At 45.3% G+C, this 72,089-nt stretch overlaps 1 protein-coding gene across 1 annotated transcript; it reads left to right on the top strand.

Annotated features, from left to right (window-relative positions):
* The first annotated feature begins 2,885 nt into the window (after positions 1 to 2,885).
* LOC125508793 (kinesin-like protein KIN-5A) lies at positions 2,886 to 9,774 on the top strand. The gene is made up of 23 exons (XM_048673589.1): positions 2,886 to 3,071; positions 3,177 to 3,419; positions 3,862 to 3,991; positions 4,082 to 4,240; positions 4,323 to 4,796; positions 4,884 to 4,981; positions 5,081 to 5,237; positions 5,332 to 5,401; positions 5,922 to 5,998; positions 6,079 to 6,132; positions 6,215 to 6,295; positions 6,378 to 6,489; positions 6,958 to 7,044; positions 7,180 to 7,355; positions 7,426 to 7,587; positions 7,696 to 7,803; positions 7,891 to 8,049; positions 8,152 to 8,235; positions 8,423 to 8,628; positions 8,704 to 8,805; positions 8,881 to 8,990; positions 9,074 to 9,225; positions 9,305 to 9,774. The coding sequence occupies exons 2-23, from the start codon at positions 3,190 to 3,192 to the stop codon at positions 9,509 to 9,511; spliced, it is 3,195 nt and encodes a 1,064-aa protein (XP_048529546.1). The 5' UTR covers positions 2,886 to 3,071; positions 3,177 to 3,189; the 3' UTR covers positions 9,512 to 9,774.
* Positions 9,775 to 72,089: the final 62,315 nt, after the last annotated feature.

The following is a 72,089-nucleotide window of genomic DNA, read 5'->3' on the forward strand; positions in this document are numbered from 1 at the left end:
TCTACCCTTATACAAGAGTCAGGGTGACCATCACCTTTCCTTTTTACACTTTTCTTTTGGCAAGCACTATGTGTTGGAGAGATCCGGATATATATATCCCCTCGGATGTAGGATTTCATAAAGTATTATTGTTGAAATTACCCTTGAGGTAAAAGGTTGGGAGGTGAAACTATAAGCCCCTATCTTTCTCTGTGTCCGATTAAAGCTTTGAACCCATAAATATCGTGTGAGTGTTAGCAACTGCGAAAGATTATATGATAGTTGAGTATGTGGACTTGCTGAAAAGCTCTTGAATTGACTCTTCCCGCTGTTATGATAAATTGCAATTACCTCAATGACCGAGATCATAGTTTGTTAGTTTTCAATGAAGTTTTTGATTCATACTTTACCTTGTGAACGAATTTTTACTTTAGCATAAGGAATTATATGACAATATATGTTGTTGTCCTAAAAGATGATCATGATGCCCTCATGCATGTCCGTATTTTATTTTTATCGACACCTCTATCTCTAAACATGTGGACATATTTTTCGATATCGGCTTTCGCTTGAGGACAAGCGAGGTCTAAGCTTGGGGGAGTTGATATGTCCATTTTGCATCATGCTTTTATATCGATATTTATTGCATTATGGGCTTCTATTACACATTATATCACAATATTTATGTCTTTTCTCTCTTATTTTATAAGGTTTACATGAAGAGGGAGAATGCCGGCAGCTGGAATTCTGGACTAGAAAAGGAGCAAATATTAGAGACCTATTCTGCACAACTCCAAATGTCCTGAAACTTCACGGAGAGTCATTTTGGAATTAATAAAAAATATTGGACGAAGAAAGCACCAGAGGGGGGCCACCTGCCATCCACAAAGGGTGGATGGCGCGCCCTCCTACCTTGTGGGCCACCTAGCAAGCCCCCGACGCCCATCTTTGGCTATATGGTGTGTTTTGACCTGGAAAAAATCAGAAGGAAGCTTTCGGGATGAAGTACCGCCGTCTCGAGGTGGAACTTGGGCAGAACCAATCTAGGGCTTCGGCGGAGCTGCTCTGCCAGGGAAACTTCCCTCCCGGAGGGGGAAATCGAAGCCATCGTCATCACCAATGATCCTCTCATCGAGAGGGGGTCAATCTCCATCAACATCTTCACCAGCACCATCTACTCTCAAACCTTAGTTCATCTCTTGTATTCGATCTTTGTCTCAAAACCTCATATTGGTACCTGTGGGTTGCTAATAGTGTTGATTATTCCTTGTAGTTGATGCTAGTTGGTTTATTCAGTGGAAGATCGTATGTTCAGATCCTTAATGATAATTAATACTCCTCTGATTATGAACATGAATATGCTTTGCGAGTAGTTAGGTTTGTTCCTGAAGACATGGGAGAAGTCTTGTTATAAGCAATCATGTGAATTTGGTATTCGTTCGATATTTTGATGAGATGTATGTTGTCTTTCCTCTAGTGGTGTTATGTGAACATCGACTACATGACACCTCACCATGATTAGAGGGTACCAACCTAGTCGACCCATAGTTTCTCAGGCCGGGCCTGAGGACCCTCATTCTCATAAGGACTCCGGAAGCCTCGTACCTCGACGTGATCAAAACAGCCGCTGCCGAAGACTTGACGTGTACTCCAAGGAGATCTCCGATCGCCGCCATACGCATCTCTAGATCAACAACCGACTATGTAACCTAGGTACCCCTCTGGCGTGTATATAAGCAAGGGGTTTAGCCTGTAGAAGGGGACAGATCATCATCTCATTCACCTAGCCTTAGGGTTAGAACACAACTCACGATCTCGAGGTAGATCAAGCTTGTACTTGATACACAACCATCAATGCAATCAAAGCAGGACATAGGGTATTACCTCTTCGAGAGGATCCGAACCTGGATAAACACCATGTCCCCCTATCTCCTGTTACCATCGATCCGAGATCCGCAGCTCGGGACCGCCTACCCCGAGGTCTGCCGGTTTTACCACGGACACCCGGTTTTATTAATTTGCAAATTCTTAGCGCTTTGTGAATTTTGGGACCACGGCATGAAAAGCGGAGGCTGCAGGACATCTCTAATTAGTGCTTGAATTTGCGCCTTGCGTTGAAGCTCATATTTTATTTTATTTTTGATAATTATCTTTTTGCATATTTTTTGTTTAAGCGTTGACTTAAACTCTCGGCATTGGAGATGCCCTAAATGGCTCTATTAGGTCTCCTCACACATGAGGATATCCCAACATACACGAGAAGAACAAGTACATGCTGCATGAGAAGGGAGCGTATCCAAATCATTAAACACTAGGCTAGATAAGGGCATGACCAATGCATAGCCCCAGGGTAATGCTTCACATGTCATGTAGGATTGGATAACAGAAAAAGTAGGTTCGGATGAGGAAGCGGGATCCTCTCCAGGAGGCTGGTGCTTAGAGACAAAAAGTGTGGTCTGGTGTATAAAGTTGAAAAAATTGAAATGAAAAGGAGGGATGCATGTGTAGTGAGAGTCACTTTCTATTCTTTGATGATGTCCACTAGTAGTAGTTTGCATTGAGAAGAAAAAAATCAACACATATGCTTCAAATTACTTTTTATCACGAGGCATCTATATTTATATACCACCATTGTACATGCCCTAACAGTCTACTTGGAAACCTAGGAACTTTCTTTTGTTTTGAAAATTGGAACTTAGGAACTTTGGCTGTGTTCTTGTGTGACCATTTCAGGTTGAATTCGGGAGTGCACCATTTGGAACGCCCCCAACGGTCGGGTCGGACCAAGTTGTGGTGTGCGACCAAGTTTTGAATTAAGATTGGAGCCGGAGTCGCACGCTCCGCACGACCTCGACGTGCTCCCGTCCCACTTTTCCGTTTTGTTTTTCGTGTTGTATAACGGCTCCCTCCCTCCCCACCTCCACTTCACTACGCTTTGTATAAGCCACGCCGGCCGGTCGATTCAAACCAATTCAAACCCGACATAGCACCAAACCCTCCTCCCCCATCCCCTCCGCCTCTCCGTTTCCTCTCCGCCCGCCGCTCGCCGGCGCCGCCCGAGATCCGTCCCCGAGCTCCCCTCCCTTGTCGAGGTACGACCGATCTGCCGGGCTCTGCTCCGATCCAGTCCGTTCCATTTCAACTCCTCTCTCGTCGCCTCTGTTTCCCTGTTCTGATTCCAAAATCCCCCGCTGCAGCTGCCGGCCGGCGATGGAGATCAGCACCCCTCGCAGGGCACCAGCAGCAGACGCTGCTGCGGCGTCCTCCTACGTCTCCATGTCCCCTTCCCCCTCCCACACCCCGCGCTCCTCCACCAAGGCCAAACGAACGCTCAACAACGGCGCAGCCATCGTCGCCTCCTCCCCTTCCCCTTCCCCTTCCCTTGCCAAGGGGGGCGGCGGCGGCGGCGGAGTTAACATCCAGGTCCTCCTCAGATGCAGGTATATATACTACGCGAGCGTCTCCGTCTGACCAAAACCCTTGTATCCTATGCTCTTATTGCTCGTTGTTCATTACATGGTGATCTACCGAATTTGCAAGTCAGTTCAGATATTAATTTATAAATGGTGGGTTTCCTCTGTGAACGGCCGTCTATATGAAGCACTAGTGTTTGTTCTTTATTGCCCAAGTGACAACAGCAGCTTAATGACACATATGTGAATTGGTGGATACATCTGGCGTGCTATTTTTATATTTGATAAAACTAGAAACTAGAGTACCAATTTCTGTTTGTCGCGAAGATTGTCTGCTCTATAGTTACTGTATATATGCATAGCCTGGTTGCCACCGTCCTTGCTTTGTTCAAGTAATTAGGATCACGAACAATGTGTACTGTCCCAGTGGGCTGTAAACTTATGGTTTGGATATTTATTGCCGATGTAGGCCTTTAAGCAAGGAGGAGCTGAGCATAAATACTCCTGTGGTCATCACTTGCAACGAGCAGAGGCGAGAGGTTTCCGCTGCCCAGAACATTGCAAACAAACAGATTGATCGAACATTTGTATTTGACAAGGTTAACAAATTCTCCATTTAAACTGTTTCAACCTCACTTACTTCAAGTAGTATGGCATTCGTCTAATTACTCCATTACATATGAATGTAGGTGTTCGGACCAAAGTCTAAACAGCAGGATGTGTTCAACCATGCCGTTGTTCCACTTGTAGGTGAAGTTCTGGATGGTTACAACTGCACTATATTTGCTTATGGGCAGACTGGAACTGGAAAAACATACACAATGGAAGGAGGAGGGGGCAAAACACAGGTAATTCATAGTTCACAATTTACCGATGTTGTTGATGCACTGTGTTTCCGTATCAGTTATAACTGCTGCTGTGTTTGTGTAGGATGGCGAGCTTCCATCTGATGCTGGTGTTATTCCAAGGGCTGTCAAGAGAATATTTGATATTCTCGAGGAACAGAGTGCAGAATACAGCATGAAGGTCTCATTTCTTGAATTGTATAACGAGGAACTCACTGATCTTTTAGCTCCAGAGGAGTCTAAATTCTCAGATGACAAATCAAAGAAGCCCATGGCACTCATGGAAGATGGGAAGGGAGGAGTTTTTGTTAGGGGACTGGAGGAAGAGGTAGTTTCTTCAGCCAGTGAGATATATAAGATACTTGAGAGAGGTTCTGGCAAAAGGAAAACCGCTGAAACTTTCCTCAACAAGCAAAGTAGTCGGTCACACTCTATTTTCTCAATCACCATCCATATCAAGGAATGCACACCAGAGGGTGAAGAAATGATCAAGTGTGGAAAGCTTAACCTTGTTGATCTTGCTGGTTCAGAGAACATATCCCGGTCAGGTGCTAGAGATGTGAGTTCCGCCTTGGGCCATTTCACTTTTGTTTCCCTACTATGATCAGGCTGTGCGATGTACTTACACTGTTGTCATCTATTACAGGGCCGAGCCAGAGAAGCAGGAGAGATCAACAAAAGTTTGCTTACCCTTGGGCGTGTTATTAATACTCTCGTGGAGCACTCTGGTCACATACCATACAGGTAAACACAAGCTTTTATGGGGCTTCCTTATGAAAATCTGCTCAATCATGGCACACCAATAAAATGCTGATCACCTGACATCTCTGTTTTGTCACGCAGAGATAGCAAGTTGACGAGATTGTTAAGAGATTCCTTGGGTGGAAAGACAAAGACTTGCATCATCGCAACCATTGCGCCTTCGGTGCATTGCCTTGATGAGACATTAAGCACACTAGACTATGCGCACCGTGCCAAAAATATCAAGAACAAACCAGAGGTTGGGCTCTTGTATCTGTTAAACTAATTCTGAATGACAAAGTCATCTTTCCTCTTGGATAGTTGAAATTAATTATGTGCACATGATTTTCCAGGTTAATCAGAAGATGATGAAATCTGCACTCATCAAAGATTTATACTTCGAAATGGACCGCCTCAAGCAAGGTATGTTTTTCCTTAGAAGTGTGCCTGAATATATGGCATTATCAACTTCATGAAAACACGATGCAACCATCTCTTCTTTAAACCATATGCTGATCATAAGCTTGTTTTCTGAAACATAATTATAATTATGCCGAGTGTAATGTTTCATAATTATGAGGGGTTACTTGCATGTTTTCTCATATTTTTGACATCTAGCCAAGTGCTTTCATACCATGTGTTTGCCACCACACACCTAAACATCTTTAAGGAGATAACATTCAACAAGTTAAATTATCATTAAAATCCATGTTGCGGAACTATTTTTTTCTGAGGTTCCAATTCCAGTCCCTTGATCACCACACAAATCATAAAAACACATATGTAAATGCTAGGCCTAGTGAGGAGATTTTGATTGATTTTGGATCTGTCTTGGAAATAAATTATTTTTTCTGCAAACATTTTCTTCACCTTGAAAATAGGCCATTTTGAGAGCCATATACTTTAAGTCGCTATAGTTATTCAGCTTGTTTATCTATGGCAGAACTGTATGCTGCTAGGGAAAAGAATGGTATTTATATTCCAGGGGAACAATACCTAGCCAATGAAGCTGAAAAGAAGGTACTATACTCATCGTGCTATTTATACATGTACACTAGGCTGTAAATATTCTGCTTGAGTATGATGGATAAACATTTCAGGCTATGTCAGAGAAGCTAGACCGTTTAGAGCTTTGTTTGGAGTCAAAAGACAAGGTATACCTTTATTCTTGGTGGTGAGGTGGATTTGCAATTCTTACTGATTTGAAAACTAAAATTGTGATTTATAATTGTACAGCAATTAGATGAGCTCCAAGGACTGTACGATTCTCAGAAAGTGTTAAGTGCAGACTTAAGCGATAAGCTTCAGACATTGCAGGTACAGATGTTTTCTTGTCATATGCCTATGGAATGTCTGAATGATCATTCTTGTATTTACATAATTTTTCATTCATTTCCAGAAAAGGATGCAGGAAACTGAGTGCGCCATAGCAGTCCTTGAAGATAAGTATATGCAGGCAAACAATACAGTAAAAGAGAAGGAGTATCTGATAGAAAATCTTCTTAAAACAGGTTAGAGAAAAAACCCACTTCTAAGTTTCTGTTAGTGTTTATCAAGCATGGTAGACGAGGTATCTTGTAATATGTTAAGAATTAATCCATAGTATTATCATATACAAGACACTGATTCTTTTTTACCTTACTATCTGATTTGTCGGTTTGCATGTATGCCTATACTATACATACAAAGCTCATCACTGAGCTGGGCACACACTGCATCTCCTTATACTACACTGTCCGTGTTCACTTCATTTCACTAGTTCATTACATTGTCTTCATGGAGGAAGTTCATTACATACGCAAAGGACAACACTATAAACTGGGAACAAACTGCAGCCCTTTACACGTTACTGTCCATGTATTGTTCATTATGTGGGCTCCTTTATTTCACTAGCTCGTTATTTTGCTTCGAGATATTTGCATTGGTGGCAAGGTGTTTTGCTTACCCATCTGTGTTTTCCGTTTTAAAAATCTTTTTAGAAAAAGTTCTTGTTGATGAAGCTCACACGCTTCGAACTGAGCTGGAGAATACAACAGACGATCTATCTGGGCTATTTTCAAAATTAGGTTCATCTCCTTTCCTCCCTCTCCCCCCATTCTCCCCCTTTTTACTTTAAATATCATTTTTTTTTTAAACAGAAAAATCAAGAGGAATATTTTCACTTCAAATTTCATGATATACATCCATGTTATGATTTTCAGAAAGGAAGGGCATGATTGAAGATGCAAACAAAAATATAGTTGGACACTTCCATTCTCAGCTCACTCAAGACATGAATATCTTGCATAGAAACATCTCAACTTCAGTCTCTCAACAGGAGAGCCAACTGAAAGTACTTGAAGAGGAGATGCAATCTTTTATCACCTCAAAGGGCAAGGTATGCTAGCACAAAGACATGTCTCTACAAGTGTATTATCTATAAGCTTAACCATTGCAAACTTCCATAGGTTGCTGGAGGACTTCAAAATCAAGTAAGAGAAATGAAAGAGAGCTTCAGTTCAAGGATTGCAGAATTGCATGGCTTTGCTAATGAGCTCAACCTCAAATCCCGATTAAGCTCTGAGAAGCTGAATGCCCAAGTTAGCGCACACACATCTGATCTGGAGGATGTAAGTACACTTCATTAGCATATTTGTTTTCTGTGATTTGTTGAATACCTTGCTCTAGTTTTACTGTGATGGTTTGTTGGTAAACTTAGTCTTATTTGGTTCCTGCAGTGTTTGAAGGGCCTCTTAGCTGATGCTGACCAATTACTCATTGGGCTACAAAATGGGCTCTCTCAGCAAGAAGAGAGCTTAACTACATTAGTTGAGCAGCAACATGAGGTTTACCACGATGCTAATTATTAATTTCTCTCCAAATGTTCACTTGTGATTACAATTGTTTTAAGAAATTCTGTCACACTCAAACAGGGACTCACTAGAAATGTGGATAGAACAAAGTCTATCTCAGCAACTACAATGAATTTCTTTAGAACAATAGATGCTCATGCATTGGAACTCAAAAGGATATTAGAGGAATCGCAGGCATCACATCAAAAGCAACTTCTCCAGCTCCAAACGAAGTTTGAGGTAATCGTTTGTTGTAGAATATGTAAATTCTGCACTAAGGATTTCTTTGAAAGTTTATTAGGCATAGTTCAACATCTGTTGACATGAAAAATATGGTTTTAGGTCTGTGCCGCTGATGAAGAGAAGTATCTGATGGAGAAGGTATCAGGGTTGTTAGCAGAATCAAATGCTAGAAAGAAAAATATGGTATGCGCATTCTACTTTGTTAGTACTAGCACACTTTCGTTCCATCAATTGATATTCAGATCGCGCCACACAATGTAGAGGCTACAGTTGTGGACCTTGTGCTCGCACACGCCAGTGCACACATTATTACTTGTGACCCTCAGGTTGAAAACTTGTTGATGTGTGTTATATGTGGTCACTTCACCAGGTTCGAGATGACATAAGCAGCCTTGCTAAGACGGCTTCTGAGCGATCCAACAGTTTGCAAACTGAAACCACCAAGTTTCATGATTTCACATCTTCTATGAGTGAGCAATGGGAAGCTTACGTGGAGACAACCAAAGAGGCATTTCACAGAAACATATCCTCTGTTGAACAGAAGAAATGTTGCTTGGTGGAGAATCTCCAGCAGTGGTAAGTTTCTGACAGTGCCTACTAGATCTTGAATTTCTCTAACACAAGAAGTAACAGATATTCCCCATTCTCCAGCAAAACAAGGACACAATTGTGCTCAGAACAATGGAGCAATGCGCAAAATTCAGTATTGGCTCTTGGAAGAAGCAATGCAGAAACAATAGGTTCAGTCATCAGGTAATTACAATTCACACTGATTAGTTTGAAGATGAGAAAACTTGATTTATGCTAAATATGTCTCTTTGAATGAAGCGATGGAAATGATGCAAACAGCCAACTTCACATGCGATTTTCATCCGCTGTCAGCACTGCTCTTGAAGATAATGATGTTTCAAGCGAAGCTCTTGTTTGCTCTATTGACGGTACTATATATCTCACCCTAAAGTTGCTCCCTTTTCAGACTGAACATTTGCATCTACATTCTCTACAAACTGTATCTTGCCAGATTCACTAAGATTGGACCGTGGGATCTGCGAGACTGTGAGACCTATCATCGCCGCATCACAGACTCAGCTTGGTGACCTTCAAAGGAGCCACCATGAGAAGACGCTGGGGATATCAGGGAATGCCAACAGATCACTGGGGGATGAGTACAAGGTGGGCATATATATCAGTCTGGGCGCCAGTTTGTTTATCAATTGGGTAGGAACTGACTTTCTAGTGTTTCTCAACGCAGGTGGATGAACCAACTTGTTCAACACCAACAAGGCGCCAGATTAACATCCCCAGCAGCCAATCGATCGAGGGCTTGGTAACTCCACTGGAAGACCTCGTCAAGTCATTCAGGGACAGTAGAACTCCGTCGAAACTCGTGACTGGAAACGCGAAGCGCTTAGATTTGGCAACTGAGATGGAGAGAGTTCCTCTCACTACAATTAACTAGACACAAGGCACGAATTTTTACATGTTCTGAGATGTCGGGGGTTGATTTTGTAGTTCGAAGATCAACCTTGGAGGCTGTATGGCCTGAGCTAGTTGATCTCTGTCGTAGAAGACAACAACAAATGTAATATTATTATGCAACTGCTGTAGCACTTCTGTATCCTGGCATTGCGAAGTTGGGTAATTTCTTGTGGCAGCTGCAAAAAAGGACACGAGCTCTTGTGGCAGATCACGGTGAATAATTTTTTCGCCCAAACAAGCTAAACGAAGAAGCGGTCTTCCAAAAAACAATGGTCATCAACTGAAAGCTTGCCATGTGTGGCTAGGGGCTCCCCATGATCCCCTATTATACATGTAAACCTCGAGACAATCTAATAAAGTGTGGTTTACTGCTAGAAAAAATCAACTGAAAGCTTTTGGATATCTATGTCTCATATAAGCTGGCCACCACACGATCTAGCTGCTTTAAAATACATGCAAATCTGTCTGATCCCACGTCCTTTTTTTTTCTTTTTCTGTCAGATCTATGCAAAAGTCCATTGGGAGTATAAAGCATCTCAAAACATAATAAAAAGAGAGGTGCTATACACACGATAAATTTGCACGATAGGTAGGCGACGATGGAATCCGGCCGGACATGCATATGACTGAGAACAACAGTAGCCACTGGATTTGCTTGTCGTGCACAGGTCGGGCACAAGTATCGTGCATGAAACTGTTTCGTAGTAAAAAGAAAGAGAGGTGCTATACACACGATAAATTTGCACGATAGGTGGACGACGATGGAATCCGGCCGGACATGCATATGATTGAGAACAACAGTAGCCATTGGATTTGCTTGTCGTGCACAGGTCGGGCACAAGTATCGTGCGTGAAGCTGTTTCGTAGTAAAAGAGAGATGCCATACACACGATAGGTAGACGACGATGGAATCCGGCCGAACATGCATATGACTGAGAACAACAGTAGCCACTGGATTTCTCGGGCACAAGTATCGTGCCTGAAGCTGTTTCGTAGTAAAAAGAGAGGTACTATACACACGATAAATTTGCACGATAGGTAGACGACGATGGAATCCGGCCAGACATGCATATGACTGAGAACAGCAGTAGCCATTGGATTTGCTTGTCGTGCACAGGTCGGGCACAAATATCATGCGTGAAGTTGTTTTGTAGTAAAAAGAGAGGTGCTATACACACGATAGATTTGCACGATAGGTAGACGATGATGTAATCCGGCCGAAGAGCCAATACTGCCGCCAAAACGAGTCGTCGATACGCCGCTGTCGTTGCTCCCCTACTGGAGCTAGCATGACCTTTGCACAGATCTGAAACACCTGACACCAAATCTCGCCACATGATGAGAAACTCAAACCTTACTGTCCCAAGGAGACGACAAGAATATATGCCGTAACTCCGTCGACTACGTCCAAATGGACGAACTCAAGGTAGATCGAAGCCCGAAAAACACACATGAAGAAAAAGCACCACCATCGATCTGCGCGCTCTATTTTAACCACCACATCCCCCCCCCCCACCCCCCTTTTTTTTCCTCCCCCTTTTTTTCCCTTTTTCTATTTCCTTTTCTGTTGCTTTTTTCCTTTGGTTTTTTTGTTTCTTCTTAGGTTTTCATTGCTTTTTCTTTGTTATACTTCAGTTTTCTTTGTTTTCTCACCCTTTTTGTTTTCCTCCTTTCTTCATTTTCTATTTTTTTTATTTCTATATTTCCTCCGTTTCCTCACTCTCCTTTTTGTTTTTTTCTTGGTTTTTATGGGTATTTTTTCAGCACATGTCTACCTTTTCTCAGTCAAAGTGTACATTTTTAGTGAGGACATTAAACATTTTTGTGATCTACGTTCGACTTTTTCAAATACATGACACATATTTTTTAAATACATGTTTAAACACTTTCTGAATACACAATAACATTTTCCAAATTATGCGTTGGTACATTTTTAATGGTAATAAACAAAATTTAAACTACACAAACATATTTTTACATTGCATAACTTTTTTATAATGTGACAAACATTTTTTCAAATGCGAGAAATTTTCTTTTAAATGCCATTTATATTTTTTAAATGGCAACAAACAATTTTTTGAACTACTTGATTTTTTTACATCGTGTTAAAATGACAATAAATATTTTTAACTACTCAAACATTCTTTTAATCGTATAACATTTTTTAAATGTCACAATTTTTTAATAAAAATGCAAAATATTTCTTCAAAATGGCATGTACATTTTTTGGATGGCAATAAACATTTTTTAACCTACACAAGCAAATTTTAACATTTGTATAAACATTTTCCAACTGTCATGAATAATTTTTTGAAACATGAGAATATTTCTTTAAAATGGGACATCAAAATTTTAATGGCACGAAACATTTTTTATATCACATAAACATTATTTTTATATTTTATAATTCTTTTTACAAAATTCACATACATCTTTTGAAACGTGGGAACATTTTTTCATTGTGAAGAACAGTTTTTTAAAATCTATCAACATTTTTAAAATTGTGTTAACAATTTTTTATACGATGGTAATGTTTTGTAATTGCAGGATTTAAAAAAGTGTAAATATATATTTTCTTAATTGATTTAATTAACATATAAATAAAAAGTTAAAACCGGATTTGGTGTGATGTAATCTTGATGTCACCATCATGTCAGCGTTGCCAAACCAGGTCCCTACTAGGCCGGCCCATCAGTGGCTCTTGAAGGCAGCCGAGCGTGTGAGGCTGCCTTCTGCCTCGCTATAAGCAAGGCATAGCCAGGACCCACATCCAGCCCCGCATTGATGTGCCCCATTCTTCGGGTTGAGCACATGTTTTTTCCCGTGTCTGTTGCATGGGTTGTTTTTGTTATAAGTATCTGTTTCACCCCGTGGGCTGCGTTTTTTTCAAGTATATGTTGTCGTTGTACAATTGGAAGAGTCCATCTTTTTCCGTTTATTCTTCACCATTATGTAAACGACCTTGCTATTATTTGAGGAATAAAGTTATTACGCTAAAAAAATCCTATTTGGTACTTAACACGCAGGCCCATCTAAGCATTTTGCATTCCTGGTTTGGGTTGGCTTTGGGAAGCTTCTGGGCTTCTGGTCCATTTTTCCTCTTTTCTTTTTTATTTGGTTTTGTCGATTTATTCACTCGCTTTTATTCATTTTTCCTTTTTATTTTTTATTTCCCCCTTTTTATTGCCCCCCTTTCTATTTCTCATGAAAGTTTTATTCAAATCCATTTTTTTTCAAATGCACGAACCTTTTTCAAATCAGCAAAGATTCTTTCAAATTTACAATTTTTTTTAAAATTCATGAACATCTTTTCAAATTCTTGAACTTATTCAAATTTGTGAAGTTTATCAAATTCATGAACTTTTTCAAATCTGTAATTTTTTTAAAAATACCTGAACTTTTTTCAAAGTGCGTAGTTTTTTGAAATTCGTGAACTTTTTCTTCATATTCTTAACCCTTTCATGAATATTTTTTTCAAATCCGACATATACGATCGATTGTAAATCCGTTTTTCAAATTCATGATTTTTCTCAAAATTGCAAAGTTGTTATTAATTCATGATTTTTTAATTCTTAAGTGCACAAATTAGTGTTAAACTATATAGAAAACCTATGGCCATGTTAGTATAGTAGGAAATAGCAAATAAAAAACCACCCAACCTCGTAAGCGAGAGAGTAGGCGCGAGAGAAAGAGGTGACACTATTGGGTCGCGACCCACAAAGAAATCTAGCGAGCACCAGTAACACCTTTGGGTGCTGCCGAATAGGAGGTCTCATCTTTTTCCTCTATCTTATCACCCCCCATTCGACGCTCTATCTTCTCACTCCTATTCTTGTTTTTCCTCCAGCCTTTTGGCACATGATTTATCTGACTCAATTTCATGTCCACCTTAACATGGAAGTTGCCTGACCCCGACCCATCTGCATGTCCACCCTCATTATGCAACTTGCCCTCCGGCACCTACAACTTGTTGCATGTCCACCCTCGACACATGACTTGTCCCTACCAAACCCAGTTGCTTGTCCATCGTTTGACATGTGATTCGTTCGACCCAATGGCATGTCCATCTTTTGACACGTAACTTGTTCGAACTAGTTGCATGTTCATCCTTGAAATGCAAGCGTGAAAGTGCAACTATTCCTGGGTGGTTTTGGTAATTCCTAACAACATATAGCCCATTGAGCTAATGCTATTTCAAGATAAATATTTCAGGAAAGCTCAATGTTTGGCATGGCATGGATTAGAAAGTGGACCCCTCAAAATACTAAGAACACATGCTGGCACAAGCTCAAGACTCTACATTTTACTTTTAGTGATCCAAGATCACATTGAGTCCATAGGAAAAGTCAATACTATTAAAAGGGGATGAGGTGTTGCTTAATGAGTTACTTGCTCAAAATGCTTAGTGATATGCTCCAAAACCCTCAACTACTTTCTCATATTCACATATGTCCCAAACCAAAAGTCAAACTCGGCCCACCGAAATTTCCTACCCGGCGCCACCGAGTTCACTTGACATAGCCACTGCCACAAACCCTAGTCATTTCGGTCTCACCGATAGGGATCTCGGTCTCACCGAGATGGGATTGCAACCTCTCTGTTTCCCCTCGTAACGTTTCGGTCCAACCGAGATGAGAGATCGGTCTCACCGAGATTGCAATGCAAACTCTTTGTTTTCCTTTCGTAATGTTTCGGTCTAACCGAGATGAGCGAATCGGTCCCACCGAGTTTGCCTGGCCAACTCTCTGTTTGCCTATTACTAAAATCGGTCCCACCGAGTTTGTGTAATCGGTCTCACCGAGATTACGTTATGTCCTAACCTTAATGGAATCGGTCACACCGAGTTGACATGTCGGTCCCACCGAAAATCCTAACGTTCACATTCTGAACTAAATCGGTCTGACCGAGTTTCATGATTCGGTCCCACCGAATTCGGTGATTTGTGTGTAACGGTTAGATTTTGTGTGGAGGCTATATATACCCCTCCACCCACTCTTCATTCATGGAGAGAGCCATCCGAACATGCCTACACTTCCAACATATATTTTCTGAGAAAGAACCACCTACACTTGTGTTGAGGTCCAGATATTCCATTCCAACCACATAAATCTTGATCTCTAGCCTTCCCCAAGTTGCTTTCCACTCAAACCCTCTTTTCACCAAATCCAATCCTATGAGAGAGAGCTGAGTGTTGGGGAGACTATCATTTGAAGCACAAGAGCAAGGAGTTCATCATCAACACACCATCTATTAGCTTTTGGAGAGTGGTGTCTCCTAGATTGGTTAGGTGTCACTTGGGAGCCTCCGTCAAGATTGTGGAGTTGAACCAAGGAGTTTGTACGGGCAAGGAGATCGCCTACTGCGTGAAGATCTACCCTAGTGAAGCAAGTCCTTCGTGGGCGATGGCCATGGTGGGATAGACAAGGTTGCTTCTTCATGGACCCTTCGTGGGTGGAGCCCTCCGTGGACTCGTGCAACCGTTACCCTTCGTGGGTTGAAGTCTCCATCAACGTGGATGTACGATAGCACCACCTATCGGAACCACGCCAAAAATCTCCGTGCCTACATTGCGTTGCTCCCTCAAACTCCTCCCTTTACCTTCATATGCAATTGTTTTACATTCCACTGATATACTTTTAGAATTGCACGTAATTGCTACAATTGTGGAAGACCCGGACACTACTCCAATGAGTGTACGGCTCCCTACAAAAGAAGAGAAGATTCTCCCAAAAGAAGAAGTAGAAGAGAAGAATCACCACCTAGAGAGAGAAAGAGTAGAGATGATCGTTATGAGCGAAGACCCTCTCGGAGAAGCAAGGATTCGGAAAGGAAGGACAAGTCATCAAAGAGCTACACAAGACGAAGACATCAAGCTCATGTTGGTGAATGGGTATCCAGCTCCGACTCCGACAATCACTCCGAAAGAAGTTACCACTCCAACTCCGAATACACTCAAGATGAAGGTGTTGCCGGTCTAGCACTTGTGTCAACCGACTCCTACGACATATTTGACTCACCAAATGAAGGAATTCGAAGATGCTTCATGGCTAAAGGCCCAAAGGTATCACACCCCGAGTATGTTGATTTCAATAGTGATGAAGATGATTTGCTAGGTGATGATGATTTACTTGTTGACAACTCTAGTTATGAAAACTATGATGAACTTGCTATTAATCATGCTAATCAAGATAAAACGAATGACAATGATAAGAAGGAGATTGAGCGTCTAACTAAAGAACTAAACACTCTTAAGTTAGCTCATGAAACTACCTTGGAAGATCATCGAGAACTTTTAAAGACTCATGAGAAGCTACGCTTTGTAAAGCTCAACCTTGAGCAAGAGCATGAGTTCTTAAAGGCAATCAATGATGATCTTCGCAAGAAAAGTTCTTCTTACATTGCCAAGCGTTTACTCTTGTCTACTTACATGCCACAAGTTAAATCTAGTAACAAGAACAAGGAATATTCTTCTTCTAGTAGTAACAATAATCATGCTAAAAACAATGTTGTTGCTTCTAGTAGTTCTCTTGATTCCACTAATGATTCTCTTAGCCAAGTTACACTTGAGCAAGAAAATAGCTTATTGAAGGGAATTATAGAGAAAGGTGTTTACAAGAGTCTTGCCGGAAGTAAGCAATTTGAGGAAATTGTACGCAAGCAAGGAAGACACTGGAAGAATCAAGGTGTTGGTTTTGAACGAAAGTTCAATGCCAATGGAGTTGAGTGGGAAGAAGATCAATACCCCAAGACGAAGTTTGTTCCCCAACAAGAGAAGTATGATCCTACTTCTTTCCAAGGAACACAAGCTCAAGATGATCTTCCACCACAAGACCACAAGCTAAAGGGCAAGGACAAGCTTCAAGAGGAGATTGATGCATTTGAAGAAGCCCCTAAGGCATTGGTCAAGTGGGTTCCCAAGACTACATCAAGTTCTACTTCATCAAGTACAACTACAACTCCAAGGATTCCCATCAAGATGGTGTGGATCCCGAAGAAGAAGAACTAGAGAGTTCTTGAGGGTGACTCCACCAACATACTTCACTCATATCATTTTGGCAAGGACAAGTGCAAACAACTTCCATATCTTGCACTAGTTCAAGGAGTCACAAACCCTCTTGTTGGTAAGACAAGGGAGAAGGTAACCTAATGCATTCATGGACACCATCTCATGTGAATATCACTCTATGTCTATGGATATCCTTGTTTGTTCCTTGTGGGACTAACCCGTGTAGGTATTGAAAGTGCAACTCACTCCAAAGGATTGCTCCGAATGATCTACATCAACTTTGAGCATCCTACATCTTCAACAACTACATGAAGTCATCATCGACAAAACCCAAGGTTAGTTCATGCCTCCTAGGGGGATATCACATCTAGGGGGAGCTTTACTCTAATCAATTGAGCTAAAGCAACTCTAACAATGTGAACACAACAATGCATTATGTAAAAGTGGTAACCCCACTTGTGCTTAAACGATGAGTATGACCTATGATCAAATGGTCTCATTTGACTCCTCAGTCAATATACTCATATATAGATGACCTAGTCATCGCCAAATTGCTTGATAGATACTAGAGTGATTGTGCATGCTTTGCCACATATTTCATTTGCCATCTTATTGTGTGAGCATGTTGGTTGCATACTTTACTCATTCGAGGACATCCATTTGTTTCCTTGATTGTTTAGCTTTTTCTCTTTTGCAAAATGGATGGACAAGAATGCCTAAGGACTTCCTCTAGCTATCTATGATTTTCTCGTCTCAAACTCTATTCATGCTACATCAAAAAGTTTGATCAAGTCAGATTCGAACCACTCTGTGTGAGGAGCACTCAAAGTCCCTGATTCATCATAGACTTAAACTTCCAAAAACCTCTTTGTGCATTTCGGTATGACCGAGTCATCCATTTCGGTCACACCGAGATCACTAAGTTGATCCAGGTTTTCAATCTCGGTGCAACCGATTTGAACTTTTCGGTCACACCGAGTTGCAGTAACCGCTTGCAATTCTGCATCTCGGTGCCACCGAGTTGTTCCACTTGGTCACACCGACAGGGCCGGGATATATATACCAACGGGTGAAATTTTGGAAATTTCTTCAAATTCCTCAACCCGCGCGTGTGTCCTTCTCTGCCTCCTCGGGTCTCCAGATCGTCTCCTCGCCGCCAGCGACCTCCCGCCGCTGGTTTCCATCGCTGTCAAAGGAAATCTGCTCCGCCGTTGTCGCTGTAGCGAACTCCCGCCGAACTAGGGTATGGGTTCGACCCTTGTGCTATTCTTTTACCTCTGATTCATAGCACATTGTTTTACCATGATCCTTACCACATATGCAAACACTCTATCCACTGAAAACATCCTTTAGGTTAGATTTGATTTGAAAATTTAGGGTTAGGTCTCCGCCAAAATCATCTCGGACCGACCGAGTTGTAGAAATCGGTCTCATCGATTTGTCTTAGGCCATAACACTTGCAATTTTCAGTCTGACCGAAAACTGCAAATCGGTGTGACCGAGTTCGATTCTCTGTGAAACCCTAGCAGTCTCGGTGCCACCGAAGTGTGACTCGGTCTGACCGAGTTCACTAGTTTAGGTTTCAAAAGCTGCTTCGGTATCACCGAGTTTACAAATTGGTAGCTCCGAAATGCTTTATGTGGAGAACTAAAACTAAGTTTTTAAGTCATCTGTTTTGCAAAATCTCTGCACTTTGTGATGCTCGTCCACTCTATCTCATCTACATCTATTCACAGGGTTTGCTGTCAGTGAGTTTGCAGAGATGTCTGATCAGAGTAACAGTCAGAACAAGTCTGAGGAGCATGTGCAGTTGAGTGAGGATTCAGATCCCTCGAGCACTTATGATGATGGCAGCAAGAGCACTCCCAGCAACTTGCCAAAGGCAGCCACCAGATCTAGGAAGAAGAGAACCTCAGAATCGGAGGATGAGGATTATGTTGCCACTGAGGAGGAAGTAATCTCCAAGAAGAAGGTGCTGAAAAAGGCATATGGCACAGCTACTACAGTTAAGCCAGGAATGAATAAGAAGGCTCCAGCAAAGAGAATTCCTATGTCTAAGGCCAGAGCCTCTACTCAAGAGACAATGGAGTTCACTCTTGAACCCAAAGAAGGCGGAGAAGGCAAGAAAAGGAAGGAGAGGGTCAAGAAGACCATTGCCGGAGTCATTGGCAAGCCCTCCATGATGAGAGACCCCTTTGAAGAAGAGGAAGAGGAAGAGGATGCTGCACCAGCACCCAAAGCTCAGAAGCTTATGGGAGATGCTATAAAGTCATGGGCTGCTCCATCAAAGCCCATGACAGCTCCCAAAGCTCCAGCTCAGAAGCCCAGTAAGCCCAAGAGGAACACCAGAAGTATACCTGCTGAAGAAAAGAAGAAGGCCCTAGTGCCTCAGTCTAAAGAAGATGACGAGTCTCTTATTTTGAGAAAATTGAAGCCCAAGATTCCAGACCACAATGATGCTCATCCAGTCGCTGAGAACATGCACATCAGGAAAGATTTAGGACTGAGATTGTGGAGAAAGTCTGATCCTTATGCTGTGAGGAGGAGGACTGCAGTTGACTACAGGTTTCATACAAAGGAACAACAAGACTTTTATGAAACTATTTTGCTTGATAAGAAGCCCATTGTCTGTGACATGAGATGGGTCGATTGGGAATACATCCAGGAGAATGAAGATCACTTTCCAGGAGTTTATGACAGCTTCAAAGCATGTGGAGTAGATGAGTTACAGAAGCTCACAAAATGGAATGATGAGATGATTATGCCGTTTTACTCCACTGCTCACTTTTACCCAGATGGGAAGATCATATGGATGTCAAAACGTACTAGGTACCAATCCACAGTTGAAGAATGGGCTAAATTGATAAATGCCCCAGAAGAACATGAAGATGGCTTGGATGTGTATGCCAAGAAGAAGAAGGACCACAACACTATGGCTAACATGTACAAGGAGATTCCAGGTAAAGCTTTGGAGACTCACAAGTTTGGATCTGTACATTTCTTGTTGTCTGGTCTGCCTACTATCAACTGGATCCTAAGGCACACTCTGCTACCCAAGTCAAGAGATCACAAGATGATCATAGGGCACTTCATCAACCTGCTACAACTTTTTGATGTCCCTTAGAAGTTCAAGGTCATGAGTCTGATTGTAGAGACAATCAAAAGGACTGCTGCTGACCAGAAGAGAAACTGTGGGTATGCTCCACACATTCAGGAGCTCATTAACTCCAAGATCGACATAGGAACATATCTGTTGGATAAGGAGCATCTACCCATGTACCCTGATTTTGAAGATAATACTGTTGTGATGAATGAGGAGGAACCATCATCAGTTCAAGCACATGAGAAGAGAGCCAAAGCAAAGGCAGAGAAAGCTGCCAAGATGCCAAGTGTTGAAGAGGCATCTCAAGTTTTCCTGAAGAGCAAGCAAGATCAATTTGCATATCTGATTCAGTCTACACTGAGGATTGAGAAGGGCTTGGCCACCCTGACTCAAAACCAGGAGAGCTTGGAGAGGATCATAGAGACCAAATTTTATGATCTTGATCTGAAGGTAACTGAGATTCAAACAGAAGTTGAGCAGCTTCAGGAGGAAGCAGAAGAGAAGAGAGGCAAGGCAACCACAGATGCATTTCAGCGAGTGCCAAGGAGTCAGAGGTCTACTGCCGTGCCAGTGACAGATTCTAGAGCTACAACATCAGCACCAGCAGCTATAGCTCCAATGCCACCTCCATAAGCCACTTCACCAGCTCCAACTACATCAACAGATGCCTTCATCCTTGGAGTTCTCTCTACACCACCTCCCGAAGACCAAGCGTGAGAGATGCATATCACTATGCATATTTGAAATTTTTGGTAACTTGTTGACAAAGGGGGAGAAATATGTATAGATCATAGGCTTCGAGAGAGTGTTTTGCGTCTTTGCCTTTGGTTGAACTTTTTATTGTGTGATATACTTTATGTCCTTGTGTGAGATACTTGTGTGATCATGTGATTTATCATTTGCTACCTTAATGCTTGTTTAGATGATACTATCTTTTATATCCATATATGATCATTCACTTGCTTGGTTGTAACGCCCCGAGACCGATGTGCCAGGTGTCCTCCAGTTATTCGCTGTTGTTGCGTTGTCATTGCTTGTGTGTCATGCATTGCATATCATGTCATCATGTGCATTTCATTTGCATACACGTTCGTCTCATGCATCCGAGCATTTTCCCCATTGTCCGTTTTGCAATCCGGCGCTTCGTTCTCCTCCGGTGGTCAATTCTACCTTTCTTTCATGTGTGGGGTTTAAACATTTCCGGATTGGACCAAGATTTGCCAAGCGGCCTTGGTTTACTACCGGTAGACCGCCTGTCAAGTTTCGTGCCATTTGGACTTCGTTTGATACTCCAACGGTTAACCGAGGGACCGAAAAGGCCTCGTGTGTGTTGCAGCCCAACACCCTTTCAAAGTGGCCCAAAACCCACCAAAACCTCCTCCATCCTCTCGGTCGTCCGATCACGATCGCGTGGCCGAAAACCGCACCTCATTTGGACTCTCCTAGCTCCTCCTATGCCTATTTAAAGATCCCCCGAAAATCTCCTTCTCCTTTCCCTCGAAACCCTAGATCCATTCGTCTTCGCGCGCATCGGACACTTTTTCACTGCCGACGGACATTGTCCGGCCCGCCTCCCCGCCGCCACGTGTCGATCGCCGGTTCGCCGCGCCGCCCGCCCCACTTCGCCGCGCCGCTGGGCCCAGGAAGCCCAAGGCCGGCCCCCGCGAGCCCGCGAGCCGAGCCGCCTCGCCCGCGCCCTTCTCCCCACGGCGCCGCGCCCGCGCCCGTCGGACTCCCTCCGCCGCCCGCCGGACTCCCTCCGCCGCCCGAGCCGCTCCGGTGGCCGCCGCCCTACCGCAGCCGCCCGCTCCGGCCGCGGAGGACGCCGGCAAGCTCCACCATCGCCGCGCCGCCCTCGTCCTCTCCTCGCCGGCCCGGCCCCGACGAGCTCGCTGGTGAACAGTTCCTCGCTGGAGTTCTCGGTTTGCGTGCGATCCAGATCTGGCGTGAACAGTAAACGCTAATCCGGAGGTTGAATTTTCTCCAAGTCCCAGAATTCTAGATCCATGTGCCTTTCTTTATAGCCCCGTAACTTTGCATCCGTAGCTCCGATTCATGCATATAGCATATCAAAATGTTCATCTCAGAGAGTACATCATTTCGTTCCATTGCATCATTTTCATTTGAGTGCATCTTGTTGCCCGAAATGCTGTTAGAAGAGGGCTACTTGAGATAATTGTCAGATCTGCTACTCCAATTAGCTTTTTGTCATTTTTGCCATGATTAATGTGTGCATGATATGCCCTGATGCTCTACATGTGTTTTGTTAAGGGTTTTGTCATCTTTCCAGAGGTGCAACCCATGTATTTTTGTGATGTGTGTGGTGACTAGTGCAAGCTTACAAAGTGGTGCACTTGCTAATTCTGTTTGCAGGGACTTAGTAATTTCACTAAGTCCTGGAGCTGTTTATCTCATGATGCCATATGTTCATGTTGTTTCCTATTGATCCGTGCCTCTTTTGAGGATGATCAGTAAGGATGTTTTGTTATTATTGTAGTGCTCTATCCATCCATGCCTTTGTTTGCAATTATGGAGCACCCTAGCTTGAGTCAATCGAGCTCTACTTTTGCTACTTCGTGAATCTGGGCAGATTGTCAACTTGTTTGCAATTTTGCCGATGATGTTGTAGTTGATCCGTGCATGCTATGCTATTGTTCTTTCCATGTCTAGCTTGAATTTTGTGCCGTCTTGATGGGTGTATGCTTGTCTTGCCATGACTTGCACCGTAGTGAGTGCATCGAGCTCGTAAACATGCCTACTTGAGTTATATTTCAGCATGTGTCAGTTTTTCACTAAGTCTGAAAACTGATTATGTTTTTGCTATGTTCACATGCTTGCAATTGTATTTTCTGATCCCTTTTGGCTCAAGGTCACTAAGGGACTTTTATTAATCTCTTTGAGTAGCTCCATGCCATGCTTTACTTTGCCATGTTCAGGTCCTGTAGCATGTAGTTTTGTTGCTCCGAAGAGTGCTACCTGATCTGAAATTCCAGACAAGTGTTAATTTCACTAAGTCTGAAATCTGTTTGCCATATGCATTTTTGCCATGCTTGTTTGAACTTGTTAATGGATGAATTGGCCGTAGCTCAGTGCTAGACTTTTGTTAAGCATCTTGATTGCATCCCTGCCATGTATTTTGTTGTCATGTTTGGGTGCTGTAGCATGTTCATCTCATTGCATTTAGATGGCTACTTGCTGTAAATCGCAGACCGGTGTCATTTTTGAATCGCTTGTCATTTCCAAACCGTAACTCCGATTCCGGTGTTCTTTATATCGTTTTCAAGCGATTTCGTCTCATATTTCCAGTGGCACACTTGGATTTCCATGTTGAGGCCAGGTTCATGCATTCCTTGTCCAATCATGCATATGCATCGCATACCGCATCCCGCATATCATATCATGTTCATGTGTTGGTTGTTTACTATGTTGTGTGCTTCTTTCCGGTGATTGCTTCTTCGGGTTGGTTCCGTTAACGTCGCGTTTGCGAGGAACCGTTCGACTACGTCCGTTTATCTTCTTCATGGACTCGTTCTTCTTCCTTGCGGGATTTCAGGCAAGATGATCATACCCTCGAAATCACTACTATCTTTGTTATGCTAGTTTGCTCGCTCTTTTGCTATGCCATTGCTACGATGCCTACTACTTGCTTTCAAGCCTCCCAAATTGCCATGTCAAACCTCTAACCCACCTTGTCCTAGCAAACCGTTGATTGGCTATGTTACTGCTTTGCTCAGCCCCTCTTATAGCATTGCTAGTTGCAGGTGAAGATTGGAGGCTGTTCCTTGTTGGAACATTTATTTACTTGTTGGGATATCATTATATTGCCATGTTATCTTAATGCATCTATATACTTGGTAAAGGGTGGAAGGCTCGGCCTTATGCCTGGTGTTTTGTTCCACTCTTGCCGCCCTAGTTTCCGCAATATCGGTGTTATGTTCCCGGATTTTGCGTTCCTTACGCGGTTGGGTAATAATGGGAACCCCTTGACAGTTCGCCTTAAGTAAAGCTCTTCCAGCAATGCCCAACATTGGTTTTACCATTTGCCACCTAGCCTTTTCCTTTTCCCTTGGGAGTCGCACTCCTGAGGGTCATCATTATTTTACCCCCCCGGGCCGGTGCTCCTCTGAGTGTTGGTCCAACTGAGCGATGTCCGGGGCTACCAGGGGCAACTCTGGGCTGGCCTACCCGACGTCTGGCTCATCTGAGTGTGCCCTGAGAAAGAGATATGTGCAGCTCCTATCGGGATTTGTCGGCACATTCGGGCGGTGTTGCTGGTTTAGTTTTACCCTGTCAAAATGTCTTGTTGTACCGGGATACCAAGTCTGATCGGAATGTCTCAGGAGGAGGTCTATTCCTTCGTTGACCGTGAGAGCTTGTGATGGGCTAAGTTGGGACTCCCCTGCAGGGATTTGAACTTTCGAAAGCCGTGCCCGCAGTTATGGGCAGATGGGAATTTGTTAATGTCCGGTTGTAGATAACTTGAACCTTAATTAATTAAAATGAATCAACCGCGTGTGTAACCGTGATGGTCTCTTTCCGGCGGAGTCCGGGAAGTGAACACGGTGTTGGAGTTATGCTTGACGTAGGTTGTTTTAGGATCACTTCTTGATCATACTTTTATCGACCGTGCTTTGCCTTCTCTTCTCGCTCTCATTTGCGTATGTTTAGCCACCATATATGCTAGTCGCTTGCTGCAGCTCCACCTCATACCTTTACCTTACCCTTAAGCTTAAATAGTCTTGATCGCAAGGGTGCAAGATTGCTGAGTCCCCGTGACTCACAGATACTTCCAAAACCAGCTTGCAGGTGCCGATGAGTCCGTGCAGATGATGCGACCAAGCTCAGGAGGAGCTCGATGAAGATCTTGTCCTTTGTGTTATTTCGTTCTAATTGTTCAGTAGTGGAGCCCAGTTGGGGTCGATCCGGGACCTTGTCGCATTTGGGGTTCTTCTTTTATGTTGGTTCCGTAGTCGGACCTTGATTGTATCTGGATGATGTAATGCTTTATTCATGTAATTGTGTGAAGTGGCGATTGTAAGCCAACTATGTATCTCTTTTCCCCTATTGTATTACATGGGTTGTGTGAAGATTACCTCATTTGCGACATTGCTTTCAATGCGGTTATGCCTCTAAGTCGTGCTTCGACACGTGGGAGATATAGCCGCATCGAGGGCGTTACATTGGTGATGAGTGCATGCTTTTAATTTCTATCATTTTGAGCGCTCCACCAAGATGTATGTGACATGGAAGAGTAACCCATGATCCTAATCGATTGTGCATTTGCATTCAAAAGCAAATTTTAAATAACGCACAAATTTAGGGGAGCTCTTGCTTATAACATACTTCTCAAAGTGGCGATGTTTTTCAATCTTATTATTATCTGTCGAAGTTTTGATCTATATGTTGTTATCAATTACCAAAAAGGGGGAGATTAAAAGTGAAACTATCCCTGAGTGGTTTTGGTAATTCCTAACAACATATAGCCCATTGAGCTAATGCTATTTCAAGATAAATATTTCAGGAAAGCTCAATGTTTGGTATGGCATGGATCAGAAAGTGGACCCCTCAAAATACTAAGAACACATGTTGGCTCAAGCTCAAGACTCTACATTTTACTTTTAGTGACCCAAATCACATTGAGTCCATAGGAAAAGCCAATACTATTAGAAGGGGATGAGGTGTTGCTTAATGAGTTACTTGCTCAAAATGCTTAGTGATATGCTCCAAAACCCTCAACTACTTTATCATATCCACATATGTCCCAAACCAAAAGTCAAACTCGGCCCCACCGAAATTTCCTACCTGGCGCCACCGAGTTCACTTGACATAGCCACTGCCACAAACCCTAGTCATTTTGGTCTCACCGATAGGGATCTCGGTCTCACCGAGATGGGATTGCAACCTCTCTGTTTCCCCTCGTAACGTTTCGGTCCAACCGAGATGAGAGATCGGTCTCGCTGAGATTGCAATGCAAACTTTCTGTTTTCCCTTCGTAATGTTTCGGTCTAACCAAGATGAGCGAATCGGTCCCACCGAGTTTGCCTGACCAACTCTCCGTTTGCCTATTACCAAAATTGGTCCCACCGAGTTTGTGTAATCGGTCTCACCGAGATTACGTTATGCCCTAACCTTAATGGAATCGGTTCCACCGAGTTGACATGTCGGTCCCACCGAAAATCCTAACGTTCACATTTTGAACTAAATCGGTCTGACCGAGTTTCATGATTCGGTCCCACCGAGTTCGGTGATTTGTGTGTAACGGTTAGATTTTGTGTGGAGACTATATATACCCCTCCACCCACTCTTCATTCGTGGAGAGAGCCATCAGAACATGCCTACACTTTCACCATTTATTTTCTGAGAGAGAACCACCTACACTTGTGTTGAGGTCAAGATATTCCATTCCAACCACGTAAATCTTGATCTCTAGCCTTCCCCAAGTTGCTTTCCACTCAAACCCTCTTTCCACCAAATCCAATCCTATGAGAGAGAGCTGAGTGTTGGGGAGACTATCATTTGAAGCACAAGAGCAAGGAGTTCATCATCAACACACCATCTATTACCTTTTGGAGAGTGGTGTCTCCTAGATTGGTTAGGTGTCACTTGGGAGCCTCCACCAAGATTGTGGAGTTGAACCAAGGAGTTTGTACAGGCAAGGAGATCGCCTACTTCGTGAAGATCTACCCTAGTGAGGCAAGTTCTTCGTGGGGGATGACCATGGTGGGATAGACAAAGTTGCTTCTTCGTGGACCCTTCGTGGGTGGAGCCCTCCGTGGACTCGCGCAACCGTTACCCTTCGTGGGTTGAAGTCTCCATCAACGTGGATGTACGATAGCACCACCTATCGGAACCGTGCCAAAAATTTCCGTGTCTACATTGCGTTTGCTCCCTCAAACTCCTCCCTTTACCTTCATATGCAATTATTTTACATTCCGCTGCTATACTCTTAGAATTGCATGTGTAGGTTAATTACTTGACTTGTGCTAAGTTGTTAAAATCTGCTAAGACTTTAAATTGGGAAGATGCTAGATTTTTATTTGGTCAAGTAGTCAAATCACCCCCCTCTAGACATACTTTCGATCCTACAAAGTGATGTAACCTGACTACACCTGCATGGCCGTCAACATGTCTGCAAGTGGGGTGGTAGGAGGGTTCTTGGCCAGTTGCATATCCATCACTAGGCATACAACTGCAACAGTTGTAACTCGACTAGAACTACATGGCGACAAGGCGACAAGGCGACAGCAACTGGGGCGAGAAGGGGTTGTCGGCCAGATCCTCACTTTTTTAAATAAAATGTTCATGATTCTTTTTAGTTTTCATTTGTTTTAATAGCATGATTTTTTCTTAAAATTATGGGGAAGAGGTAAACCCATGATTTTTTTCCAAATCCGTGAACGTCTTTCAAATTTGCAAATACTTTTCAAATTTGTGATCATTTATGAATTCACAAGTGTTTTTGAATTTGTGAAAAAAATCACATGCACAAACGTATTTTGAAATTTGTGAACATTTTTTAAATCTATGAACAATTTTTTAATTCATCAAAAAATTAAAATTAACAGAAAGCTCGGAAGAACTAGGGGGCTGTGTGTGCGCTATTTTATCTGCCATATGTGTAAACATACAGCCAGTCCACTGTCGCGATAAATACTGTTTGAATGCAAGTTGAACATATCTAGAAAAATTGATAAACATTGTTTGAAATGATGTTGAATTTTTTTTAAATGCATGATGAATATTTTTAAAATTAGCAGTAAACTTTTAAATTTGCAAACTTTTAGTTCCTCAAACATTTTTTAAGTCTCATGAATATTTTATAAATTCATGTACATTTTTCAAAATTTATAAATAACTCTCAATTCTTGAATATCTTCTAGTCGTACACACACCACACGCAGAGGGTGTTTCTTACTAGTAGCTAAAAAAGATCGAAGTACAACTAAAAAAAAAGAACGTGCGGAATGCGGCATATCCTAAACGTCGCTTAAGGCGCCCGTTATAGGCGAAATAACCAACCGGCGCTGACCCTACCTCTGCCATGGGCTGGTCTATGTACATCTTTTCCTCCTTTGTATAAATTTTTCACAAAATCCGGCCCATGTACGTCTGTTGCTCCTTTCTGTATTTTTTTAAAATCTGCTAGGGAACGTACAAACGGTGGTACCAACAGGACACCTCATGTGTTGTGACTTTCAAAGGCAATGGTTTTCCTGTTTTTATTTTTTAGTTTTTTTGACTGATTTTCCTCTGGTCTTTTTTTGCTTTCTCTTTATTTTTCACTTTATTTTCTTTTCAAATTATTGAAGTTTTCTAAAATTGATGAACTTTTTTAAAACTGTGAACTTATCTTCAAATTTGTGAACATTTTTTTCAAAAAAAATGAACTTCTCTTCAAATCCATGAAAATTTTAAAATTAGATGAACTTATTCCAAAATTTTGAACTATTTTTAATTGATGACCTTTTTTTTGAAACTTGATGAACTTTTCTCAAAGCCGATGAACTTCTTTTGAAAATCGATGAACTTTTTTTCAATATTTTGTGAACTTTTCTTTAGTATCAATTAATGTTTTTCAAAAATTGAACTTTTTTCAAATTGGTGAACATTTTTTCAAAATTTGATGAACTTTTTTAAATTGATGCACCTTTTCAAATTTATGATTTTTTCCCAGAAATCTATGAACCTTTTCGATTTCCAGTTATGCTAGTGTGCTATAACATGTTCAACCAACAATTCATTTCATCAATCTTTTTTCCATTTTCTTTTTATGTATTTGTGAAGAAAACACAATCAAACTATTCACAAATGATCCAAGTATTATATATGCTATCGAAATATACATGAAGCAATCAATTTAAAAAATGGAAGCGATCGATCGACCTGAACAATCCAATGTAATTGGAATGACGAGCAAAAAAAAAAAGAGTTGTAACACGTGCAACCTAGTGGGCTTTCCTAATTCAGCCGCCTTAGGCGCGCAATGGGTGCCGGATGCACGAATCGGTCCTAAAGGCGCCGATTAGGAGCACATGTGGAATGCTACTAGTCTAGTATTCTAGTGATAGTGACTAATGAGCTAGCCCATCACGTGAGCAGCGCATCAAAGAACATGAGCGAGCGCTGGCCCAATTGGTATAAGGACATGGCTGCAAAGAAACACACATCAACATTACACAAATGAATAGATGACAAGGCTGCTGGGAGGGAAAAAAAGGACCCACAAGGGATGATATCATCTTCGATATGCACATCTAGACGGACACCCCTATGTCTCGTTTATAATGAGATGTAGGGAACCCTCGCATCAAGGAAGGAGCCAGATGAGCCGGGCCAGCTCGTGGGAGGCCACAACCTCTTTTTTTTTTTCTGTTTTTGTTTTCACGTTTTTTCTTCCGTTTTTGCTTTCTTTTTTTTTACTTCCAAATATTCTTAATAAATATATACAAAAAGCACAATACATAAAAACATTTGAAAAAATGTTAAATATGCATTTAAAAAATGTTAAATGTGTATAAATAAAATGTTTCTCATGTATACGAAAAGTATAAAAAAATACAATGTGCAATAAAACAGATTGATCATGTATTTTAAAAAATTTAATCAAGCATTTGCAAGAAAATGTTAAACAATTATTCCAAAAATGTTAATCAAACATTTGAAGAATGTTAAATGTGTATAGGAAAAATGTTAAGCATGCATTCAAAAAATATTAATCTTGCATTTGAAAAATTGTTAATCGAGCATTCAGAAAATGTTAATTATGTACAGAGAAATTATCGACCTTGTATTAAAAAATGTTAATCTTGTATCTGAAGAATGGCAACCAACATTTGAAAATGCTAAAATGTGTATAAAAATTATTGATCATGTATTAAAAAAAATATTAATACTGTATTTAAAAAATGTGTATAAAAAAATGTTGAACGTGTATTTAATAAATGTTAAACCTATAGTTAGAAAATTTTAAACATGTATTAAAAAATGTTCTTGACGCATATGAAAAATATAGAATGAAAAGAACCAAGAGAAATCGAAAAACCAATGAAAACAAAAAAACCCCGAAGAAACAAGTGCAAAGGAATGAAAAACAATGAATATCAATAAAGAAACAAAGAAAAACAATAGAAAACCATTGAAAACCAAGAAAGAAACAAAGAAACCAAAAAAAGGAAAGTGGGGAAGAAAAGGAAATCCAAAGAAAACAACGAATAAACAAAGAAAAATAAAAAAACGAAGTATAATGATGAAACAAAGAAACCAAAAGAAAACCAGATAAGAAAGAAGAAAACCAATCAAAAAAACGAAAAAGCCGAACAAACAGACTGACGACCGACCGAACGACTAACATGATATTGGGCCTGCCCACACGCGTGTGTGCTGCGGAAAGGTTCAGGTGAGACGGATGCTAGGCTCGCTATGAGCGAGACACAGCATCCGCGCATCTAGACACTTTCTAATGTTTTCCTGTCCTGCATCAGCCTCAACTAGCTAGTCCGGTTGAGATCTTCGTGGTCATCTGGGTCCTCCAAGTCAGCCCACATTTGACACCTGGCGCACATCACACACCAGCTAGGAGGATAGCACCGAGAGCTCCTATTTGGTGACATGTGTGGTGGAAACTAAGGAAACACATAAGGGGATTTGTGAGTTCGTTCGTAGTTGGGCTGGCCTAACTTCGGCTCACTCGTGTTTCTTTCACCTACGTTTCCCCGCAGTTCTTGTCCTTTATGAACGTTTCTTCCCCACCGCTTTCTTTCTTTCACTTGTTTGCCTGTTTCTTTACTGCTTTCCTGAGCTAGAATGTTCATGAATTTGGAAATTGTTCTGGATTCAAAAAGAAGTTTGTGTATTTGAAAAATATTTAGGAATTCAAAAAAGATTACAAATTTGAGAAATTTTTGCAAATTAAAAAAATGTCTGTGGTTCCAAAAAGTAGTTCATAAATTAACAATGTCAACAAACTGAAAAATATTCATGATATGCAAATTTTTTTCGTGCATTAAAAACAATTCTATGAATTCAAAAATGTTCAACAATTTCATTTTTTTGCATATCAACAATTTATCATGAACTCGATAAATGTTTATGGGTTCAATAGTTGCCGGTGAGCCCAAAAGATGCTATTGAATTCAAAAAAGTTCACGAATTCATTTTTTCTTGAAAGTTCGAAAGATGTTCATGAATTAAAAAATTGTCCGTGAATATAAGAATTGTTCACGAACTCAAAAAAGTATTTACATACTCAAAAATGATCACGAATTCAAAAAATGTTCGTGAATTAACAATATCCCATGATATGAAAAATATATTTAAAGATTCATGAAATTTTTAGAAATTTCCTAATACTTGCTATTTCAAATTTTCTTTTGCCAATTCAAAAAATGATAGTGGATCAATTTTTTCTGGAGTTCTAAAAATTAGCCATGATTTAAAATTTTCTTTGCAAATAAAAAAACAATGTTTGCAAATTTTGAAAATCTTCACAATTTTTTCCCACTATTTTGAAAAATGTTTGCTATACTTCGCGTGTACTAAGTGGGAATTTTTGCTTGTACATCCAAATTCTGAAACAAACTTATGCCATAAACAATCCACGGTATCTTCCTACATATGGCATCTCTTGTGCCATTTCAAGTAATTTACATGTGCCATCTCTAAACTTTCAAATAAACTTCTGTTTTGTGTGCCCGTACAACTCATGGTGTGGTGAAGGTGATCAATATCTTTCATGCTAAATGTGTTTTACTGACGACGAGAGTTTATTTGACTTGTCATCATGAGGGAGGTTGGTAAAAGGGATGCTCCTATTGGGGAACGTAGTAATTCAAAAAATTTCCTACGATCACGTAAGATCTATCTAGGAGAAGCATAGCAACGAAATGGGAGAGTGTGTCCATGTGCCCTCGTAGACCGAAAGCGAAAGCGTTTAGTAACGCAGTTGATGTAGTCGAATGTCTTCACGATCCAACCGATCCAAGTACAGAACGTACGGCACCTCCGTGTTCAGCACACGTTCAGCACGATGACGTCCCTCGAGCTCTTGATCTAGTAGAGGGACGAGGGAGAGTTCCTCAGCACGTCGGCATGGCGACGGTGATGATAAAGTTACCGGCGTAGGGCTTCACCTAAGCACTACGACGATATGACCGAGGTGTTAAATTATGGAGGGGGGCACCGCACACGGTTAAGAGATTGTCTGTTGTGCTTTGGGGTGCCCCCTGTCCACGTATATAAAGGAGAGGGGAGGAGGAGGCCGGTCAAGGGAAGGCACTGAAGGAAAATATGCCCTAGAGGCAATAATAAAGTTGTTATTTATATTTCCTTATATCATGATAAATGTTTATTATTCATGCTAGAATTGTATTAACCGGAAACTTAGTACATGTGTGAATACATAGACAAACAGAGTGTCACTAGTTTGCCTCTACTTAACTAGCTCGTTGAATCAATGATGGTTATGTTTCCTAACCATAGACATGAGTTGCCATTTGATTAACGGGATCACATCATTAGAGAATGATGTGATTTACTTGACCCATCCGTTAGCTTAGCACGATGATCGTTTAGTTTGTTGCTATTGCTTTCTCCATAACTTATACATGTTCCTATGACTATGAGATCATGCAACTCCTGAATACCGGAGGAACACTTTGTGTGCTACCAAACGTCACAACGTAACTGGGTGATTATAAAGGTGCTCTACAGGTGTCTCCGACGGTGTTTGTTGAGTTGGCATAGGTTGAGATTAGGATTTGTCACTCCGATTGTCGGAGAGGTATCTCTGGGCCCTCTTGGTAATGCACATCAATATAAGCCTGGCAAGCAATGTGACTAATGAGTTAGTTACGTGATGATGCATTACGGAATGAGTAAAGAGACTTGCCGGTAACGAGATTGAACTAGGTATTGAGATACCGACAATCGAATCTCGGGCAAGTAACATACCGATGACAAAGGGAACAACGTATATCGTTATGCGGTTTGACCGATAAAGATCTTCATAGAATATGTGGGAGCCAATATGAACATCCAGGTTCCGCTATTGGTTATTGACCAGAGACATGTCTCGGTCATGTCTACATAGTTCTCGAATCCGTAGGGTCCGCACGCTTAATGTTCGGTGACGATCGGTATTATGAGTTTATGTGTTTTGATGAACCGAAGGTTGTTCGGAGTCCCGGATGTGATCACGGGCATGACGAGGAGTCTCGAAATGGTCGAGACATAAAGATCGATATATTGGATGACTATGTTTGGATATCGGAATGGTTCCGAGTGAGTTCGGACATTAACCGGAGTACCGGTGGGTTACCTGAACCCCCCGGGGACTATATAGGCCCTAATGGGCTTTAGGGGAGAGAGGGAGGGGCTGCCTAGGGCAGGCCGCGCGCCCCCCAAGGCCTAGTCCGAATTGGACTAGGGGGAGGGGCGGCGCCCCCTCCTTCCTTCTCTTCTCTCTTCCCTTTCCTACTCTCCTACTCCTACTACATGGAAAGGGGGGAATCCTACTCCCGGTGGGAGTAGGACTCCCTAGGGCGCGCCATAGTAGAGGGCCGTCCCTCCCCCTCCTCCACTCCTTTATATACGGGGAGGGGGGCACCCCATAGACACACAAGTTGATCATTGATCCCTTAGCCGTGTGCGGTGCCCCCCTCTACCATAATCCACCTCGGTCATATCATCGTAGTGCTTAGGCGAAGCCCTGCGATGGTAGCAGCATCATCACCGTCATCACGCTCTCGTGCTAACAAAGCTCTCCCTTGACACTCAGCTGGATCAAGAGTTCGTGGGACGTCACCGAGCCGAACGTGTGCAGATCGCAGAGGTGCCATACTTTCGGTACTAGGATCATTCGATCGTGAAGACGTACGACTACATCAACCACGTTGTCATAAAGCTTCCGCTTATGGTCTACAAGGGTACGTGGACAACACTCTGCCCTCTCGTTGCTATGCATCACCATGATCTTGCGTGTGCGTAGGAAACTTTTTGAAATTACTGCGTTCCCCAACAGTGGCATCCGAGCCAGGTTAATGCGTAGATGTTATATGCACGAGTAGAAAACAAAGGAGTTATGGGCGTGGGTATATACATGTTACTTGCCGTCACTAGTTGATTCTTGATTCGACGGTATTGTTGGGTGGAGCGGCCCAGACCGACATTACGCATATGCTTACGTGAGACTGGTTCTACCGACGTGCTTCGCACACAAGTGGCAGGTGGGTGTCAGTTTCTCCAACTTTAGTTGAATTGGATTCAATGAACATGGTTCTTTCTGAAGATCAAAAATCAATCACTATATCGCGTTGTGGTTTTGATGCGTAGGTAAGAACGGTTCTTGCTCAGCCCGTTAGCAGCCACGTAAAACTTGCAACAACAAAGTAGAGGATGTCTAACTTGTTTTTGCAGGGCATGTTGTGATGTGATATGGTCAAGACATGATGCTAAATTTTATTGTATGAGATGATCATGTTTTGTAACACAGTTATCGGCAACTGGTAGGAGCCATATGGTTGTCGCTTTATTGTATCGCTATGTAATTGCTTTACTTTATCACTAAGCGGTAGCGATAGTCGTAGAAGCAATAGTTGGCGAGACGACAACGATGCTTCAATAGAGATCAAGGTGTCAAGCCAGTGACAATGGTGATCATGACGGTGCTTTGGAGATGGAGATCAAAGGCACAAGATGATGATGGCCATATCATATCACTTATATTGATTGCATGTGATGTTTATCCTTTATGCATCTTATTTTGCTTAGTTCGATGGTAGCATGATAAGATGATATCTCACTAAATTTCAAGGTATAAGTGTTCTCCCTGAGTATGCACTGTTGCTACAGTTCGTCATGCCGAGACACCACGTGATGATCGGGCGTGATAAGCTCTACGTTCACATACAACGGGTGCAAGCCAGTTTTGCACACGCAGAATACTCGGGTTAAACTTGATGAGCCTAGCATATGTAGATATGGCCTCGGAACACTGAGACCGAAAGGTCGAGCGTGAATCATATAGTAGATATGATCAACATAGTGATGTTCACCATTGAAAACTACTCCATCTCACGTGATGATCGGACATGGTTTAGTTGATATGGATCACGTGATCACTTAGATGATCAGAGAGATGTCTATCTAAGTGGGAGTTCTTAAGTAATTTGATTAATTGAACTTTAATTTATCATGAACTTAGTACCTGATAGTATTTTGCATGTCTATGTTGTTGTAGATAGATGGTCCGTGCTGTTGTTTCGTTGAGTTTTAATGCGTTCCTAGAGAAACCTAAGTTGAAAGATGATGGTAGCAACTACACAGACTGGGTCCGTAACTTGAGGATTATCCTCATTGTTGCACAAAAGAATTACGTCCTGGAAGCACCGCTAAGTGACAAACCCACTGCAGGAGCATCGCCATATGTTGTGAACACCTGGCAGAGCAAAGCTGATGACTACTCGATAGTTCAGTGTGCCATGCTTTACGGCTTAGAACCGGGACTTCAACGACGTTTTGAACGTCATGGAGCATATGAGATGTTCTAGGAGTTGAAGTTAATATTTCAAGCAAATGCCCGGATTGAGAGATATGAAGTCTCCAATACTACAGCTGCAAGATTGAGGAGAATAGTTCTATCAGTGAACATGTACTCAGAATGTCTGGGTACCACAACCACTTGACTCAACTGGAAGTTAATCTTCCTGATGATAGTGTCATTGACAGAGTTCTTCAATCACTGCCACCAAGCTACAAGAGCTTCATGATGAACTTAATATGCAAGGGATGGATAAGACAATTCCTAGGCTACCAAACGTCACAACGTAACTGGGTGATTATAAAGGTGCTCTATAGGTGTCTCCGATGGTGTTTGTTGAGTTGGCATAGATCGAGATCAGGATTTGTCACTTCGATTGTCGTAGAGGTATCTCTAGGCCCTCTCGGTAATGCACATCAATATAAGCCTTGCAAGCAATGTGACTAATGAGTTAGTTACGGGATGATGCATTGCGGAATGAGTAAAGAGACTTGCCGGTAACGAGATTGAACTAGGTATTGAGATACCGACAATCGAATCTCGGGCAAGTAACATACTGATGACAAAGGGAACAACGTATATCGTTATGCGGTTTGACCGATAAAGATCTTCGTAGAATATGTGGGAGCCAATATGAACATCCAGGTTCCGCTAATGTCCAAAATAGTAGATAATATAGCATGGATCAATCAAAAATTATAGATATGTTGGAGACGTATCAAGCATCCCCAAGCTTAATTCATGCTTGTCCTCAAGTAGGTAAATGATAAAAACAGATTTTTTGATGCGGAGTGCTACTTGGCATAATTTTAATGTAATTCTTCTTAATTGTGGTATGAATATTCAGATCCGAAAGATTCAAGACAAAAGTTCATATTGACATAGAAATAATAATACTTCAAGCATACTAACAAAGCAATTATTTCTTCTCAAAATAACATGGCCAAAGAAAGTTCATCCCTACAAAATCATATAGTTTAGTCATGCTCCATTTTCGTCACACAAGAATGCTCTCATCATGCACATCCTCGATGACAAGCCAAGCAATTGTTTCATACTTTAGTAATCTCAAACCTATAAACTTTCACGCAATATATGAGCGCGAGCGTCACGCCCTCGATGCGGCTATAACTCCCACGTGTCGAGGCACGACTTAGAGGCATAACCGCATTGAAAGCAATGTCGCAAGTTAGGTAATCTTCACAACATCCCATGTAATATAGATAATAAAAGGGGAGATAACATAGTTGGCTTCCACTCGCCACGTCAATCAAAGTACATAAATAACATTACATCATTCAAACACTCATGGCCCGACTACGACGCCAAAATAAAAGATAAACCCAACATGCGACACGGTCCCGATCACCCCATCTGGGCACCACTACTGATCATCAGGGAAAGACACGTAGTATCGGCGTGAGTCCTCGTCGAACTCCCACTTGAGCTCAAGCGCGTCATCTGGAACGGAGTCATCAGGCCCTGCATCTGGTTTAATAGTAATATGTGAGCCACAGGGACTCAGCAATCTCGCACCCTCGCGATCAAGACTATTTAAGCTTAATAGGTAAGGCAAGGTAAATATATGTGGAGCTGCAGCAAGCGACTAGCATATATGGAGGCTAACCTGGTCGCAAAAGAGAGCGAGAAGAGGAGGCAAAGCGCGAGCGAGAAACTAGAGGACAACCTGCGCACACATTACTCCAACACCATGTCCACTTCCCGGACTCCGCCGAGAAGAGGCCATCATGGTAACTCACACAGTTGATTCATTTTAATTAAGTTAAGGTTTAAGTTATCTACAACCGGATATTAAAAAATTCCCATCTGCCCATAACCGCGGGCACGGCTTTCAAAAGTTCAAATCCTTGCAGGGGAGTCCCAACTTAGCCCATGACAAGCTCTCACGGTCAACGAAGGAATAAACCTCCTCCCGAGACGTTCCGATCAGACTCGGTATCCCGGTTCTTCAAGACACTTCGACAAGTTAAAACAAATCCAGCAACACCGCCCGAATGTGCCGGCAGATCCCGATAGGAGCTGCACATATCTCGTTCTCAGGGCACACTCAGATAGGTCAAGCTACGAGTAAAACCAACCCTCGAGTTTCCCCGAGGTGGCCCCGCAGGCTGCCTGGTTCGGACCAACACTCAGAGGAGCACTGGCCCAGGGGGGAGGGGGGTTTAAATAAGATGACCCTCGGGCTCCGGAAACCCAAGGGAAAAAGAGGCTAGGTGGCAAATGGTAATACCAATGTTGGGCATTGCTGGACAAGCTTTAATCAAGGCGAACTATCAAGGGGTTCCCATTATAACCCAACCGCGTAAGGAACGCAAAATCTGGGAACATAACACCGATATGACGAAAACTAGGGTGGCAAGAGTGGAACAAAACACTAGGCGAGAGGCCGAGCCTTCCACCCTTTACCAAGTATATAGATGCATTAAGATAACATGGCAATATAATGATATCCCAACAAGTAAATAATGTTCCAACAAGGAACGGTCTCCAATCTTCACCTGCAACTAGCAACGCTATAAGAGGGCCTGAGCAAAGCGATAACATTGCCAATCAATTGTTTGTTAGGACATGGGGGGTTAGGGGTCTGACATGGCAATTTGGGAGGCTTGAAAGCAAGTGGTAGGCATCGTAGCATGGCATAGCAAAAGAGCGAGCATCTAGCAAAGCAAAGATAGTAGTGATTTCGAGGGTATGATCATCTTGCCTGCAAAGTTGTCAGAGTTGATTGGATCCTCGAAAGCAAACTCAACGGGCTCCTCGTTAGCGAACTCGTCTCCCGGCTCTACCCAAACAAGACAAACAAGCAACAAGGACACAATCAACCACGTTCAAAGCTCAAACAATATGATGCAAACATGGTATGCTATGCGGGATGCGATATGTGATGCATATGCAAGATTTGACAAGGAATGCATGAACCTGGCCTCAAATTAGAAAACCAAGTGTGCCACTGGAAAGATGAGATGAAATCGCTTGAAAACGATATAGATCACCGGAATCGGAGTTACGGTTTGGAAATGGCAAGCAATTCAAATATGACCACGTTTTGCGATTTACAGCAAGTAGCCATCTAAATGCAACAAGAAGAACATGCTACAACACTCAAACACATGCAACAAAAATACATGGGCAGGGATTCCACTCATGATGCCTTAACAAAATATGAACACTGAGGCTACGGCAATTCATCCATTAAATAGTTCAAACCAAGGCATGGCAAAATGCATTTTGGTAAAACAGATCTCAGACTTAGTGAAATTAACAACTTGTCTGGAATTTCAGATCAGATAGGCACTTTTGAGAGCATGAAAAAACAATATTCTAACAGGACCTGAACATGGCAAGTAAGCATGGCATGGAGCTAATCAAAGCTTACAAAAGTCCCTTAGTGACCTTGAGCCAAGGGATCAGAAAAATACATTTGCAAGCATGTGAACATGGCAAAAACATAATCAGTTCTCAGACTTAGTGAAACTGGAGGCATGCTCTGAAAACAGATATCAAGTAGGCATGTTTACGAGCTCGGATGCACTCACTACCAGAGCATGTCAATGACAATTCTAAGGCATACAACCCATCAAGAAATACAACATTATGCAAGGCTATACATGGGCAAGAACAATAACATAGGCATGCACGATCAACTACAACATCCTCGGCAAAAATTGCTAACAAGGTAGACAATCTGCCCAGATTTCACAAAATGGCAAAAGTAGAAGGCTCGATTGAACTCAAGCTAGGGTGCTCCATAATTAAACAAGATATGGATGGAATAGAGGACTACAAGATTAACAAAACATCCTTACTGATCATCCTCAAAAGAGGCACGGATCACTAGGAAACAACATGAATATATGGCATAATGAGATAAACAGTCCAAGGACTTAGTGGAAATGCTAAGTCGCTGAAATCAGCATTAATGAATGCACCACTTTGCAAGCTTGTGCTAGTCACCACACACATCACAAAAATACATGGGTTGCACCTCTGGATAGATGGCAAAACATATAACAAAACTCATGTAGAGATCATGGGCATAACATGCACACAATAATCATGGCAAAAATGACAAATATCTAATTGGAGCAGCAGATCTGACAATTATCTCAAATAGCATTCTTCTAACAGCATTTCGGGCATCAAGATGAACTCAAATGAAAATGATGCAGTAAGATGAAATGATGTGCTCTCTGATACAAACATTTTGATATGCTATATGCCCAAAACGGAGCTACGGATGCAAAGTTATAACATGATGAACATGGGCATATGGATTTGAGAATTTGAGGACTTGGAAGAAAATTCCACCTCGCGGGTTAGGGTTTACTGTAGCTGGCGCACGCTCGACCCGATGCGGCAGCGGATCTCGCCGGAGGAGCTGCGCGAGGTCGCCGGAGGGGTCGTGGTGGCCGGATCCGGGCAGGGGAAGGCGAGGGCGAGGCGGCGGAGATGGGCGCCGGCGACGGCGTGGCTTGGCAGCGGCGTGCGGCGCGGGATCCGGTGTGGCGGGCGGCGGCTCGAGCTCGCCGGAGCTGGTGGTGCGGCGGCCGGAGGTGGCCGGAGCCGAGCAAGGCGACGGCGGGAGGTTCCGGGCGGCGGGGCGCGGCGCGCGGGCCTCAGGGGCCAGAGTAGGGCCCGGCGGGCCTCGGCGAAGTGGGGCGGCGGGGCACCACGTGGCGGGTGGCGACTGGTCGGCGGCGGTGGGCGGATGTGTCCGGCCCGATTCGGACACGTCCGGCGGCGAGGGGAGCTGATTTTAGGGTTTCGGGGGAGAAGGAGATCCGGATTTCGGAGGGGGTCTTTATATAGGCATAGGAGGAGCTAGGAGAGTCCAAATGAGGTGCGGTTTTCGGCCACGCGATCGTGATCGAACGCTCTAGATGATAGAGAGGGTTTTGGTAGGTTTTGGGCCAACTTGGAGAGGTGTTGGGCTGCAACACACACGAGGCCTTCTCGGTCCCTCAGTTAACCGTTGGAGCATCAAACGAAGTCCAAATGATACGAAACTTGACAGGCGGTCTACGGGTCGTAAACCAAGGCCGCTTGGCAAGTCTCGGTCCAATCCGGAAATGTTTAATCCCCACACACGAAAGAAAGGTAGAAATGACCATCGGAGGAGAACGAAGCGCCGGAAAGCAAAACGGACAACGGGGAAAATGCTCGAATGCATGAGACGAACACGTATGCAAATGCAATGCACATGATGACATGATATGAGATGCATGACAACGACAACAACACACGGAGACAAAAACCCGAACCCGAGAAAATAAAATAACTTAACGCCGGAAACGGCAAGAGTTGGGTTACATATTGGGTAAATCATATCCGGGGTGTTACAACACTCCACCACTACGAAAGGATCTCGTCCCGAGATCTAGGGCTGAAAGAACGTCGGGTACTCAGAACGGAGGTGATCCTCGCGTTCCCAGGTAGCTTCACGGTCGAAATGGTGTGACCACTTGACTTTGAGGAATTTGATTGACTTGTTGCGAGTCTTGCGTTTAGTCTCTTCAAGAATAGCAACGGGGTGCTCACGATAGGAGAGATCTACTTGGAGCTCAATGTCCTCGAAGTTGACGGTGCGGTCAGGAGTCTTGAAGCACTTTCGGATCTGAGAGACATGGAACACGTCATGCACATTTGCAAAGTTTGAAGGAAGCTCGAGTTGATAGGCGAGATCGCCTCTCTTGCTGACGATCTTGAAAGGTCCCACGTATCTAGGGGCAAGCTTCCCTTTGATACCGAAGCGACGAGTACCTTTCATAAGAGAGACGTGGAGGTAAACATGATCTCCGATCTTGAAAGCCAAATCACGGTGCTTACTATCATAGTAGCTCTTCTGGCGGGATTGGGCTGCTTTGAGGTTATCTCGAATGACTTTGCACATATCTTCTGCCTCTGTGATTAAGTCATTTCCCAAAAGCTGACGTTCACCGGTTTCAAACCAGTTGAGAGGGGTACGACACTTCCTGCCATACAGAATTTCAAATGGGGCCTTGCCCGAACTTGCTTGAAAACTGTTGTTGTAGGAGAATTCAGCATAAGGAAGACAATCCTCCCACTTCATGCCGAAGGAGATCACACAAGCCCTGAGCATATCTTCAAGAATCTGGTTGACACGCTCGACTTGACCGCTAGTTTGAGGATGGAAAGCTGTGCTGAAGCAGATGTTGGTGCCCATGGCCTTCTGAAAAGAATCCCAAAACTTGGAGGTAAAGATGTTGCCACGGTCTGAAGAGATCACTTGTGGAATACCGTGCAGAGAGACAATCCGAGAGGTATAGAGTTCCGCCAATTGAGCTGCAGTGATTGACTCTTTGATAGGCAGAAAGTGAGCCACTTTAGTGAGTTTGTCGATGACAACGAATATAGCATCATTGCCACGTTTGGACTTTGGAAACCCAGTCACAAAGTCCATCTCAATGTGGTCAAACTTCCATTTTGGAATGGCAAGAGGTTGGAGGAGACCCGCTGTCCTTTGATGTTCTGCCTTCACTCTTCTGCAGACATCACATTCATTTACGAACTGAGCAATCTCGCGCTTCATTCGAGTCCACCAATCAGCCTGCTTGAGGTCCTGATACATCTTCGTGCTCCCAGGGTGGATGGAGAGGAGAGAATTGTGAGCCTCGTTCATGATCACTTTACGAAGGTCACCTTTGGGCACAACAATACGATCCTCGAAGAAGAGAGTATCCTTGTCATCAAGGCGGTAGCACTTGTACTTGGGTTGACTCTTGGCAATCCCAATCTTCACCTTTTTCACCATAGCATCAAGAAGCTGGGCTTGACGAATCTGGTCTTCCAAGGTAGGGGAGACTTGAAGGTTGGCGAGGAAACCTTGAGGAACAACTTGCAGATTAAGTTTGCGGAAAGCTTCACAAAGCTCGGGTTGATAAGGCTTGAGAATAAGACTGTTGCAGTAAGCCTTCTTGCTCAATGCGTCAGCAATCACATTGGCCTTGCCTGGAGTATACTCGATACTCGGATTATACTCTTGAATCATTTCGACCCATCGAGTCTGCCTGAGGTTGAGATTAGGCTGAGTGAAAATGTACTTGAGACTCTTGTGGTCAGTGAAGATGTCCACTTTTCTTCCCAATAAGAGATGTCTCCAAGTCAAAAGAGCATGCACAACTGCCGCCAACTCGAGATCATGAGTGGGGTAGTTCTTCTCATTGGGCTTCAACTGGCGAGAGGTATAAGCCACAACTTTCTTCTCTTGCATAAACACTGCGCCAAGACCTTGGAGAGAGGCATCACAAAAGACCTCGTACGGCTTGGATTCATCAGGCAGAGTCAGAACTGGAGCGGTGACCAATTTTTCTTTCAAAGTGTTGAAAGCAATGTCACACTCTGGAGACCAAACGTACTTGACGTGCTTCTGGAGAAGATTTGAGAGAGGCTTCGCGATCTTAGAAAAGTTTTCAACGAATCTTCAACAGTAGCTTGCGAGACCGAGGAAGCTACGGAGTTGCTTCACGTTCTGAGGAGGTTCCCAATTCAAAATTGCAGACACCTTCTCAGGATTCACCGCAATGCCCTTGGCAGAGATGATATGACCAAGATAAAGAACCTCATCGAGCCAAAATTCGCACTTGGAAAACTTGGCGTAGAACTGGTGTTCCCTCAGCTTATCGAGTACCAAACGCAAGTGCTTGGCATGATCTTCCTTGTTCTTCGAGAAAACCAGAATGTCGTCAAGATAGACCAAAACGAAGTCATTGGTGTAGGCGTTGAAGATGAAGTTCATCATACAAGAGAAAGTCGGAGGAGCGTTGACGAGGCCAAAAGACATGACAGTGTATTTGTATGAACCATAGCTTGTCCTGAAATCCGTCTTGGGAATATCTTGCTCACGGATTCGAATCTGATGATAACCCATACGAAGATCAAGCTTGGAGAATACTTGGGCACCTTTGAGTTGTTCGAACAGCTCGTTGATGTTGGGAAGTGGGTATTTGTTCTTGATGGTCTTCTTGTTCAATGGACGGTAATCAACACAAAGTCGGTCCGTTCCATCCTTCTTCTTCACAAAAAGAACACCACAACCCCACGGAGAAGAACTAGGCCAGATGAGACCCATTCTCTCTTGAATATCGAGTTGCTTCTTCAGCTCCTTCAACTCTTCAGGTCCGAGCTTGTAAGGATGCTTGCACACTGGTTCCGTGCCAGGCTCAAGATCGATAACGAATTCAACTGGCCGGTGCGGAGGCATTCCTGGAAGCTCTTCTGGAAAGACGTCTTGATATTCGCAAACGACTGGAATCTGCGAGATGGCATCCAATTCAGCCTTCTCATTGAGAGAAAACAGACGGATGGTATCATCACGAGTGGCAAAGACAATTACATCCTCAGACGAATGAGTCAATTGAATATGCCTGGCTGCACAATCAAGCTAAGCCTTGTGCTTAGAAAGCCAATCCATTCCGAGAATAAGATCAATATCCGAGTCGCCAAGGACCATTGGGGAAGAAAGAAACTTGTAGTCGCCCAAGGTGATAGTAACATCTGGCACCTCCAGACTTGCACTCAAACGTTTGCCAGGAGAAACGATATCCATTTGTTTACCCAAATGAGAAGAAACGAACTCATGCTTGGTAAAAAATGGCTTTGACATGAAACAATGCGATGCACCAGTGTCAAAAAGAACTCTTGCGGGAATATCGTTAACAGGAAGGTTACCCATGATGACATCTGACGAATCCTCTGCCTGAGCTACATTCATCAAGTTGACCTTGGCGTGCTTGGGGTTATGCTTGACCACAGCTGTACTTGCCAATCTGACAGGAGGAGGAGGAAGACGCCTCTAGTTGAAGCACTTGTTGGCATAGTGACCCTTCTGTTGGCACTTGTTTCACATGACCTCTGAAAGCGAACGGTGATACAGAGCACTCGATCTTGGAGCTTGAGACGAAGTCTTGTTCTGAAAACCAGGGTTGGGGGGGGGGGAAGATCCACTGCCACCTTTGCTCTTCTGATACGGCTGACGAAACAGAGGAGGAGGAAGCCAATACTTGTGCTGCTTGGCCACTTGAGTAGAGGAAGAAGGAGTATTGTCTCTGACTCGCTTCTTGACTCGCTTCTTGGAAGCATCACACCTCAGTTGAGCGGCCTCTTGCTTCAATGCCATGTTGTAGAACTCATCGTACCTCAAGGGCTCAAAGAGAACAAGAGCTAGCTGGATTTCTTCTCTGAGACCACCCCTGAACTGGTATATCATGCTCTTCTCATCAGGGACGTCCTGCTTGGCAAAGTGGGCGAGCTTCTGGAACAATTTGTTGTAGTCATAGATAGACAAAGAGCCTTGCTTCAGGTTGCGGAATTCCTCACGCTTGCTTTCAACCACGCTCCGAGGGATAGATGAGCTCTGAAATCTTGACGGAATTCATCCCAAGTAATCACACGTCCTCCTCTGGAATCCTTGTACTGCTGGAACCATTCTGCAGCTTGGTCTTTGAGTTGGAAGGAAGCGAACTTGACAAAGTCCTCAGGCCTGACGTTACTGCACTCGAAATGCTTGCACAAGTCCACTAGCCAATCATCAGCATCAGTTGCCTCAACACAATTGCTGAAAGTCTTTGGCCCGTTAGCAAGGAATTGGTTGAGTGTAGCAAAGTGATTCTAATTATTGCCTTGGTTGCCTTGGTTCGCTTGATTGCGCTCTTGAAGAATTTGCATGATCAACTGCGTGTTTGCATTGGTTGTGGCCATAACAGCTTGCCATGCCTCCGGAGGAGGTGGAGGTGGTGGCGGATCCTGATTCTGATTCTGATTGGTGCTCTTAGCGGGAGCCATCCTGAAGAGGGTGACATCCATTATCACATTGATAGACAAATATTGAAGCTGAATCCAACGGAATGAAAATTGCAACACATAGTCTTCACATCCGAACAAAATGAACGAATGCATTCCACTTGAAATGGTCACATATCCATAAATTGAGAAGCCACTTAGAATTTAGGTAGAGAAATAAATCAACAAGGTAAGGATCAAGAACGAATACTCGGTAAGAAATCCCAATCTCAAACCAAATATCCATGGAAGAAGAACTAGAGCTACAAGAATTCCCACCAATGAAACTCCCGAACCTTTCCGGTTATGCAATCAGGTGTTGGGGATACAGGGGAAGCATAATATCTCACCCAAAACTAGCAAATCCTACATCCAGCTATATCCATCCTTCAACACATAACCGAGAAAACTTCGGAAACCATCTACCTCAACCTTCGAAAAGCATCCGTTATACAAGTTATGGCGATACTCCCGAACTCCCGCCCCAGTACTGGGTGGCGTCGAGGTTATCTCACCAACGAACTGCATAAAAGAGATTTTCGATGTCGGCGTACTAAACTCAGGTATTCCAGAACTGCAACAATAAAATTGTGACGACAACACCTCGGAGCTCAACTCCCCGGGACACTGCCACAACCCCTAAAGACAGGAGGCACCAAGAACAATGTTCTCGTCACAAAACCATCGGAATGATTCCAAGATACCCGCGTGATCCTAAATTTTTTTTTAGTGAAATTTGAGAAGAGAAGAGTCAAAACTCTATGTCAGGATGCCTTACCAGAGCGATGAGGAGAATGGGGAGTAAAAATAATTCCTAAACTCTCCGATATATAATTCCTAAATGACTCAAAACATTTTTTCTAGACTCAACAACGGCTGCTAAAAATGATCAATCAGCGGGGGCTCCTAAGGTCGGGGAAGGCTCTGATTACCAACTTGTCACGCCCTTGATGCGGCTATATCTCCCACATGTTGAGGCACGACTTAGAGGCATAACCGCATTGAAAGCAATGTCGCAAGTTAGGCAATATTCACAACATCCCATGTAACATAGATAATAAAAGGGGAGATAACATAGTTGGCTTACACTCGCCACGTCAATCAAAGTACATATATAACATTACATCATTCAAACACTCATGGCCCGACTACAGCGCCAAAATAAAAGATAAACCCAACATGCGACACGGTCCTGATCACCCCATCTGGGCACCAGTACTGATCATCAGGGAAAGACACGTAGTATCGGCGTGAGTCCTCGTCGAACTCCCACTTGAGCTCAAGCGCGTAATCTGGAACGGAGTCATCAGGCCCTGCATCTGGTGTAATAGTAATCTGTGAGCCACAGGGACTCAGCAATCTCGCACCCTCGCGATCAAGACTATTTAAGCTTAATAGGTAAGGCAAGGTAAATATATGTGGAGCTGCAGCAAGCGACTAGCATATATGGAGGCTAACCTGGTCGCAAAAGAGAGCGAGAAGAGGAGGCAAAGCGCGAGCGAGAAACTAGAGGACAACCTGCGCACGCATTACTCCAACACCATGTCCACTTCCCGGACTCCGCCGAGAAGAGGCCATCATGGTAACTCACACAGTTGATTCATTTTAATTAAGTTAAGGTTCAAGTTATCTACAACAAGATATTAAAAAATTCCCATCTGCCCATAACCGCGGGCACGGCTTTCGAAAGTTCAAATCCTTGCAGGGGAGTCCCAACTTAGCCCATGACAAGCTCTCACGGTCAACGAAGGAATAGACCTCCTCCCGAGACGTTCCGATCAGACTCGGTATCCCAGTTCTTCAAGACACTTCGACAAGTTAAAACAAATCCAGCAACACCGCCCGAATGTGCCGACAGATCCCGATAGGAGCTGCACATATCTCGTTCTCAGGACACACTCAGATAGGTCAAGCTACGAGTAAAACCAACCCTCGAGTTTCCCCGAGGTGGCCCCACAGGCTTCCTGGTTCGGACCAACACTCAGAGGAGCATTGGCCCAGGGGGGAGGGGGGTTTAAATAAGATGACCCTCGGGCTCCGGAAACCCAAGGGAAAAAGAGGCTAGGTGGCAAATGGTAAAACCAATGTTGGGCATTGCTGGACAAGCTTTAATCAAGGCGAACTATCAAGGGGTTCCCATTATAACCCAACCGCGTAAGGAACGCAAAATCCGGGAACATAACACCGATATGACGGAAACTAGGGTGGCAAGAGTGGAACAAAACACTGGGCGAGAGGCCGAGCCTTCCACCCTTTACCAAGTATATAGATGCATTAAGATAACATGGCAATATAATGATATCCCAACAAGTAAATAATGTTCCAACAAGGAACGGTCTCCAATCTTCACCTGCAACTAGCAACGCTATAAGAGGGGCTGAGCAAAGCGATAACATAGCCAATCAATGGTTTGTTAGGACATGGGGGGTTGGGTTTGACATGGCAATTTGGGAGGCTTGAAGGCAAGTGGTAGGCATCGTAGCATGGCATAGCAAAAGAGCGAGCATCTAGCAAAGCAAAGATAGTAGTGATTTCGAGGGTATGATCATCTTGCCTGCAAAGTTGTCAGAGTTGACTGGATCCTCGAAAGCAAACTCGACGGGCTCCTCGTTAGCGAACTCGTCTCCCGGCTCTACCCAAACAAGACAAACAAGCAACAAGGACACAATCAACCACGTGCAAAGCTCAAACAATATGATGCAAACATGGTATGCTATGCGGGATGCGATATGTGATGCATATGCAAGATTTGACAAGGAATGCATGAACCAGGCCTCAAATTGGAAAACCAAGTGTGCCACTGGAAAGATGAGATGAAATCGCTTGAAAATGATATAGATCACCGGAATCGGAGTTACAGTTTGGAAATGGCAAGCAATTCAAATATGACCACGTTTTGCGATTTACAGCAAGTAGCCATCTAAATGCAACAAGAAGAACATGCTACAACACTCAAACATGGCAACAAAATACATGGCAGGGATCCACTCATGATGCTTAACAAAATATGAACACTGAGCTACGGCCAATTCATCCATTAATAGGTTCAAACAAGCATGGCAAAATGCATTTGGTAAACAGATCTCAGACTTAGTGAAATTAACACTTGTCTGGAATTTCAGATCAGATAGCACTTTTCAGAGCATGAAAACAATATTCTACAGGACCTGAACATGGCAAAGTAAAGCATGGCATGGAGCTAATCAAAGAGCTTAACAAAAGTCCCTTAGTGACCTTGAGCCAAAAGGGATCAGAAAATACATTTGCAAGCATGTGAACATGGCAAAAACATAATCAGTTCTCAGACTTAGTGAAAACTGGAGCATGCTGAAAACAGATATCAAGTAGGCATGTTTACGAGCTCGATGCACTCACTACAGAGCATGTCATGACAATCTAAGCATACACCCATCAAGAATACACATTATGCAAGCTATACATGGCAAGAACAATAACATAGCATGCACGAATCAACTACAACATCCTCGGCAAAATTGCTAACAAGTAGACAATCTGCCCAGATTCACGAAATGGCAAAAGTAGAGCTCGATTGACTCAAGCTAGGGTGCTCCATAATTGCAAACAAAGACATGGATGGATAGAGGACTACAAGATTAACAAAACATCCTTACTGATCATCCTCAAAAGAGGCACGGATCACTAGGAAACAACATGAATATATGGCATAATGAGATAAATAGTCCAAGGACTTAGTGGAAATGCTAAGTCGCTGAAATCAGCATTAATGAATGCACCACTTTGCAAGCTTGTGCTAGTCACCACACACATCACAAAAATACATGGGTTGCACCTCTGGATAGATGGCAAAACATATAACAAAACTCATGTAGAGATCATGGGCATAACATGCACACAATAATCATGGCAAAAATGACAAATATCTAATTGGAGCAGCAGATCTGACAATTATCTCAAATAGCATTCTTCTAACAGCATTTCGGGCATCAAGATGAACTCAAATGAAAATGATGCAGTAAGATGAAATGATGTGCTCTCTGATACGAACATTTTGATATGCTATATGCCCAAAACGGAGCTACGGATGCAAAGTTATAGCACGATGAACATGGGCATATGGATCTGAGAATTTGAGGACTTAGAAGAAAATTCCACCTCGCGGGTTAGGGTTTACTGTAGCTGGCGCACGCCCGACCCGATGCGGCGGCGGATGTCGCCGGAGGAGCTGCGCGAGGTCGCCGGAGGGGTCGTGGTGGCCGGATCCGGGCAGGGGAAGGCGAGGGCGAGGCGGCGGAGATGGGCGCCGGCGACGACGTGGCTTGGCAGCAGCGTGCGGCGCGGGATCCGGTGTGGCGGGCGGCGGCTCGAGCTCGCCGGAGCTGGTGGTGCGGCGGCCGGAGGTGGCCGGAGCCGAGCAAGGCGGCGGCGGGAGGTTTCGGGCGGCGGGGCGCGGCGCGCGGGCCTCGGGGGCCAGAGTAGTGCCCGGCGGGCCTCGGCGAAGTGGGGCGGCGGGGCACCACGTGGCGGGTGGCGACTGGTCGGCGGCGGTGGGCGGACGTGTCCGGCCCGATTCGGACACGTCCGGCGGCGAGGGGAGCTGATTTTAGGGTTTCGGGGGAGAAGGAGATCCGGATTTCGGAGGGGGTCTTTATATAGGCATAGGAGGAGCTAGGAGAGTTCAAATGAGGTGCGGTTTTCGGCCATGCGATCGTGATCGAACGCTCTAGATGATAGAGAGGGTTTTGGTAGGTTTTGGGCCAACTTGGAGAGGTGTTGGGCTGCAACACACATGAGGCCTTCTCGGTCCCTCGGTTAACCGTTGGAGCATCAAGCGAAGTCCAAATGATACGAAACTTGACAGGCGGTCTACCGGTCGTAAACCAAGGCCGCTTGGCAAGTCTCGGTCCAATTCGGAAATGTTTAATCCCCACACACGAAAGAAAGGTAGAAATGACCATCGGAGGAGAACGAAGCGCCGGAAAGCAAAACGGACAACGGGGAAAATGCTCGAATGCATGAGACGAACACGTATGCAAATGCAATGCACATGATGACATGATATGAGATGCATGACAATGACAACAACACACGGAGACAAAAACCCGAACCCGAGAAAATAAAATAACTTAACGCCGGAAACGGCAAGAGTTGGGTTACATATTGGGTAAATCATATCCGGGGTGTTACAGCGAGCCATGGACATAGCACTATGGGTGGAATATAATATAATGAGGGGGGTTATGTGGAGAAGACAAAAAAGGAGAAAGTCTCACATCAATGAGGCTAATCAATGGGCTATGGAGATGCCCACCGATTGATGTTAATGCAAGGATTAGGGATTGCCATGCAACGGATGCACTAGAGCTATAAATGTATGAAAGCTCAACAAAAAAAACTAAGTGGGTGTGCATCCAACTTGCTTGCTCACGAAGACCTAGGGCACTTGAGGAGACCCATTGTTGGAATATACAAGCCAAGTTCTATAATGAAAATTCCCACTAGTATATGAAAGTGACAAAACAAGAGACTCTCTATCATGAAGATTACGGTGCTACTTTGAAGCACAAGTGTGGCAAAGGATAGTAACATTGTCCCTTCTCTCTTTTTCTCTCATTTTTTTGGCCTTTCTCTTTTTTTATGTCCTTCTTTTTAATTCCTCACTTGGGACAATGCTCTAGAAAATGATGATCATCACACTTCTATTTATTTACAACTCGATACTAGAACAAAAGATGACTCTATATGAATGCCTCCGGCGGTGTACTGGGATATGCAATGGACCAAGAGTGACATGTATGAAAGAATTATGAACAGTGGCTTTGCCACAAATACTATGTCAACTACATGATCATGCTAAGCAATATGACAATAATGAATGTGTCATGATAAACAGAATGGTGGAAAGTTGCATGGCAATATATCTTGGAATGGCTATGGAAATGCCATAATAGGTAGGTACGGTGGCTGTTTTGAGGAAGATATAAGGAGGTTTATGTGTGAAAGAGCGTATCATATCACGGGGTTTGGATGCACTGGCGAAGTTTGCGCCAACTCTCAATGTGAGAAAGGGCAATGCACGGTACCGAAGAGGCTAGCAAGGATGGAAGGGTGAGATTGCGTATAATCCATGGACTCAACATTAGTCATAAAGAACTCACATACTTATTGCAAAAATCTACAAGTCATCAAAAACCTCGGCACTATGCGCATTCTCCTAGGGGGATAGATTGGTAGGAAAAGACCATCGCTCGTCCCCGACCGCCACTCATAAGGAGGACAATCAAATAACACCTCATGTTTCAAAATTGTTACATAACGTTTACCATACGTGCATGCTACGGGACTTGCAAACTTCAACACAAGCATTTCTCAATTTCACAACTACTCAACTAGCACGACTTTGATATTATTACCTCCATATCTCAAAACAATCATCAAGCATCAAACTTCTCTTAGTATTCAAAACACTCATAAGAAAATTTTACTAATCTTGAATACCTAGCATAATAGGATTTTAAGTAAATTACCATGCTATTTAAGACTCTCAAAATAATCTAAGTGAATCATGAGAGATCAATAGTTTCTATAAAACAAATACACCATCGTGCTCTAAAAGATATAAGTGAAGTACTAGAGCAAAACTATATCTCAAAAGATATAAGCGAAGCACATAGAATATTCTAACAAATTCAAAATCATGTATGGCTCTCTCAAAATGTGTGTACAACAAGGATGATTTTGGTAAACTAAAAATTAAAGACTCAAATCATACAAGACGCTCCAAGCAAAACACATATCATGTGGCGAATAAAAATATAGCTCCAAGTGAAGTTACCGATAGAAGTAGACGAAAGAGGGGATGCCTTCCGGGGCATCCCCAAGCTTTGGCTTTTAGGTGTCCTGATATTATCTTGGGGGTTCCATGGGCATCCCAAAGCTTAGGCTCTTGCCACTCCTTGTTCCATAATCTATCAAATCTTTACCCAAAACTTGAAAACTTCACAACACAAAACTCAAAGTAGAAAATCTCGTGAGCTCCGTTAGCGAAAGAAAACAAAAGACCACTTCAAGGTACTGTAATGAACTCATTATTTATTTATATTGGTGTTAATCCTACTGTATTACAAGTTCTATATGGTTTATAAACTATTTTACTAGCCATAGATTCATCAAAATAAGCAAACAACACACGAAAAACAGAATCTGTCAAAAACAGAACAGTCTGTAGTAATCTGTAGCTAGCGCAAGATCTGGAACCCCAAAAATTCTAAAATAACTTTCTGGACGTGAGTAATTTATCTATTAATCATATGCAAAAAGAATTAACTAAATAGCACTTTCCAGATAAAAATGACAGCAGTTCTTGTGAGCGCTAAAGTTTCTGTTTTTTACAGCAAGTGTAACAAGACTTTCCCCAAGTCTTCCCAACGGTTCTACTTGGCACAAACACTAATTAAACAAAAAAAAACACAACCAAAACAGAGGATAGATAAATTATTTATTACTAAACAGGAGCAAAAATCAAGGAATAAAAATAAAATTTGGTTGCCTCCCAACAAGCGCTATTGTTTAACGCCCCTAGCTAGGCATAACAAGCAATGAATCTAGGTATTGCCATCTTTAGTTTTCAACTTTTTAGCGTAATCAAGCTCAAATCCGGGAGGTTCTTTATGTTTCCCTTCATATTCTGAAATTGTTAGATCTAACGAATCCGACCGCTTATTACAAAGGGTAATCAACATATTCATGTGGTGAATATTTCCACCAATGTTCTTAAGAGGTTCAAGAGACTTCTGTAAAATTTTAGTAACTTCACAATTTTTTTCAAAAACTTGTGTCTCTTCCTGAGTAGGATGAGGTCCCTTTTGTTGAGGTAGTGTTCCCACTATTCCTTCTATAATTTCAAGCGCAATATGGGGATCGATTTCAATAAAATATCCCTTGGCAACACAATCCAAGAGTTGTCTATGAGACATATTTAATCCAACATAAAAATTGCGAAGCAAAATTCTCAGGTTTATTTCAGAGGTACAATTAAGATAAGACTCCATTATTCTCAACCAGGCATCTTTTAAGTTTTCTCCTAGTCTTTGTTTGAAGTGAAAGATTTCGAACTCAGGGGACAACGGAGAAGATAAGGGACTAGCCATAACGACAAGCAAACGAACTAACGCACAAGCAAACAAAAAGCAAGTGGGCAAAAAGAGGCAAACGGGAAAGAGAAGGAGGATAGAGAGAGAGAGAGGGCGAATAAAACGGCAAGGGTAAGTGGGGGAGAGGAAAACGAGAGGCAAATGGCAAATAATGTAATGCGGGAGATAAGGGTATGTGATGGGTACTTGGTATATTGACTTTTGCGTAGACCTCCCCGGCAACGGCGCCAGAAATCCTTCTTGCTACCTCTTGAGTACTGCGTTAGTTTTCCCCGAAGAGGAAGGGATGATGCAACAAAGTAGCGTAAGTATTTCCCTCAGTTTTTGAGAACCAAGGTACCAATCCAGTAGGAGGCTACGCGCGAGTCCCTCGCACCTGCACAAAACAAATAAATCCTCGCAACCAACACGATAAGGGGTTGTCAATCCCTACACGGCCACTTACGAGAGTGAGATCTGATAGATATGATAAGATAATATTTTTGGTATTTTTGTGATAAAGATGCAAAGTAAAATAAAAGCAAAGTAAAAAGCAAAGGAAATAACTAAGTAATAGGATATTAATACGATGAAGATAGACCCGGGGGCCATATGTTTCACTAGTGGCTTCTCTCGAGAGCATAAGTATTCTACGATGGGTGAACAAATTACTGTTGAGCAATTAATAGAATTGAGCATAGTTATGAGAATATCTAGGTATGCTCATGTATATAGGCATCACGTCCGAGACAAGTAGACCGACTCCTGCCTGCATCTACTACTATTACTCCACTCATCGACCGCTATCCAGCATGCATCTAGAGTATTAAGTTAATGAAAACAGAGTAACGCCTTAAGCAAGATGACATGATGTAGAGGGATAAACTCATGCAATATGATGAAAACCCCATCTTGTTATTGTAAGTGCATCTAGTGCCACCCCTAGTTGGTTTTGGAGTATTGACGACAAACCTGGTTGAGGGACTAATGTGTTTGTGAGAATTGCAGGATAGCACATGTAGTAGTCCCTCATTGATTTGGTTTTCCTACCGGAGATGACCCCTAAAAATGTATGAAGACATTGAAGACAAAGGTGGTATGTGGAGATATTCGCATTGAAGACTATGACATGAGAAGACATCGCGTGAAGACTATGGAGTGCGAAGACTTAGCTATTTCGTCGTTTCCTTTTCTTCTTTGTTGAGTCATAGGAACCACCGTACTATTAAGTGGGGTCCCAGTGAACAAAGTCAGAGTGACTGAAGTGATGCTTAACCAAAATCCTATGTCTTCAAGCGAAGAACAATGAGAGCAAATCTTATCCAGAGCTGGATGAGTCAGCTTTACTTGTAGCCCAAGTAAAGTTGCCGCGTGTGTTTGAAATCTGACCGTTGGAACACGTGTCAGTTCCTTAGTGACCCAGGGTCATTTCAGACAAATCAGGTCGGGTTGCCTAGTGGCTATAAATAGCCCACCCCTACACCATAAATTGGTTGGCTGCTCAGAGTTAGTGCACGGCTTTTGTCGTTGGAGAGCAACCCACCTCGAAGCCTTTGAGAGAGAAATCCTTGCGAGGACAAAGCCCTAAACACCCATAGCCAAAGTTTGTTAGGCATCACTGAAGTCTTCCTGTCTGTGTGATCTGAAGACTTGTTACACTTGAGGATTGTGAATCCTCTAGCCGGTTAGGCGTCGCGTTCTGGGCATCCAAGAGTCATTGTGGATTGCCGGTGAACGAAGTTTGTGAAGGTTTGGAAGTCTCCCTTGAAGACTTACCAGAGTGATTGGGCGAGGACTGGGTGTCCTTAGCTCAAGGGGAATAAGGTGAAGACACGGTCTTCTGAGTTAAATCCCAGCCTCCCTAACCAGACGTACAGTTGTCACAGCAACTGGAACTGGTCCAACAAATCATTGTCTTCAACGAGCAACTGGTTCTATCCTTTCCATCTCTTTATTTACAGTTGGTCCTTGTGAAGTCATTGCCTGTTTGCATTATCTATTTGTCTTCACTTTGTGACTGCTTGTTCTGATTGGCTTCATACTGTCTTCCATCCTGATCCATATTGCCTAGCTGCTATTAGTCTTTGTGCTTTCACTACATTGAATACTTGACTATGGCTTGCCTAGTGTAGTCTACCTTCCGCTGCATGTTAATAGGTTCATTTCTATCGATTGTCTTCGAAACTTCCATGTATCGAAGACTTTCATAAAAATCGCCTATTTACCCCCCCTCTAGTCGATCACTAGCACTTTCAATTGGTATCAGAGCAAGGTACTTCCTTGTTCTGTGTGATTCGGTTTAACCACCTGGAGTTTAGCTATGTCGACTGCAAGGATAATCAAAGTCTCCGCTGCGTGCCCCGTCTTCGATGGAACTAAATATCCCTACTGGAAGAATATGATGCGCATGCATCTTGAAGCCATTGATGTCGACCTCTGGTATGTCGTCAAGAATGGCGTCCCCAAGGCTGGTGAAGGTGTCACCGCTGCTGAGGGGGTCCTGGATTAGGGGGTGTTCGGATAGCCGAACTATACCTTCAGTCGGACTCCTGGACTATGAAGATACAAGATTGAATACTTCGTCCCATGTTCGGAAGGGACTTTCCTTGGCGTGGAAGGCAAGCTTGGCGATACGGATATTCAGATCTCCTACCATTATAACCGACTCTATGTAACCCTAACCCTATCCGGTGTCTATATAAACCGGAGGGTTTTAGTCCGTAGGACAACACACACATCAACAATCATACCATAGGCTAGCTTCTAGGGTTTAGCCTCTCTGATCTCGTGGTAGATCTACTCTTGTACTACCCATATCATCAATATTAATCAAGCAGGACGTAGGGTTTTACCTCCATCGAGAGGGCCCGAACCTGTGGGTAAAACTTCGTGTCCCCTACCTCCTGTTACCATCCGGCCTAGATGCACAGTTCGGGACCCCCTACCCGAGATCCGCCGGTTTTGACACCGACATTGGTGCTTTCATTGAGAGTTCCTCTGTGCCGTCGCCGTCAGGCCCGATGGATCCTACGATCTTCAACAGCGATGCAGTCCAGGGTGAGACCTTCCTCCCCGGACAGATCTTCGTCTTCGGCAGCTTCGCACTACGGGCCAATTCACTTGGCCATCTGGAGCAGATCGAAAGCTACGCCCCTGGCCGTCAGGTCAGATTCGGAAGTTTTAACTACACGACTGACATTCGCGGGGACTTGATCTTTGACGGATTCGAGCCACTGCCGAGCGCGCTGCACTATCCCGACGAGCATGATCTAGCTCTGCCGCCGAACAGTGCCCTGGAGGCCGCACGCGCATCGGCTCCGGTCCCTAATACGGAGCCAACTGCGCCGATCGAGGATGGGCGGTTGGACGCCACCTCCGGGGCTGCGATCCCAACGGCGATTGAGCCGAACACCAGCCCCGCACTCTGCGAGACTCATGACTCCAAGGGGCCGGACTCCTTTCCGGACTCCGAACCCTCCCTTCCGCGGCCCATCGAATCTGATTGGGTGCTGATCATGGAGTTCACTACCGCGGACATCTTTCAGCACTCGCCTTTTGGCGATATTCTGAAGTCACTGAAGTCTCTCTCTTTATCGGGAGAGCCCTGGCCGGACTGCGGCCAGCGAGGTTGGGATTCGGACGATGAAGAAATTCAAAGCCCACCCACCACCCACTTTGTAGCCATTGTCGACGACTTAACCGACATGCTCGACTTCGACTACGAAGACATCGACGGTATGGACGCCAATGAAGGAGATAATGAAGAACCAGTGCCTACTAGGCCCTAGAAAGCCACCTCGTCGTATGACATATACATGGTGGACACCCCAAAAGAGGGAGATGGCTATGGAACATCGAGGATGACCCCTCCAAGAAATAGCCTAAGCGCCGACGTCAGCGGCGCCGCTCAAAATCCTGCCAAAACAAACATGGTGATTCCAGCACGGGAGATAATAACACTCCGGAAAGTGCCGAAGAAAACCCCCTCCAGCAAGATTTAGCACAGGTGGATGGAGAAACCAGCCCTCATGGGAGAGCGGCAGACATAGAGGTCGAGGACGATAATTATATGCCTCCCTCTGAAGACAAGGCAAGCCTCGACGATGACGAATTCGTCATGCCAGAGGATCCCGTCGAGCAAGAGCGTTTTCAACGCAGGCTTATGGCCACGGCAAGAAGCCTAAAAAAACAGCAACAACTCAGAGCTGATCAAGATTTGCTAGTTGACAGATGGACTGAAGTCCTTGCGGCCGAAGAGCATAAACTCGAACGCCCCTCCAAGAACTACCCAAAGCGCAGGTTGCTACCCAATTAGAGGAGGAAGCACTCGATGCGGCCGACCGGCCACCTCGTGGCCGCGATAGAGAGGCCTCTCGGCCCTCCACTCAAGCCGCACCCCGTACCAAGGCATGGGACTATGCGCCAGACTTACGAGATATGTTGGAGGACAAGGCTAAACAAACAAGATCGATCTACGGATCGCGTGGGCGCCCCACGGCTCGAGACGGCATCCATCATGCCGGCCACAAATTCGGCAGGGCCAAACACAGTAGACAAGGCTCACTGGAGCTATGTCAGGATATAGCCCAGTACAGAGGCGCCGCACACCCACTCTGCTTCACAGATGAAATAATGGATCATCAAATCCCCGAGGGTTTCAAACCCGTAAACATCGAATCATATGATGGCACAACAGATCCTGCGGTATGGATTGAGGATTATCTCCTTCATATCCATATGGCCCGCGGCGACGATTTCCACGCCATGAAATACCTCCCACTCAAGCTTAAAGGACCAGCTCAGCATTGGCTTAACAGCTTGCCACCAGGATCAATCAGTTGTTGGGAGGACCTGGAAGCAACATTCCTCGACAATTTCTAGGGCACTTATGTGCGACCCCCAGACACCGATGACCTAAGCCACATAATTCAGCAGCCAGATGAATCGGCCTGGCAATTCTGGACACGGTTCTTAACAAAGAAAAATCAAATAGTCGACTGTCCGGACGCCGAGGCCCTAGCAGCCTTCAAGCACAATATCCGCGACGAGTGGCTAGCCCGGCACCTTGGACAGGAAAAGCCGAAATCTATGGCAGCACTCACGACACTCATGACCCGCTTTTGCGCGGGAGAAGACAGCTGGCTTGCTCGTAGCAACAATATAACCAAAAACCCTGGTAATTCGGACACTAGGGACAGTGGTGGCAGGTCGCGTCGAACCAAGCAGAAGCGCCGCATTAACGGCGACAATGCTGAGGATACGGCAGTTAATGCCGGATCCAGAGGCTCTAAATCCGGTCAGCGGAAGAATCCATTCAAAAGGAATCCTAGGGGCCCGTCCAGTTTGGACCGAATACTCGACCGCTTATGCCAGATACATGGCACCCCCGAAAAGCCGGCCAATCACACCAACATGTATTGTTGGGTGTTCAAGCAGGCACGCAAGCTAAACACGGAAAACGAAGACAAGGGGTTGCATAGCGATGACGACGAGGAGCCCCGGCTGCCGAACAACAGGGGACAGAAGGGTTTTCCCCCACAAGTGCGGACGGTGAACATGATATACGCAACCCACATCCCCAAGAGGGAGCGGAAGCGCGCGTTAAGGGACGTATACGCTATAGAGCCAGTCGCCCCAAAGTTCAACCCATGGTCCTCCTGCCCGATCACCTTTGATCGAAGGGACCACCCACTAGCACCCGTCACGGCGGCTTCACCGCATTGGTTCTAGACCCAATTATTGACGGATTTCATCTCACTAGAGTCCTTATGGACGGCGACAGCAGCCTGAACCTGCTTTACCAGGATACAGTGCGGAAAATGGGCATAGATCCCTCGAGGATTAAGCCTACCAAAACGACCTTTAAAGGCGTAATACCAGGTGTAGAGGCCAACTGTACAGGCTCAGTCACACTTGAAGTGGTCTTTGGATCTCCGGATAATTTCCGAAGCGAGGAGTTAATCTTCGACATAGTCCTGTTTCGCAGTGGTTATCACGCACTGCTCGGGCGAACCGCATTCGCTAAGTTCAATGCGGTACCGCATTACGCATACCTTAAGCTCAAGATGCCAGGCCCTTGAGGAGTAATTACGGTCAATGGAAACACCGAACGCTCCCTCCGAACGGAGGAGCACACGGCGGCCCTTGCGGCGGAAGTTCAAAGCAGCCTCTTTAGGTAGTTCTCCAGTCCGGCCACTAAATGACCGGACACCGTCAAGCGCGCCCGGAGTAACCTACAACAAGACCGCCTGGCATGATCCGAGCAGGCGTAGCAATGCGGCCCCAACCCCAACCCTCACAAAAAGGCGACGCCAGTACTTCGCATACATAACTACGCTCTAGAGATACCATGGGCATAGGGGGAGGGGCACCACCACGGCACGCCCGAAACACGGCTTAAACCGCACCAGAGGCTGCCGATTTTTTAAATTTTCTCTTACTTTCAGGACTCCACTCTTTGGAAGGCCTGTTCGACAGTTCAGTTGCCGCACAAACGATGCAAGAACCAGGGAAGCAGCCAAGCCACGCCGCATTACGGAACTCCCAGGTGGTCTCTATCACGAGCAGTATACCTGTTTCGCACATTATTCCGCAGCTTGCCCTTGGAGCGGACATGTTACATAGTCCAACCTTTTGCTTATCGCATTATTTGTATCGTTCTGCTTTGATCGCAACTCTTTTTAATAAACAATGCATAGCTTTTTTCTATTTTTGCATTACTCTTTTTATATATTTATATATGTTCCTTAATGGCATGTTGCACTCGTACACTTTGGTACGGCCAAAATACGCCAGGGGCTTCCGTACCCCTCAACATGGTGTGAGAAGCCCGAACACTTTAACAAGTACGGCACCCCAAACTTATAGCATTATATGCATCGGCTCCGAATCATGTCTTGGGTCAATAGTTGGGTTTTCCCGGCTCCTTGTTTTGGTGCCTTACGTTCCGCTATATCGGCTAAGGTAGCACTAGGAGAACCACTGCGATTGTGCCCCGGTTGAGCTGGGTCGAGCACCTCAGTGGAGAAAGCTAAAACTGACCGTCATGATGAGGCGAGAGCTGGTCGCTGTTCGAGAGGTTTTTTCGAGTCCCTAAAGACTTATGCCGCTTAGGGCGAGGAGCCGGCTCTGTCCGGCCAAGGCGTGGATAGCGCCCCGAACTCGGTCTTCCAAATACTAGGGGCTTCGCCAAAATTTAAAATTATAGAATTTTATGGCTAAGTGAGAGTGTTCACGCATTATAGTCTGATTGCCTCGTTCGTCGGGCTGAGCGCCTCCCTCGAAGGACCCAAATATGGGAAAAAGAGCGCCCAGGTTTATCCCCGAACACCCCAGCACTAGCGGCAAGGGGGCAGAAGCCGACGACTCGCCATCTCTCAGTATTGATAAACAGCCGCACAGAAGGTAATATTTTAAATTCAAACAGCATTGCTTAAGCGCATATGAACAAGTTTTCAGCGCACAGGACAAAACGAGCGAGTTTTACTCAAAAATTACATCCATAGAACATTCCTCCGCCACAAGGCGGGCACCCTTCAGAACATCCTTATAATAATTTTCGGGCTTACGATGCTCTTTCCCCGGCGGTGGCCCGTCCTTCACAAGCTTCTCAGCATCCAGTTTGCCCCAGTGCACCTTCGCACGGGCAAGGGCCCTACGGGCACCCTCAATGCAGACGGAGTGCTTGATGACTTCGAGCCTTGGATAGGCCTCCACCAGCCGCCGCACCAGCCCGAAATAGCTCCCAGGCTGAGCCTCTCCAGGCCACAGCCGAACTATGAGGCCCTTCATGGCCTGTTCGGCCGCCTTGTGGAGCTCGACCAGTTGCTTCAACTGGTCGCTCAGGGGCACGGGGTGTCCGGCCTCAGCGTACTGAGACCAGAACACCTTCTCCGTCGAGCTGCCCTCCTCGGCTCGATAGAATGCGGCGGCATCAGATACACTCTGGGGAAGGTCTGCGAACACGCCTGGAGAACTCCGGATTCGGGTAAGTAACAAGTAACTCACGCTTATGTGTTTACTTTGCATAAAGAATGCCTTACCCGCCACTATCTTCTTCACCTCATCCAACTCCTGGAGGGTCTTCTGGGATTCGGCCTTGGCAGACTTGGCACTTTCAGTAGCCGCCGCGAGCTCGGACGCTCGCGTCCTTGAGTCATGCTCCAAACTCTCATGTTTTTCCATGAGAGCCTGGAGCTCTTGCTGCACCTTGCCAACCTCGGCCTCATACTTTTCTCGCTCAACGCACCCCGCGGCCGATCTATTCTCGGCCTCGAGCAGTGCTTGCTTCAGGGTCGCCACCTCAGACGTGGCCCCTACAATAGCCACGATAATCCTGTCATTTTTTGCAATTGCACCTTTTTATATATACATCTATTTAATTTAAACAAGGTATTTCTTACCTTCACTGTCCTTGAGCTGCTTCTTGGCACGTCCGAGCTCTTGCTCGGACCGCTCGAGGTTCTGCTTTAGCACGTCCACTTCCGCAGTCAGTGCGGCAGACGCCAGCAGGGAAGCCTGCACATGCATATTGACTCTTTTTAGACTCCTGTGATTTTTATTTGATCCTCTATTCGGCTTTTCTTTCCGAACGCCAAACAGAGCATCAGGGGCTACTGTCTATGCGATAATGTTATTTACACATTCTTTACTTACCTCAAAGCCTGTTAAAAGGCTTCTACAAGCTTCAGTCAGTCCGCTCTTGGCGGACTGAACCTTCTGGATCACCGCACTCATAATAGTGCGGTGCCCCTCGTCGATGGAGGCGCCTTGGAGCGCCTCCAACATATTGTCCGGCGCCTCCGGTTGGACGGAGGTCGCCGCCGCGGTGGGTTTGCTCCTCTTGGAAGGAGGTTCCCCGCCGGACTCTGGAACCTTTGAAGGTTTCGGAGCGGTGTCCGGCCTAGGGCCGGACTTGGAGCCCTGGGGGGTTTTGTCCCCTTTACTCCTGGAGTCCAGGAGGTCGCCTTGCGGCACCTCCAGGACCACCTCCTCCCGGATTGGACCCTGTTGGGACAACACTTCGGTGTCGTCCGTAGGGCGGGGGGAGGAAGCCGTCGGCAGTGAGTTCACGTCCGACGAGTCTAGTGAGCCGCTCAACGACGCGTCGAGCCGGTCTTTGGGTGGGTGCATAAACATATTCGACATAAGGGAAAGCTGTGCAATAAACGAATACTATGAAATCACTCCGGTATCCGGATACTTACGATTTCGCCAGGGGCTTGGCCCTGGGTGGCCACTCCTCTTCATCGTCGTCAGCATTGGTGGAGTAGTCCGGAGGAGGGATTCTCCCCTTCTTGGACCCTTCGGCCTCCCTAGTTGGGGCGGCCTTCCTTTTCTTCCCTTCCCCCGCTGGAGGGGGAGGGGTCTCTTCTTCCTCCTCCTCATCTTCGTGGGAGGAGTGCGCCTTGGAACCGTTAGATGATGGATCCGACGCCTCCTGGCGCCGGGCACTCTTTCGAGTCCCCGTGGCCTTTCTCGCGGCCTTCTTCTCCGGCACCACATAGGGTGCCGGAACCAGCAGCTTCGCCAATTGAGCATCCGCTGGGCCTTCGGGCAGAGGAGCCGGACAGTTGATCTGTCCGGACTTCGCTTGCCAATCCTGTCAAAGTTAAGGGAGCTTAGATCCCGCATAGAGTTGAACTATGAAAAACTAGTGCCCTGTAAAAGGTAAAAAAACTTACCGCGCTAGCGTGACGCTGCGTGCTGTATCCGCGATCCTCGGTAGCAAACGCGGGAGCCTCGGCGCCTTTGAAAAGCCCCTTCCAGGCATCTTCGTACGTCGTGTCGAAGAGCCTGCTCAGAGTTTGGTGCCGCGCTGGATCGAACTCCCACAGGTTGAAAGCCCGTTGTTGACACGGGAGGATCAGGCGGATGAGTATAACTTGGACTACGTTGACAAGCCTGAGTTGCTTGTTCACCAGGGATTGGACGCATGTTTGTAGTCCGGTCACCTCCTTTTGCCTGCCCCATGACAGGCCCGTCTCTTTCCAAGACGTGAGTCGTGTTGGGGGGGCAGACCGGAACTCGGGGGCTGCGACCCACTTAGGGTCGCGCGGCTCGGTGATGTAGAACCACCCCGATTGCCACCCCTTCAGGGTCTCCACAAAGGAGCCCTCGAGCCATAGGACGTTGGCCATCTTGCCAACCATGGCCCCGCCGCACTCCGCCTGGCTGCCGCACACCACCTTCGGCTTGACGTTGAAGGTCTTGAGCCATAGGCTGAAATGGGGGCGGATGTGGAGGAAAGCCTCGCACACGACGATAAACGCCGAGATGTTGAGGACAAAGTTCGGGGCCAGATCATGGAAATCCAGGCCGTAGTAGAACATGAGCCCCCGGACAAATGGATGCAGAGGGAAGCCTAGTCCGCGGAGGAAATGGGGGAGGAATACCACCCTCTCATGGGGCATGGGAGTGGGGATGAGCTGCCCCGTTTCGGGAAGCCGGTGCGCGATGTCGCTAGCCAGATATCCGGCCTTCCTCAGCTTTTTGATGTGTCCCTCCGTGACAGAGGAGACCATCCACTTGCCTCCCGCTCCGGACATGGCTGGAGAAGGTTGAGGTGAGGAGTGCGGACTTGGGCGCTGGAGCTCGAGTGCGCAAGAATGGATAGGCGAAGGAGGAAGAGGGCGTAGGTGAAAAGGTGGATCCTTATCCCCTTATATGGGTGGACGCAACTACATGTCCCCACCAGCCTGGTAAAACTCGCTTATCTCCCAAGCGCCGTAATCAAAGGCGCGGATGGGTTACCCACGCCCGTATTGATGAGAATCCCGGAATAAGGGGACACGATCTCTGCTTTAACAAGACGTGCCAAGGAAACCACCTCACATAACGCACTGAGATGGGACAGTAAAACAGTTCGAATAAAAGCTTGGCCGTGGTGTGATGTTACACTACGGAGTGCGTCAGCAGATTAGATTTGTGTAAATATTATTCTCTCTATGGCAATATGTGGAAACTTATTTTGCAGAGCCGGACACTACCTTTGTGTTCAAAATCTTCTATGAAGTACTTGGAGGAGGAACCCGCCTTGCAATGCTGAAGACAATCTGCGCGTCGGACTCGTCGTCATTGAAGCCTGGTTCAGGGGCTACTGAGGGAGTCCTGGATTAGGGGGTGCTCGGATAGCCGAACTATACCTTCAGCCGGACTCCTGGACTATGAAGATACAAGATTGAAGACTTCGTCCCGTGTCTGGAAGGGACTTTCCTTGGCGTGGAAGGCAAGCTTGGCGATACGGATATTCAGATCTCCTACCATTGTAACCGACTCTATGTAACCCTAACCCTATCCGGTGTCTATATAAACCAGATGGTTTTAGTCCGTAGGACAACACACACATCAACAATCATACCATAGGCTAGCTTCTAGGGTTTAGCCTCTCTGATCTCATGGTAGATCTACTCTTGTACTACCCATATCATCAATATTAATCAAGCAGGACGTAGGGTTTTACCTCCATCGAGAGGGCCCAAACCTGGGTAAAACTTCGTGTCCCCTGCCTCCTGTTACCATCTGGCCTAGACACACAGTTCGGGACCCCCTACCCGAGATCCGCCGGTTTTGACACCGACAGCTGTTGATGTCAAGAAGTTCATTCAACTGGATTCCACTGCCAAGAACATCATCTGTGGTCATCTGACCAAAGGGCAGTATGGCCGTGTGAGTGCTCTAGAAACATCTAAGCTAGTCTGGGACTGGCTCTCCAAGGTCAACGAAGGCGTCTCAACCCAGAGAGATCAAAGGATCAGTGTCCTTCGCAACCTCTTCATCCGCTTCAAGAGAAACGACAATGAGAATGTTCAGCTCACGTTTGATCGCCTTACTGACATCACAAATGAGCTCCAAGCTCTTGGTGCTACTAAGATCACCAAGCATGAAATTGTCAAGACACTCCTGAGATCACTTGACAGCTTGGTTGACACCCTAGCCCTGATGATTCAAGAACGCCCTGACTTCAAGAGACTCGATCCGTCTGACATACTTGAAAGGCTCAACACACATGAGTTTCAGCTTTCTGAGAAAAGAGATATCTACGGTCCCAACTATGGCCGAACTCGTGCCTTGAAGGCAAAAGCTGTTTCCTCATCTGAAGAAGAATCTGACTGCAGTTATGATGATCCTGAAGACATTGGAAGGGAGCTTGCTATGCTTGTGAAGAAGTTCCAAAAATTCACCATGAAGAAAGGCTTCAGAAAGTCTTCACGATCCAGCTCAAGGAATGATGAAGCTGCTGCTCATGACTACAAGAAGAGAGCAAGCCACAAGTGCAAGAAACCTGGTCACTACATCTCTGAGTGTCCGCAGTGGGACAATGAGAACAACAAGAAGAAGAGCAAGGAATATGATTCTGACGACAAGAAGAAGAAGAAATACTCAAAGTCTTCTTCCAAGTCTTCCTCAAAGTCTTCATCACACAAGAAGAGCTCATCTGGCAAGGCTTGCGCGTTTGTTGGCAAGGAAATGGATTCAGAGGAGGAGTCTGCTTCTGAGGAGGCAGAGGTGGAGTTTGAGGAGGAGTCCGATTCTAGCGTTGCAAGTCTGGCTACAACCTACGTTGCCAAGTCCATCTTCAACACTGAAGACAATGACTTCGTCACCGACGCCGATGCTAATGACAAGGACAACTCCGCTCCCACGTATTGCTTCATGGCATGCGGTGGCAAGGTAAACTCACGAAATACTCACTATCAAACATCCAGTGAAGATGACTGAGGGAGTCCTGGATTAGGGGGTGTTCGGGTAGTCGTACTATACCTTTAGCCGGACTCCAGGACTATGAAGATAAAAGATTGAAGACTTCGTCCCGTGTCCGGATGGGACTTTCCTTGGCGTGGAAGGCAAGCTTGGCGATGCGGATATTCAAGATCTCCTACCATTGTAACCGACTTTGTGTAACCCTAACCCTATCCGGTGTCTATATAAACCGGAGGGTTTTAGTCCGTAGGACAACTCCATATACAACAATCATACCGTAGGCTAGCTTCTAGGGTTTAGCCTCCTTGATCTCGTGGTAGATCTACTCTTGTACTACCCATATCATCAATATTAATCAAGCAGGACGTAGGGTTTTACCTCCATCAAGAGGGCCCGAACCTGGGTAAAACATCGTGTTCCTTGCCTCCTGTTATCATCCGGCCTAGACGCACAGTTCGGGACCCCCTACCCGAGATCCGCCGGTTTTGACACCAACATTAGTGCTTTCATTGAGAGTTCCTCTGTGTCGTTGCTTTTAGGCCCGATGGCTCCTTCGATCATAGACAACGATGCAGTCCAGGGTGAGACTTTTCTCCCCGGACAGATCTTCGTCTTCGGCGGCTTCGCACCGCGGGCCAATTCGCTTGGCCACCTTGAGCAGATCGAAAGCTACGCCCCTGGCCATCAGGTCAGGTTTGGAAGCCTAAACTACACGGCTGACATCCGCGGGGACTTGATCTTCAACGGATTCGAGCCATAGCCAAGCGCGCCACACTGTCTCGATGGGCATGATATAGCTCTGCCGCCGAACAGCGCCTTGGAGGCCGCACACGCATCGATTCCGACCATTGATTCGGAGCCCACTACGCCGATCGAGGATCAGCGGTTGGATGCTGCCTCAGGGGCTGCGATCTCAGAGGCGATCGAGCTGAACTCCAGCCCTGCACTCCGCATGGCCCATGACTCTGAGGAGCCGGCTTCCTCTCCAAACTCTGAGCCCCCCACGCCCCCGTCGATCGAATCCGATTGGGCGCCAATAATGGAGTTCACTGCCGCGGACATCTTTCAGCACTCGCCCTTCGGCAACATCCTGAATTCTCTAAAGTCTCTCTCTTTATCAGGAAAGCACTAGCCGGACTACGGTCAGCAAGGTTGGGATACGGACGATGAGGAAATTCAAAACCCACCCACCACCCACTTCGTAGCCACTGTCGACGACTTAACCGACATGCTTGACTTCGACTCCGAAGACATCGACGGCATGGACGACGATGCAGGAGACGAGCAAGAACCAGCACCTGTAGGGCGCTGGAAGGCCACCTCGTCATATGACATATATATGGTGGACACTCCAAAGGATGGAGATGGCGACGGAACAGCAGGGGACGATACCTCTAAGAAACAGCCCAAGCGCTGGCGTCAGCGGCGCCGCTCTAAATCCCGCCAAAGCAAAAACGGTGATTCCGGCACGGGAGATAATACTACTCCGGATAGCGCCGAAGAACAACCCCTCCAACAAGATTCAACACATGAGGACAGAGAAGCCAGCCCTCATGAGAGGGCGGCAGACCAAGAGGTTGAGGACGATAATTATACGCCTCCCTCCGAAGACGAGGCAAGCCTCGACGACGATGAGTTCGCCGTGCCAGAGGATCCCGCCGAACAAGAGCGTTTTAAACGCAGGCTTATGGCCACGGCAAGCAGCCTCAAGAAAAAGCAGCAACAACTTAGAGCTGATAAGGATTTGCTAGCGGACAGATGGACTGAAGTCCTTGCGGCCGAAGAGTATGAACTCGAGCGCCCCTCCAAGAGTTACCCAAAGCGCAGGCTGCTACCCCGACTAGAGGAGGAAGCACCTACATCACCAGCGCATGACATGGCCGACCGGCCACCTCGTGGCCGCGACAGAGAGGCCTCTTGGCCCTCCACTCAAGCCATGCCCCGACGCCGCACCAAGCATACTAAGGCACGGGAAAATGCGCCCGACCTGCGCGACATACTGGAGGACAAGGCAAGGCAAACAAGATCGATCTACGGATTGCGCAGGCGCCCTGTGGCACGTGACGGTGATCGTCACTCCGGATGCAATAAATCTGGCCGGGCCGAACTCAACAGACAAAACTCCCTCGAGCTGCGTCGTGATATAGCCCAATACAGAGGCGCCGCACACCCACTATGCTTCACAGATGAAGTAATGGATCATAAAATCCCTGAGGGCTTCAAACCCGTAAACATCGAATCATACGATGGCATAACAGATCCTGCGGTATGGATCGAGGATTATCTCCTTCATATCCACATGGCCTGCGGTGATGATCTACACGCCATCAAATACCTCCTACTCAAACTTAAGGGACCGGCCCGACATTGGCTTAATAGCTTGCCAGCAGACTCAATCGGTTCTTGGGAGGACCTGGAAGCCGCATTCCTTGACAACTTCCAGGGCACTTATGTGCGACCACCGGATGCCGATGACCTAAGCCACATAATTCAGCAGCCAGAGGAATCGGCCAGGCAATTCTAGACACGGTTCCTAACAAAGAAAAACCAGATAGTCGACTGTCCGGACGCAGAGGCCTTAGCGGCCTTCAAGCATAATATCCGTGACGAGTGGCTTGCCCGGCACCTGGGACAGGAAAAGCCGAAATCTATGGCAGCCCTCACGACACTCATGACCAGCTTTTGCGCAGGAGAAGACAGCTGGCTAGCTCGCAGCAACAATTTAACCAAGAACCTTGGTAATTCGAATACCAAGGACAAAAGTGACAAGTCGCGTCGGAACAAACAAAAGCGCCGCGTTAACAGCGACAGCAACGAGGATACGACAGTTAATGCCGGATTCCGAGGCTACAAATCTGGTCAACGGAAAAAGCCAGTCAAAAGAAATACTCAGGGCCCGTCCAAATTGGACCGAATACTCGACCGCTTGTGCCAGATACATGGCACCCCCGGAAAGCCAGCCAATCACACCAACAGGGACTGTTGGGTGTTCAAGCAGGCAGGCAAGTTAAGAGCCAAAAACAAAGACAAGGGGCTGCATAGCGACAACGAGGAGGAGCCCAGGTCGCCGAACAACAGTGGACAAAAGGGATTTCCCCCGCAAGTGCGGACGGTGAACATGATATACGCAACCCACATCCCCAAGAGGGAGCGGAAGCGTGCGTTACGGGACATATATGCGATGGAGCCAGTCGCCCCAAAGTTCAACCCATGGTCCTCCTGCCCGATCACCTTTGATCGAAGGGACAACCCCACTAGCATCCGTCACGGCGGCTTTGCCGCATTGGTTCTAGACCCAATCATTGACGGATTTCATCTCACAAGAGTCCTCATGGACGGCGGGAGTAGCCTGAACCTGCTTTACCAGGATACAGTGCGAAAAATGGGCATAGATCCCTCGAGGATCAAGCCCACCAAAACGACCTTTAAAGGCGTCATACCAGGTGTAGAAGCCAACTGTACATGCTCAGTCACACTGGAAGTGGTCTTCGGATCTCCGGATAACTTCCGAAGCAAGGAGTTAGTCTTCGACATAGTCCCGTTCTGTAGTGGCTATCACGCACTACTCGGGCGAACCGCATTCACAAAATTCAATGCAGTACCGCACTATGCATACCTCAAGCTCAAGATGCCAGGCCCTAGAGGAGTAATCACGGTCAATAGGAACACTGAACGCTCCCTCCGAACGGAGGAGCACACGGCAGCGCCCGCAACAGAAATACAAAGCAGCCTCTCTAGGCAGTTCTCCAGTTCAGCCTTCAAAAAGCCGGACACTGCCAAGCGCGCCCGGAGTACCCTACAACAAGACCGCATGGTACGTTCTGAGCTAGCGTAGCAATGCGGCCCCAACCCTAGCCCTCGCGATATAGCGAAACCAGTGCTTCGCGTACATAACTACGCTCTTGAAATACCATGGGCACAGGGGAAGGGGCACTATCACGGCATGCCCGAAATACGGCCTAAACCGCACCAGGGGCTGCCGGATTCCTCCTTTTTCTTTTTTCTCTTACTCTCAAGACTCCATACTTCGGATGACCCATTCGGCAATTCAACTGCCGCACAAACGATGCAAGATCCAGGAAAGCAGACAAGCCACGCCGCATTATGGAACTCCCAGGTGGTCTCTATTGCGAGCAGTATACATATTTTTTAATACAATTCCGCGGCCTGCCCCTGGCCAGGACATGTTAAATAGTCCAATTTCTTTTGGTTATCACACTATTTGTATCGTTCCGCTTTCATAGCAGCCTTTCTATAAACAATGCATAGCTTTTTGTCTATTTCTTACATTACCCTCTTTTTATATATATGTTTATAACATGTTGCATCCGTACACTGTGGTACGGCAAAAATACGCCAGGGGCTTCAATACCCATCAATATGGCGTGAGAAGACCGTACACTTTCACAAGTGCGGCATCCCGAACTTATATCACTATATGCATCGGCTCCGAATCATGATTTGGGTCAATAGTTGGGTTTGCCCGGCTCCTATGTTTTGGTGCCTTACGTTCCGCTATATGGGCTAAGGTAGCACTAGGAGAACTACTGCGATTGTGCCCCAGTTAAGCTCGGCTGAGCACCTCAGTAGAGAAAGCTAAAACTGACTGTCATGATGAGGCGAGAGACCGGTCGCTATTCGAGAGGTTTTTCGAGTCCTTAAAGACTTATGCCGCTTCGAGCAAGGAACCGGCTTTTTCCGGCCAAGGCGTGGATAGCGCCCCAAACTCGGTCTTCCGAATACTAGGGGCTTCGCCGAAATTTAAAATTATAGAGTTCTATGGCTAAGTGAGAGTGTTCAAGCATTATAGTCCGATTGCCTTGTTCGTTGTGCTGAGCGCCTCCCTCGACGGACCCAATCATGGGAAAAAGAGCACTCAGGTTTATCCCGAACACCCCAGCACTAGTGGCATGGGGGTAGAAGCCGACGACTGGCCATCTCTCAATTTTTTTGATAAACGGCCGCACAGAAAGTAATATTTTAAATTCAACAAGCATTGCTTAGCGCATATGAACAAGTTTTCAGCGCATAGGATAACACGAGCGAGTTCATTCAAAAATTACATCTTTGGTACATTCATCCACCATAAGGCGGGCACCAGCCAGAACATCCTTGTAATAGTTCTCAGGCTTGCGATGCTCCTTCCCCGGCGGCGGCCCGTCCCGCACAAGCTTCTCACCGTCCAGCTTACCCCAGTGCACCTTTGCACGGGCAAGGGCCCTACGAGCACCTTCAATGCAGACGGAGCGCTTGATGACCTCGAGCCTTGGACAAGCCTCCACCAGCCACCGCACCAGTCCGAAGTAGCTCCCAGGCAGGGCCTCTCCAGTCCACAGCCGAACTATGAAGCCCTTCAGGGCTTGTTCGGCCGCCTTGTGGAGCTCGACCAGCTGCTTCAGCTGGTCGCTCAAGGGCATAGGGTGTCTGGCCTTAGCGTACTGAGACCAGAACACCTTCTCCGTCGAGCTGCCTTCCTCGGCTCGGTAGAATACGGCGGCATCGGATACGCTGCGGGGAAGATCTGCGAATGCCCCTGGAGAGCTCCGGATTCGGGTAAGTAACAAGTAGCTTACTTTTATATGTCTGCTTTGCATAGAGAATACCTTACCCGCCGCTATCTTTTTCACCGCATCCAATTCCTGGAGGGCCTTCTGGGCTTCGGCCTTGGCAGATTCGGCAGTTTTAAGGGCCGCAGCAAGCTCGGACGCTCGCGTCTTCGAGTCGAGCTCCAAACTCTCATGTTTTTTCATGAGAGCCTGAAGCTCTTGCTGCACCCCGCCGACCTGCGCCTCAAATTTCTCCCGCTCGGTACTCTCCGTGGCCGCTTTCTTCTCGGCCTTGGACAGCGCCTGCTTGAGGGTCGCCACCTCAGTTGTGGCCCCTACAATAAGCAGGGTACTCCTGTCATTTTTTGCAATTGCGTCTTCTTATAGGCATTTTTTCTATAAGGTATCTCTTACCTTCTTTCTCCTCGAGCTGCCGTTTGGCAAAGCCGAGCTCTTGCTCGGTGCGCTCGAGGCCCTGCTTCAGGGCACCCACCTCTGCAGTCAGTATTGCAGTGGCCAGCAGCGAAGCCTGCATACGTATATTGACTCCTTTTTAGTTAGACTCCTGCGATATATAATAGATCCTCTATTCGTCTTTTCTTTCCGAACGCCAAAGAGAGCATCAGGGGCTACTGTCTATGTGGTGATATTTTTATATATTTTTACTTACCTCGAAGCCTGTTAGAAGGCTGGCACAAGCTTTAGTCAGTCCGCTTTTGGTGGACCGAACCTTCTG

Source organism: Triticum urartu, chromosome 5 (assembly GCF_003073215.2).
Source record: "Triticum urartu cultivar G1812 chromosome 5, Tu2.1, whole genome shotgun sequence".
Lineage (NCBI taxonomy): Eukaryota > Viridiplantae > Streptophyta > Magnoliopsida > Poales > Poaceae > Triticum > Triticum urartu.

Bases quoted from the DNA above. Each gene is read 5' to 3' on its own strand.
- LOC125508793 (XM_048673589.1), top strand. From the start codon at position 3,190: ATGGAGATCAGCACCCCTCGCAGGGCACCAGCAGCAGACGCTGCTGCG. The intron at 4,797-4,883 runs GTGAGTTCCGCC...CATCTATTACAG, and splicing joins CCCGGTCAGGTGCTAGAGAT to GGCCGAGCCAGAGAAGCAGG. The intron at 6,133-6,214 runs GTATACCTTTAT...ATAATTGTACAG, and splicing joins GTTTGGAGTCAAAAGACAAG to CAATTAGATGAGCTCCAAGG.